Source organism: Eschscholzia californica, unplaced genomic scaffold, assembly GCF_041429995.1.
Source record: "Eschscholzia californica isolate CP2 unplaced genomic scaffold, dmEscCali1.0.p SCAF_6, whole genome shotgun sequence".
Classification (NCBI taxonomy): Eukaryota; Viridiplantae; Streptophyta; class Magnoliopsida; order Ranunculales; family Papaveraceae; genus Eschscholzia; species Eschscholzia californica.
The window spans coordinates 10,297,133-10,369,221 of record NW_028238483.1 but is presented as its reverse complement, the minus strand read 5'-3'; the positions used below and the strand labels follow the sequence as shown (position 1 = coordinate 10,369,221).

At 40.2% G+C, this 72,089-nt stretch overlaps 3 protein-coding genes across 3 annotated transcripts; 1 reads left to right on the top strand and 2 right to left on the bottom strand.

Annotated features, from left to right (window-relative positions):
* Positions 1 to 25,991: 25,991 nt before the first annotated feature.
* On the top strand, positions 25,992 to 26,342 carry LOC147531664 (uncharacterized). Its single transcript, XM_086649792.1, has one exon. It carries the CDS (start codon positions 25,992 to 25,994, stop codon positions 26,340 to 26,342), a length of 351 nt encoding a protein of 116 aa, XP_086505918.1.
* Positions 26,343 to 42,050: 15,708 nt separating this feature from the next.
* LOC147531663 (uncharacterized) lies at positions 42,051 to 42,662 on the bottom strand. Its single transcript, XM_086649791.1, has one exon. The coding sequence runs from the start codon at positions 42,660 to 42,662 to the stop codon at positions 42,051 to 42,053; it is 612 nt and encodes a 203-aa protein (XP_086505917.1).
* Positions 42,663 to 42,914: 252 nt separating this feature from the next.
* LOC147531662 (uncharacterized) lies at positions 42,915 to 45,106 on the bottom strand. The gene is made up of 6 exons (XM_086649790.1): positions 44,455 to 45,106; positions 44,024 to 44,208; positions 43,609 to 43,880; positions 43,370 to 43,533; positions 43,116 to 43,251; positions 42,915 to 43,014 (listed from the first exon to the last, which is right to left on the bottom strand). Exons 1-6 carry the CDS (start codon positions 45,104 to 45,106, stop codon positions 42,915 to 42,917), a joined length of 1,509 nt encoding a protein of 502 aa, XP_086505916.1.
* Between the last annotated feature and the right edge of the window lie 26,983 nt (positions 45,107 to 72,089).

Genomic DNA, 72,089 nt, shown 5'->3' with positions numbered 1-72,089 from the left:
ACTTAGCTAAAAATTTCAATCCCCTATCCCCAAACTTAAACCGAACAGTGTCCTCAATGTTCTGAAGACTATGCAAAAAAAATAACTAGGTGAAGGGAAAGATATTACCTGATTCGGAAGTCCTATGCATGGGTTGCCTCCCAGAAAGCGCTTAGTTTAACTTCTTCAGCCAGACGAAACAGATGATTCGAAAAATGGGAAAAAAATTATACCTACTGGATTACAGAAGTGTAACTAACTGTAAACCAATATTCGATACATTTGTGGGTCCACCCAAAACACAAAGTTTTCAGTGAACGATAGTCTCACATTTTTGTGAATTGGTGATAGTGTATGTGAGACTATCAGATAAGAAAGGCAATCCCCAAACTTAGACGACATTAAGGTCGTTAAGTTTGGTACTACACCCGAAATAGTATAGACCTGGTCAAAAGGGTCTATGTATAAATGAAAAAGTGGGTGAGGAACTGCAAAAACGTCTAGACTTATTCTCGAGGGACCATATGCATTAACATCTAGAGGACTCTCAGGGTCAGATGAACTTATACTCTTTTGGTCTGTCATAGACCACCCTATTGGTTCCCCCATAAATGGAGATGACTCTAGGTTAGACTAACTGGAATCCTCTTCTGATGATGGTTGAGGCGCCTCTAAAGGTGACAGTATAATTGGCTCTGATATTCTGAGGAGTTTCGTTTTAGCTTCCCAATTTGCAGTATCCAGAAATGGGGTTGAATCCAATAAAGCATTCACCTCATTGATACTGCTCTCCTCGTCAAAATCTAAGCTAAAATGGGCCAACAATGCTTCTAACTAGTCAACTGCTAGAGTTTTTGGTAACAAGGGAACCATTTTTTCTTTTTCCTAATTTTTGTTATTTATTTTATTTCTTTATTTTATTTTATTTTTTTCAAAACCAAGGAATCACTACGAAGATCATATAGGAAAACAAGCATAAAAGTACCCACTTACAGGAGATTCGTGGGTGATCAAGAAATTACCTCCCGTTCAAGACGGGCGATGACCTTTGAGGACGACCCGGGCCACTCTTCCCTTAAGTGTCCGAACCCGAGGCTTCGTTTGATTTTTCGATTACAATTTAAAAGCCCTCTAATTTAGGGTCAAAACTTTAATCCAAAAATAAAAACTAGAAAGTCTAAAGTCTCTCTCTCACCACAAATAAAATAAAAAAAAAATAAAACTGTAAATTTCTTCTTTTCGACTCCTCCTCCTTGTTTGTGCCTTCTCTTTCGCTCCTTAATGCCCTAAACACCAAAAATAGAGAAGCAAGTCAAAGTGGCCAAAAATCAAAACTTACCAAAAATAAAAACTTTTCAAGTTTAGAAAAAATTTAAAACTAGTCCCCGGCAGCGGCGCCAAAAACTTGATGGGCCTAGAAAGTTTCCTAAATAGGTCTACACCCGCAAGTGCAAGGGTGTCAAATTGTAATAAATTCTGGTAAGACCGGTTCGTTCCCCAAAGACTAGTTAAGCTTATTCTAAAACTAGGAAGTAATAAGATTTTTCAAATGTTTTGATTTTGGTTTTGGTTTTAAAATAAAATATATAAAATATTAAAACAAATAAAAAGATGAACCCAAATGGGGGGAGAAGTCTAGGGGTTTCGGAATCTACCACATAAAATCATCTTTAGAACAAATAGTTAACTAGTCAATTCTCCCTTTTTTATAACTCGGAAATTCAGATAATGAACTATCTTAATTCCGGAAGATGTTTTCGTTTAAACCCAATAATCTATAACAATGTAATTGTTTATTTCGAAAAACAAATCTCTAAACTATTGTTTATCAATCAATAAGCATATATCAAAGAATCTAATCTAAGCATGATATATCAAATTTAAAAGTATAAACAATGAAAAGAAAATCAATTCTACAAATTAAAACAATTTCAACTTTGAATCATAATCAAGAGAATTAACAAAATAAAAATATGTCTCTAAAGGTTCAAGTATGAGTTTCATCCTAAAACCCTAGATGGAGAGAGTTAGCTATTCATGAAATTAAACTAATAAATATGAAGAATTAAGAGAAAAAAATTTAACTTTTCTTGCTGATTTTCTCTGTTGCAGCCAAACGCACCCCTAAGGAAAATAATTTTCTCGTCTTCTCGGAAAATTATTTTCCAGCAATGTTAGAAAGCCAAACAGGGTCTTCTCCTTCACCAAAACTTCTCTTTCTTTACTGTTTCTCTCTCTCTTTTATTTCAATCAAAACCATTAACACCATCAAATAACAAGAAGAAGATTTTTATTAGATAAAGATTTACAAGATGATTCTCTCTTTCTCTCTCTACAACTCACTCTCTGTTTTCATCTCCATTTCACTCACTCTCTGTTTTTCTCTCTCTTTCTCACAAAAAGAAAAGACAATACAGAGGAAGAAGAAGATGATAGATGGTATGGTCTTCTGTTCCAGCCGAGTTACTCTCTCTCTCTCCCTCTAATATATCTGTTTAAGTTGAGCTCAAAGAGAGGAGATGATCCCCCTCCAATCCGAGATGATCTTCTAATGCCCCTGTTCTGTTATATATAGAAAAGAAGAAGAAATCCAGCAACAGTTCTTTCTCTCTCTAAAAATATCTTCAACAACTCACTCTGTCAAATCCTTCTAAAAACTCATCTCTGATTTCTCTCCCTCTATCTCAACCGAACCATATCTCCCTCTACTGATTTCATCTCTTTAGAATCCAGAGAATCCATTTATTTCTTCAATCACACACGGTTTCTTTTTATAACAGCTCTCTCTCGGTCTCTCTCGGTCTCTCTCTAATCTCTCTCTCGGTCTCTCTCTCTCTAAATGTTCCAGCCGAATTTCTATAGTCCTCTTACCTTCTTCATCTCTCCAGAAAATATCTTGTTTCAAAAGAGAAGATAAACAATAGCCAAATCCTCATCTAATCGGTTTCTGTCTAAAGATATCATTTCCAATCCCATCTTCTATCTAAGATATTATCCTGATCAATCCCAACTCTCTCTCTCTCTCTCTCTCTCTCTCTCTATAGATGACCTCTAGCCGAATCTCCATATCAATTCTCGCTTATAATATCTCAAAATCAATCTCTTTCGATCTCTAAGACAAAGGAATTATCTTTGATCTTCTCCCTCAATCTCCAGTAAGCTCTCTCAATCAATCTCCCCAACTATCACTTTCCATCTCTCTCTACGTTCTCTGCGTCAAAGATGGAAAGAGAAGAAGATACTTTCTCTCTTCTCTCTCTAAAGTTAGAGAAGAATGAATAAAGGAAAGATATCCCAATAAATTTGGGAAGCCAATCGTGCCTTGCTGGAGAGGTGTATTGGTTATCACGAGAAGATGATTGGCTGCAGCCGATGTATTTTAATTTGGTGAAGCTGCTGTTATGGACCGTGAGATTAAGTCAGGCGCACGGTTCTGTTTCTTGGCCGTCAGATCTTCCGGACTACAATACTATCATGTCCTGCCAAACACTGAATCAGTGCTTGAAAATAATCCCGAATTTAACCACTGGGCCCAACGCTTATACCGAAAATAACCAAGTGCCATCAGATCACACCTTGTCCTTCCGCTAGATCAATGCCACGTGTCTTATAGTTGATCCACAACTCCAATCTTTGGCATAACTTTCCCACCTGAAATCCGATTCGACCTCTGTTTTCGCCGTTGGGTTCGTCTTGGACTCTTATTTTCAACCGAGTACTAAAATTTCCAGAACACCCTCATCTCTAAATGACCGAAATACCCTCAAGTGTGTCTTTCTCCCGATTTTAACCATTTTTCACGCCGAACTCCGTAAAAGACACCTGAGAAAGAGAAACACACAATTCATCAAAATAACTGCTCAAAATAGACCAACTCGTCCAAGTGAAGAAATTCAGATGGGACATTTTCATGTCTCATCAGTCTCCGAGTGATTCCTCGGTTTTCGATTTAAAAAAAAAAAGCTTTGTTGAGAATATCCTTGGTCATTGGGCTCTAGTTTATGCCCGATAGATATCGTGATAAGAGAGGTCGTTTCATTAGTAGAAAAACTCATCTAAGTAATCTTCTAGCCAATCTTTCTTTGAGTGACACTATGGGTGAAAATCTAAACCAACCAGAATCAGGGTCAGGTTAGTAGTTCCATGAACCCTCCTGGGTTTAATGCTCCTAGGAATCCTTTTGCTCAAAACCAGGGTCAATCTAGTACTCAATATCCTTCTCAAAACAATGAGTCTTTAGCGGAAACCATGAAGCAACTAGCTAAAACCCAGATAGAGTTTGCACAACAGACCAACCAGACTATACAACAGACCGAACCAGTCAGCCTTTATTTCTGGCCGTACCATTCAGGACAATATCATGTTAGCCCATGAGATTGTCCGGAATTACCATCGACCCACAGGTCCAGCTCGGTGTACGGTTAAGATTGACCTTAAGAAGGCATATGACACAGTCCGTTGGTCTTCACTATTCTCAGTCCTCGGTAAGTTTCATTTTCCAAGGATATTTATAGAATGGATACGGGCTTGTGTTACTACGTCTAAGTTCTCTATTCTGGTCAATGGTGAAGCCCATGGTTATTTTGATGGGAAACGGGGCTTACGACAAGGCTGTCCGATATCTCCATCTTTGTTTGTTTTAATGATGGAGGTATTCGCGGTTCTTATTGATCAAGAGGAAAGGGCAGGTCGGTTCCTGTTACACCCTCAGTGTCTAGTCCCGAAGGTTACTCACCTTTGTTTTGCAGACGACCTCATGGTTTTCTTTCGAGGAGACACGGGTTTGGCTCAAGCTCTAAAAGGTGTGCTAATTGGTTTTCATCGGGCAACGAGGTTGCAGGCCAACGTGCTTAAGAGCATTATCTTCTTTGCTGGTCTTTCGGCTCAAGGTCAAAGTGATATCACCACTATCCTGGAATTTGGTACTGGTTCTCTGCCTATTCGATACCTGGGATTGCCCCTCATATCTTCTCGTCTTACCTATAGTCATTGCATCCCGTTAATCGATAAAATCAAGGGACGAATCCAATCTTGGAAGAGTCGCTTTTTATCGTTGCGGGGCGTGTCCTTCTCATTAAGGTGGTTTTGAACAGCATGTTACTATATTGGGCAGCGGTGTTTGTTATTCCCAAAAGGGTTATGAACGACATCAACTCCATCTTCAGTAAGTTCCTTTGGTCAGGTGTTGATATGGGGTGTTAGAGGGCACCCATTGGTTGGGAAAACTTATGTTACCCAACTGACGAAGGAGGGCTTGGATTTCGCAATATCGAGATGCTCTTCGAAGCGTCAAACCTTCGTCATGTATGGGATCTGGTTAGTGGTAAGACGACCTTGTGGGCTGAATGGGTGAGAAATAATCTCATCAAAGATCAACACTTCTGGACTTTATCGGCTTCGAGTAGAAGTTCGTGGTGTTGGCGTCGGATTCTAGCCAGCAGGCCGACAGCTCAGAGACTCATTTTTACCTCTTTGGGGGATGGTCATAATACCAAATTCTGGACTGATTTATGGCATCCTCGCGGTCTTCTACTTGATGCTTTTGAGGAGACGCACAGATATGATTCTCACCTTAATTTGGATGCCCGGGTTTCTCAGTTTATTGGGCAGTCAGGTTGGGTCTTCCCTACTCATGTTGCAGCCATGCTAGGGACTATCGCAGTCGAGGCTAGAGAGGTTGTGGTAGATAGTACTTTCAGAGATGAGGTGATCTGGATGCCTAGCCAGAATGGAGAGTTTACTCTCAAAGAGACGTATGAAGCAATTCGACCTAGAGGAACTCGATTGAGCTGGACCTCATTAGTATGGTCACCGGGTGGTATACCCAAACATTGCTTCATCACGTGGCTTGCTTTTCGAAGACGCCTCAAAACTAGATCGCTTCTGGCTAGTTGGGGTATGGTTATAGACACTACGTGTGTTTTCTGTGGGGGAGATGAAGAAACGGATTTCCACTTATTCTTTGGTTGTTCGGTCACAAAGATTATATGGGAATCGCTATTACTCAAGATGGGTTTTCAGAGACTATGTGCCGCTGATTGGGAAGGGGAGCTACTGTGGTGTATCAATCACTTTGGTGGGCTCTCTATCGCTGCCCGAGTGGGTCGTTTGCTTCTAAATGCCTATGTCTATCATATTTGGAAGGAGCGGAATAACAGGGTATTTAGAAGTAATGTCATGTCACCAGGGCTGATTATACACACTATCTGTGATGAAGTGAGGATCAAGCTGAACACTGCTACCAAACGGTTTGAAGATACAGAGGAGAATCGGAGAACCATTGATCGCTGGAATCTTATCATCTCTCTCCAAAAGCCAGTCTACACTACATGTAAATGGACTCGGCCGACGGTAGGGAGATATATGATTAATACTGATGGTGCACTGAATGAGGTGGAAGCGGGGTATGGAGCCATCATTCGAGATTCGGAGGGGATTGTTGTCAGAGCAGGCACAGGTCAGGTTGATGGACAGACTATCTTCATACACGAGCTGCAGGGTGTTGAGTTGGGATTGGAGTTAGCACTTAGTGCCGGACTGCAGGACGTTGAACTTGGTCTTGACTCGATGAATATCAAGTTACTTCTTGCAAAACCACATCAGAGATTACCTTGGAGGGCAAGGCGGTTGTGGAAGAGAGTTCAGAGGCTTCGGAGCCAATTTCGGAGTTTTCGGGTTTTTCATGTCTATAGAGAAGCCAATCAGGCTGCTGATTTCTTGTCGAAGATGAAGCTTGGACCGGGTGTAACTCACTTGAATATTAGTCAACTACCGGCGGAATTAGTCAATATTGTTAATGCGGACTCGAGAGGAACAGTGCGGATGAGGAAAGGGTGGGGCTAATGATTTGATGTAATTTTGATTTCTTTGCTGTTTTTTTGAATTCTTATTCCTTTGTATTCGGTTCGGGCACCTCCCGCTTATCATTATCAAAAAGACTATACAACAGACCAACCAGGCTGTACAACAGACCAACCAGGTTGTAAGTAGTTTAAGAATCGAGGTAGGTCAACTTAGAGAAGCCCTTAGGCAGAGAGAACAGGGGATGTTTCCTAGTCAACCAGAACCAAACCCGAAGGGTAAACAGTCGATGGACCAGGCTAATGCAGTAACCACCCTTAGAAGTGGTAGGGTAATTGACAATAAGGTAGGAGTTCCCGAAGATAGTGAACTAAACTCTGAACAACCCACCTTACCAACTAGTGTCCCTAGTAAAGAGCCTGAGAAGGCTCCTGAGTCTGAAGACCCACCCATTGTGCCTGAGTCATATGTTCCTAGAGCCCCATATCCTCAGCGTTTGGTAGAACCAAAGAAGAAAACTCAGTTTGAGGAGATAATGGATATGTTCAAACAGGTTAGTATTAACATTCCATTACTAGATGCTATTAAACAAATCCCAGCTTACGCTAAGTTCTTTAAAGATTTATGTACTAGAAAGCGTAAGATGAATGTGCATAAGAAAGTCTTCTTGACTAATCAAGTCAGCTCTATTCTCCAACAAACCCTTCCAGCTAAGTAAAAAGACCCAGGAAACCCTACATTACCATGCACCATAGGGGAACATGAGATCCAACGAGCATTGTTAGATCTAGGTGCCAGTGTTAACTTACTTCCTTACTCGGTTTACTTACAGTTAAGGTTAGGAGAAATAAAACCCACTTCTATAGTTCTCTAGTTGGCAGATCGGTTTGTTAGGCGACCACGTGGGATAGTGGAAGATGTTTTGATAAAAGTTGGTGAATTTATCTTTCCTGTAGATTTCATCATCTTAGATACTGAACCAGTTCGTGATACCCAAAACCAAATTCCTGTCATTTTAGGACGACCCTTCTTAGCTACATCTGATGCTGTCATATACTGTAGGAATGGACTTTTAAGATTGTCTTTTGGAAACATGACTGTAGAGATGAACATCTTTAAGGCTGGACTTTTCCCTGATTATGTTAATGATTTTAGCGAGATGAACTTAATAGATATGTTCGTTCAGGATTCTTTACCTAAGACTTTATCCGAGGATCCTTTAGAAACACTGTTGGCTCATTTTGGCTTAGACTTTGATGAGGAGGGAAGTATCAATGAGGTGAATGCTTTGTTGGATTCTACCCCATTACTGGATATTGACAAGTGGAAAGCAAAAGCTGAACCCCTCATTTTGTCCGAGCCAGTTGACTCACCAACTGTAGAGACAAATCAACTATCATCCACCAGTGAGTCCAGTGGTCCTTCCATCCCAGAGTTGCTTCCATCCACAGAGAAACCACCTTCCTTAGAATTGAAACCCTTGCCTGACAAATTAAAGTATTCGTTTCTAGGCCCATCTGAAACTCTACCTGTCATTATTGCTTCTGAGTTAGAAAAAGAACAGGAAAGTAGATTGCTAGATGTCCTTAGAAACCACAAAGAGGCTTTAGGGTGGTCAATAGCTGATTTAAAGGGTATAAGTCCTTCTGTTTGCATGCACCATATCTACCTAGAGGAAGATGCTAAACCGTCAAGGGAAATGCAACGTAGACTTAACCCTCACATGAAGGAGGTTGTTAGAGCTGAAGTCCTGAAATTGTTAGGAGCGGGTATCATATACCCTATTTCAGATAGTACTTGGGTCAGCCCTGTTCAAACTGTTCACAAGAAATCAGGCATTACTGTAGTCAAGAACGAGTCAAATGAGTTGATACCCACCAGGATGACCACTGGGTGGCATGTTTGTGTTGACTACAGGAAATTGAACACGGTCACGAGGAAAGACCATTTTCCTCTTCCTTTCATTGATCAGATGCTAGAAAGACTAGTTGGGCATAGCTACTACTGTTTCTTAGATGGCTATTCTGGCTATAATCAAATTTCAATAGCCCCTGAAGACCAAGAGAAAACCACTTTTACTTGTCCATTTGGAACTTATGCTTATCGTCGGATGCCTTTTGAGTTGTGTAATGCACCCGCTACATTTCAACGATGTATGATGAGCATGTTTTCAGATATGGTAGAGAGGTTTCTCGAGGTCTTTATGGATGATTTTTCAGTCTTTGGTTCATCATTCGATCAGTGTCTGCATCACCTCACACTCGTGTTGGTTCGATGCAAAGAGAAGAACCTAGTTCTCAATTGGGAAAAATGTCACTTTATGGTTCGCTCAGGAATAGTCTTAGGGCATGTCATTTCTGAAAAGGGCATTGAAGTAGATAAGGCTAAAGTAGAGTTGATAAAGAGCCTTCCAGTCCCTAAAACGGTCAAAGATATTCGATCGTTTTTAGGACATGCTGGATTTTATCGACGGTTTATTAAAGATTTCAGCAAGATATCTAGACCTCTTTGTAATCTTTTGGTAAAAGAGAACAAATTTGTCTTCGATGGTCCTTGTTTAGAAGCCTTTGAGAAACTCAAGCTTCTGCTTACTTCAACCCCTATTGTCCAACCTCCCAACTGGAGTATTCCATTTGAGATCATGTGCGATGCATCTGATTATGCCATTGGAGTCGTGTTAGGTTAACGTGAGAATAAACTTCTTCACGTTATATACTATGCCAGTAAGACGTTGAACGATGCACAGCTAAACTACTCTACCACTGAAAAAGAGTTGTTGGCTGTAGTGTATGCCCTAGAGAAGTTCAGATCATATCTAGTTGGGTCTAAGGTCATTATCTTCTCTGATCATGCTGCATTAAAATATCTCCTTTCTAAAAAGGATGCAAAACCTAGACTGATTAGATGGATATTGCTGCTACAAGAGTTTGATATAGAGATTCGGGACAAAAAGGGTTCCGAGAATTTAGTAGCAGACCACTTGTCTAGACTGAATATTGAGACTGAATATTGAGATTAGACAAATCAGAAGTAACATGATGAGTGGCACCTGAGTCAGGATTCCAAATGGTAGAGTTTGAGGTAGAAGAAGTGGAAGGAATAGAAGAATTGGGAAAAGAATAAGTTTTATGAATTTCTGGAAAATAGGTTTCATTATCAGATGCTTGAAGAACATCAGGAGATTGTGGAAGATAATGATATTCTGGTTCAGCATATGGATAGCCTTCTATAGGATAGTAGGAGTAATCTTGGAGATAAGAATTGGAGTCATCAAACTCAGTAACATAGGTTTGATGATCTTGAGAAGAAGCTCCAGATTTAGGTTGAAAATTAGCATTATTCTTATTGTAACAGTAATAGGCTAAATGACCAGACTTACCACAAATTTGACAAACAACTGGTGATGAAGAATTAGGTGATCTACCTTTGAATACAATTCTGCCATGAGAGCGCAAATCATTACGACCTCTGCCTCTATAGTGAGAATAAGAAGGGCCCCTATGAAATCCTCTGAAAGAAGGAGCTTGAGTCAAATTGATAGAAGAATTAGCAAGATTGAAAGAGATTTCATGTTGTAATCGATTATCTTCAATGAGTAGAAGACCAAGTAACTCACTAACAGAAAAGGATTGAGAGTTAAGAGAGAATGCTGCTCGAAAAGAACCATAATCAGAGGATAAACCTCTAAGAATTATATCACAAAGATCATCATCATCAGTTGGTTTGGAAGTTTGTCTCAATTGTAAAGCAATCGATTTTGCTTTATTAAAGTAAGTTTGAATGGAATCTGAACCTTTCTTTAGGTTTTGAAGATCATTTTTAAGATTGGACACTCTGGCTCTTGAATGTGATGAATATGATTTTTCAAGTTCAGACCAGACTTCATGAGAAGTTGTTAAATCAAGGACTTAACTGTGTGTCTCCTCTGTAAGAGAAGCAAGAAGCCAACTAAGAATCGTTTGATCTTGCTTATGCCAATTGATATAATCCGGATTAAGAGTAGGTGGATCAGAAGGATGAAGATGAATGAATTTAGTTGGACAAGTAATGATCCATCAACAATGCCAAGAACATCATATGAACGTAATAGAGGAAGAAATTGAGATTTCCAAAAGATGTAATTGGTAGAAGAAAGTTTGTTGGAGACAAATTGATTAACAGTAGAAGGTGAAGGGAGATGCAAGGAAGAAGAAGAAAAAGATGATGAGTGAGGTGAAGAATTTGAAGAAGTAGCCATGAACGAAATTGAAAGAACAGTAGAGTTGAAAAATTAAGATTGAAGAAGAAAAATTGAAGATTGAAAAAAATTAAAAGAACAAAGAAGAAGAAGAAGAAGAAGAAGAAGAAGAAGAAGAAGAAGATTGAAGATTCGAAAATAGAAAAACATAAAAACTTACTTGAAGATGAAGAAAGAAGAAAACTTGAAATTTTGCTTGAATAGCAATGGCTCTGTTACCATGTTAGAAAGAGAGAAGAAGATGAATAATTGAGAATTTCTTATTTCTTGTATTAATGAATTACAACTGAGATTACATATAAATAGAGTTTTGAGAGAGAGAGAGATAGTAGAGAGAGAAGGTTGTTATAACCAACCAACTAACTTACTAACAGAAAGTTTCTCTAACTAACTTTTACACATTAACTAACTATTGTTTAATCAACTAATGAGTATCCTTAACACTGATGAATTCATGTATCTCTAAGTTTGCACACCGAATCCAATACCTCGGAAGGCATCAATATTACTCTTTCGGGGCAAAGCTAATAGCCTAATACCTCGGAGTATAACCACTTTGCACATGCAATAACAATTCCATGCAATTTTTTTTAGCCAGAAAAGGTTATTATATCAACAAATTGAAATCTAGTCACATCATAATTCCTACAAAATTTGCAAAAAGAAGTAGAAAACTCAATTTACAAATTTAGCTAAGAATACCATGCTATATACTTCCTCCAAAAGAACAAAATCCCCATATCCACCTGAACCAGTGGAGTCCTAAACATGTTTTCCCCTTCCTTTGCAATACTTAGATAGCTAATGTTGGTTATCTAACTAAAAAGGACTACTCACTAAAGGTAACCAACTAGTAACTTTAGCTCTTAAAGCAACGTCGTACAACCATATCATGTATTAGGCATTATGCATGATTTGAAGATTCTATAAATAAAGATCTATTTCTTAACAGCTCATACGAGGTTGTGAATTAGATGTATAGTACCTCTGGTTCTAAGGCCTTCTCTGTGTTATCAAATATTATGGATGTAGCTAATGCCACTCTTTTCTTCATTCCACCAGATAACTCGGAAGGCATTCGCTCCTCTACTCCCTGCATGAACATTGCGTTAATTTTTCTCAACTGATAAGTATATATATATATATATTCAATTTATTGGTTTCAATTTCTCGATGTCGAATTATACCAATTTCTCGATGTCGAATTCCACCAGCTTACTTCCATAACTCTATTAAGGAGAGGAAGTCTCGAAACGCTATCACTCGACTCACCAGAGAGGATGGCTCGGTGGCTGAGGATCCAGTGGAAATAGCTAATATGTGTGTGGATTTCTATCGAGACTTATTCGGTCGAGATGACGAGGACAATGAAGCATTAGATCACATTTCTGATGTGGAGTTCTCACGACCGTTGACAGATGCTGAAGGAGCTATTCTTACTATGAGGGTGACCAGAGATGAAATATATGCTGCTCTGCATACTATTGGTTCCGATCGATCACCGGGGCCGGATGGGTTCTCTTCCCATTTTTTTAAGGCGTGTTGGGACATCGTGGGGGATGATTTTGTGGAAGCTATCCAGAGGTTCTTCAGCTCAGGAAAACTTCTCAAAGAGGTAAATTCTACTTTTGTGACTCTTATTCCTAAAATAGATAATGCTTCTTCAGTGTCAGATTTCAGACCGATATCTTGCTGTAATGTGTTGTATAAATGCATTACCAAGATTCTTACTATACGGCTGAAGGGAGTTATTTATTCGATGATTAGTCCAAACCAGTCAGCTTTTATCTCTGGACGTACTATCCAAGACAATATCATGCTAGCCCATGAGATTGTCCGGAACTATCATAGACCTGATGGCCCAGCTCGGTGTACGGTCAAGATTGACCTTAAGAAGGCGTATGATATAGTTCGTTGGTCTTCACTATTCTCAGTCCTTGGTAAGTTCCATTTTCCAAGGATATTTATAGAATGGATACGGGCTTGTATCACTACGTTTAAGTTCTCTATTTTGGTCAATGGTGAAGCCCATGGTTATTTTGATGGGAAACGGGGTTTACGGCAAGGCTGTCCGATATCTCCATATCTGTTTGTTTTAATGATGGAGGTATTCGCGGTTCTGATTGATCGAGAGGAAAGGGCAGGTCGGTTTCTGCTACACCCTAAGTGTCTAGTCCCGAAGGTTACTCACCTTTGTTTTGCAGACGATCTCATGGTCTTCTTTCGAGGTGACATGGGTTCGGCCCAATCCTTAAAAGGTGTGCTAACTGGCTTTCATCGGGCGACGGGGTTGCAGGCTAACGTGCTTAAGAGTACTATCTTCTTTGCTGGCCTATCGGCTCAAGGTCAGAGTGATATCACCACCATCCTGGAATTCGGTACCGGTTCTTTGCCTATTCGATACTTGGGACTACCCCTCATATCATCTCGTCTTACCTATAGTCATTGCATACCGCTGATAGATAAAATCAAGGGACGAATCCAATCTTGGAAGAGTCGCTTTTTATCGTTCGCGGGGCGTGTTCTTCTTATTAAGGTGGTTTTGAACAGTATGTTACTATATTGGGCAGCGGTGTTTGTTGTTCCCAAAAGGGTCATGAACGATATCAACTCCATCTTTAGTAAGTTCCTTTGGTCAGGAGCTGATATGGGGTGTAAGAGAGCTCCTATTGGCTGGGAAAGACTTTGTTACCCGACTGATGAAGGGGGCCTCGGATTTCGTAATATCGAGGTGTTGTTTGAGGCGTCCAACCTTCGCCATATATGGGATCTGGTCAGTGGTAAGAAGACTTTGTGGGCTGATTGGGTGAGAAATAATCTCATCAAAGATCAACACTTCTGGACTTTATCGGCTTCGAGTAGAAGTTCTTGGTGTTGGCGTCGGATTCTAGCCAGCAGTCCGATGGCCCTTCGACTCATTTGCACTTCTTTGGGAGATGGTCATGATACCAAATTCTGGACTGATGTATGGCATCCCCGTGGTCTTCTGTTTGATGCTTTTGAGGAGACACATAGATACGACTCTTACCTTCATTTAGATGCCCGGGTTTCTCAGTTTATCGGGCTTTCAGGCTGGGTTTTCCCTACACATGTGGCAGCTATGTTAGGGAATATTGAGGTCGAGGCTAGAGAGGTGGTGGTAGATAGTACACTTAGAGATGAGGTGATCTGGACACCTAGCCAGAATGGAGAGTTTACTCTCAAAGAGACGTATGAAGCTATTCGACCTAGGGGAACTCGATTGAGCTGGACTTCATTAGTATGGTCACCGGGTGGTATACCAAAACATTGCTTCATCACGTGGCTTGCCTTCCGACAACGCCTCTAAACCAGATCGCTTCTGGCTAGTTGGGGTATGGCTATAGACACTTCTTGTGTATTTTGTGGGGGAGACGAAGAAACGGTTTTCCACTTATTCTTTGGTTGTTCGGTTACAAAGATTATATGGGAATCGTTATTACTCAAGATGGGATATCAGAGAGTAAGTGTTGCAGATTGGGAAGGGGAGCTACAGTGGTGTACTAATCACTTTGGTGGGCTTTCCATTGCTGCCCGAGTGGGCCGTCTGCTTCTAAATGCCTATGTTTATCATATTTGGAAGGAGCGGAATAATAGGGTATTTAGAAGTAATGTCATGTCACCGGAGCTGATTATACACACTATTTGTGATGAAGTGAGGATCAAGCTGAATACTGTTACCAAACGGTTTGAAGATACGGAGGAGAATCGGAGAACCATCGAGCGTTGGAATCTTACTATCTCTCTCCAGAAGCCGGTTTATACTTTATGCAAATGGACTCGGCCGATGGCTGGGAGATATATGATTAATACAGATGGTGCGCTGAACGAGGTGGATGCGGGGTATGGAGCCATTATTCGAGACTCGGAGGGGACTGTTGTGAGAGCAGCTACAGGTCAGGTTGATGGACAGACTATTTTCATACACGAGAGCTACAGGGTGTTGAGTTGGGATTGGAGTTAGCACTTAGTGCCGGATTGCAGGAAGTTGAACTTGGTCTTGACTCGATGAATATCAAGTTACTTCTTGCAAAACCACATCAGAAATTACCATGGAGGGCGAGGCGTTTGTGGAAGAGGGTTCAGAGGCTTCAGAGTCAATTTCGGAGTTTTCGTGTCTTCCATGTCTATAGAGAAGCCAATCAGGCTGCATATTTCCTGTCGAAGATGAAGCTCGGACCGGGGGTGACTCACTTGAATATTAGTCAACTTCCGGTGGAATTAGTCAATATCGTTAATGCGGACTCTAGAGGTACAGTGAGAATGAGGAAAGGGTGGGGCTAATGAGATGATGTAATTTGACTTCTTTGCTGTTTTTTTGGTTTTGATTTCTTATTTCATTGTATTCGTTTCGGGCTCCTCCCGCTTATCATAATAAAAAAAAACAACCGCCAAATTCTCTGTCACAAGCTCTGATATTTGATCCTCAGACATGTTGGAATTCTCATATCTTCGCAGTAAAACAAAAGATTGCATGAACATAAGCAAAAAAACGATGCATACTTGAATTGATCACAGTCTCAATTCCTAACCAGGAAATGAAAGAGAGGTCATCAAACTTGATGAAGAAAGATATCTCTTACAAAAGGAAACCAACATTTTCACGAACAGTCAAGGAATCGAAAAGTGCAGCACTCTGAAATACCTGTAAAACATTAAAAAGAAAAAAAAAGACACGGTTTACTAAAAGATAACCCTATTCCTTCACCATATATCCTAGGCACAGGAAAAGAACATACCAAGCCAATCCGAAGACCAGATATTTCATCATCACTTATTAAACCATGCCTCTTTCTTCCCCGAATGAAAACCTCTCCCTGTTCGGTAGTAGGTACCATTTATAAAGAGATCTAGACTTAACGAACTATAAGAAGTTGCCAACGACTGGTATTAAAGATGAACCCGTCACGAAAACTGAATCAGATCATATACCTTGTCTGGAGCAAGAAGCCCTGCAATAATCTTTAGCACGGTAGATTTCCCAGTGCCAGAAGGCCCAATTTGTAACATCCTTGAGTATTATAAGGGGTGCCTATAGTAAGGCACCACCCATAGTCCCTCTTTGATGCCCAGATTATAGTTTTAGGGTTCACTTTTCCTTAAGCAAAAACTAGAATTCCCTTGAGCAACATACCTATTTACAAAACCCAAACAGCAGCTCACTTTTCTTTTGGTCCTTTTATTTCTTGCTTCCAACCGTGAGTTAGTGAGAGAAATAGGGGTATTGGTCGTCTTAGAGAGAAAGCTAGGGGAAGAAAGAGGAATCAAGGTGGTGGTGATTTTATTGCTTCATTGGTTCTTAGTGTGGGATTTCTCTTCATTAGTTGCTTTGGATTGAGGTAGATTTCTATCTCTCTAGGGCTTGAATAGCCATTTTTATAGAAAACCTAGACAAATTAGATAACACTACAAACCCTAGATTTTAGTATTACTTGAACATAGTTTAGGGTTCTTGACACAAATGTATTTACTAGAAGTAGTAGATCCTTCACTTCTACAAACTCTTTTCTAGGTCACTTTGAAATTCCATCTATGTGTGTTAGCTTTTGTAGGATATTTTGCCCTAATGACATACTTGATGAACCATACAATCTCTATTAACATTTTCATGCTACATTCATGTATTACAATGATATTTAGGACTAGACCTCTTTATTTGCCATGATTTTAGTATATAACTCTTATAATTAGATGCCTCTCACTATTGGACAATATCCTTAATGTAGATACATGAACATGTGTTAGTACTCAACATGATATGGGAATCTTAGGCAATTGTTTACATCAATTCATTACTTGCAAAACCTTATAAATATGAAACTCGTATGTCGTAATATACTAACAAATATGATTTTGATTTATGTATGTTGTGGTGTGATGCTATTATATGTGTGTGATGTGATGGAGTTGGTGGAGGGTTGTGAGAGTCTTGTGGTTGGTTCGACCCTCTCTACCGGATGTGATATAGGTATGGAGCGTATGGGGTCGGCGCTAACACAATGGATGACCTTGTGGACCACACTCTCATACAACGTGGATACCAACTTGTCATATTGCTTTTGGTTGTTTATTACAAATGGTGTGATATTATGTGTGTGACGTGATGGAGTTGGTGAAGGGTTGTAAGAGTTTTGTGGTCGGTTCGACCCGCTCTACCGGATGTGATATAGGTATGGAGCGTATGGGGTCGGCGCTAACACAATGGATGACCTTGTGGACCACACTCTTACATATGGTGGACACCAACTCGTCATGTCGCTTTTTGTTGTTTATTACATATGTGGTACACTTTATTTCTAATGGTCGCAACTCGGATACTATACTTGGACATCTCTACATGATATGTGGCTGTCTATTTGTTTTGGTAGCTCTTGAAACTGTCTATTGAGGCTTTAGGGGTTTCGAAATCTACTTGTTGGGGTCTGACCCAACCTTTTATTTTTCAGGACAAGGAAATCGGGAAGTGCCACCTGCTTGAGTCATAGTTAGCCTTGGAGGAGTTTCTTTAGTGGTTTTTCTTTCTTTCTTTAGGTAGTTATTTAGAGTTGTATCTCCTAAACACTTGGTGTTATTTATGTTTTATCTTGTCCGACATTTGTGTCGATGATTTAGAGACATCCTGTGAGTTTTGAGAAACTTGGTAAAGTTTCATTAGTTGATTTATTGTTACTTTTTGAGCTTCATGTTCGATACTGTTTGTCTCCTTGATGAGTATATCGTATATGTTTACTATTCTGCGGAGAAATGCTTTAAGTTTAGGTTTTCATGGCGGCCGACGTGGAAATCTGGATATGGGGCGTTACAAAGTGGTATCAGAGCTCTAGGTTCATGAATCCTAGGGATTGTGTCTAGGGCTATTAGACAGTTAGAAGCAGTAGTGGCACTTTAATCTTTTCTTGGTTGTTGTGTGTGACATTAATTTAGTTTATCGTCTTATTCTTCTCTTCATTAGATTCATGGACGGAGATGGAGCTATGAGTAGGGGACGTCGTAGTGCTCGCATCCGAGGCCGAGGTACAGGTCGAGGTACAGGCCGAGGTGTAGGTAGGGGAACAGGCCGAGGTGCAGGCAAGGCGATAGGTCGAGGAGTCCTTGCCGAGGAATGAGGATCAACAGGAACTGTGGGTACAACGGCGCAGGCTGAGAGCAGTGCAACTCCAGTTCAAAATCCGAATGGAGGGGCAACGGTGACCATTGACGCAACTGCATTGCAAGATTTGATTAACATTGCAGCAGAGGCTAAAATGCGGGAGCGAGATCGGGTTCAGGTTCCAACACGGGAAACAGGAGGTCTTGTGGTACCTGTGGTGAATCAGAGACCACCGACTGAGATGACTTGGGTGCAACATTATCACCATTTCACGAAGATGGGGCCACTTGTATTTGATGAAACCGTGGGACCTTTAGGAGCACATGCATGGTGCCAGAAGATGGATAAGATTTTGCAGAATCTCTAGTGCTCAGATGTGTATAAGCAGAGAATGACAGTGTTTCAGTTGGAAGGAAATGCCGCTTCTTGGTGGGATACAGAGGCTCGGTTAGTAGATCCTATGGCTATGACATGGACACAATTTAAGGATTTATTCAAGGCAAATTACTTTCCATATTCAACACAACAGAAAGTATGAAGAAAATTTCAGAATTTGAAGCAGGGAGAGAATCAGACAGTCTTAGAGTATGAGCAGGAGTTTCATCGACTGTCATTTTTTGCAACTCACTTGATCCCTACTGAACAGGATAAGATTGAGAGGTTTGTGAATGGGTTGCTCCCTAACATTGCGAGACAAATCATTGGGCAACCTAGTTTTGACACTTATAGGAAAGTTGTGACATGTGCTAAGGCCCAAGATGACTACATTCAAGAGATGAGAAAGCAGAGGAGTGTCAAGGGAGAGATAGGACATAACCAGAAATGGAGTGGTAATAACAACAAGAACAGTGGTAAGAATCGAAGTGACCGCTATCATGGGCAGCGTGATGGCAAGAGGCCTCGTACAGATCGGGATGACAGAACAGTGGTAGCAACTGGTGGACAACCAGAACCACTGAATGGCAACTGGGGAAGACAGAGAGCTTTCCAGGGAACTTGCTACACTTGTCATGGGCAGGGTCATAGAGCAGTTGATTGTCCTAAGAAGAATGAGACTTAAACCGGTAATCAAGGGCGACAACATGAGCATAATCAACAAGGGAGGTTGCAGGGACGGGGTCAGCAGCTGCAACTGAATGTCGTAGTTCCTAGAGATGTTGGAGCACCTGTTGAGGTGGTTGAAGGTACATTCCTTATTCATAGTAATCTGGGAAGAGTATTATTTGATCCTGGTGCAATGGGTACATTTATTTCTACTTCTTTTGTACGCACTTTGCCTATTGTGTTAGATCGATGTGTGAGCCCTTTTATTGTGTCGTCACCATGGGGTGGGTCTATAGTGATAGACCACATTTGTCGGGGGTGCATTATTAAGTTAGGTGAACGAGAGTTTGCTTCAGACCTCTTTGTACTTCAGTTAGTTTACTACGATGTCATCCTAGGCATGGATTGGCTTGCTTCATATCATGCACTTGTGGACTGTTTTGCCAAGACGGTCACATTTTCTCTTCCGAGTGAAGAGGTGTTGGTTGTGTCTAGACTTACGAGACAGATGAGGGAGATGCACTTGGGTAACGTGGAACTGATAGAGCATCCGGTGATGGGTAAGACGCTAGAGATGATTGATGTGGTATGTGAGTACCATGGGGTATTCAGCGATATACTAGGGTTGCCACCACGCAGAGAGGTTGACTTCTGCATGAAGTTGGAACCGGGTATTGCACCAATAGCTAGAACTCATTACCGAATGGCTCCAGTTGAATTACGTGAGCTCAAGGACCAGATTCAACAGTTACTTGACTTGGGTTTTTTACGCCAGAGTAGCTCCCTGTGGGGTGCGCCTGTTCTTTTTGTTAAAAAGAAAGACGGGTCGATGAGGTTGTGTATTGATTATAGGGAGTTGAATAAGGTTACTGTGAGGAATAAGTACCATTTACCGAGGATCGATGACCTATTCGATCAACTGAGAGGATCCAAGTGGTTTTCGAAGATTGACTTGAGATCAAGGTATCACCAGTTACGGGTTAGAGAGGAAGACATTCCTAAGACTGCATTTGTGACACGGTATGGTTCTTATGAGTTTTTGGTAGGTGTAGTGTGAAGGTGTGGAGCAAGGGAAATTTTGTGATTAAGGTTATTTGCATGACCCATTTTCTAGGTGATAGATATCCCTTAAATAAAGGAAGAACTTAGCTGTATGCCTGTAACCAATTATGGGCGTAGTGAAGGACGTGTATTAGATTCTCTTGTATCTAACGGTAAACAAGCTCGAGCTCACACCCCTCCGTGTGAGCTCGAGCTCATTAAATCACGGCCCCGTTAAAGTCTTCTGATTTATGCCCAAAAAAAGAGCCTTTACTTACCCTTAATTAATGAAAAGAGCTTCTATGTTTTGTTCTATCTTTTTTTCTTGCTTGTCTGCAACTCTCTCTCTCTCTCCCCCTTTAATCTCCAGTGTAAATTAGGGTTTTGTGTGAATCAGATTTATACGATTGTTGTTACAAGAAAACATTAGTTTGATTAGGGTTTACTGGGATCGAATTGGAGAAAGAAGGAGTCGAATCAAACCAAAAAACCCTTGTTCGTTGGCTGAATCGTAATTTCAATTCATCCTTTCTTCTCTATATTCTCCGTCGAGTCTTGGCCAGATTTTGCAACTTACAGGAGCGGGAGGTCCGGTAAGAACAACTCGAGAAAGATATAATGCTCTATTACACCCCATATCCACGCCAGACAACAAAAACTTACTAAAGATGGAGTTGATGTCATTTATTACTCTCTTGGGAATACCGAACACTTCTGCCCAATTTAGTAACATACTATTCAAAACTACCTTTACAAGGAGAACTCGCCCCGCGAACGATAAAAATCGACTCTTCCAAGATTGGATTCGTCCCTTGATTTTATCAATCAGCGGAATACAATGACTGTAAGTAAGACGAGACGATATAAGAGGTAAACCCAAATAACGGATGGGCAGATAACCAGTACCGAATTTCAGAATACTAGTAATATCACTCTAACCTTGGGCCGAAAGACCTGCAAAGAAAACCGTGCTCTTAGTCACATTGACTTGCAACCCCGTCGCCCGATGAAAACCTGTTAACACATCTTTTAGAGATTGAGCCGAACCAGCGTCTCCTCGAAAGAAGACCATGAGATCGTCGGCGAAACAAAGGTGAGTAACTTTCGGAACTCGACACTTAGGGTGTAGCAGGAACCGACCTGCTCTTTCCTCTCGATCAATAAGAACCGCGAATACCTCAATCATTAGGACAAACAGATATGGAGAAATCGGGCAGCCTTGCCGTAGACCTCGCTTCCCATCAAAATAACCATGGGCTTCACCATTAACCATAATCGAGAACTTAGACGTGGTGACACAGGCCCGTATCCATTCTATGAATATCCTTGGAAAGTGAAACTTACCAAGGACCGAGAATAGTGAAGACCAACGAACTGTGTCATACGCCTTTTTAAGGTTAATCTTAACCGTACACCTAGCCGAGGTTATCTGGTCGATGGTAATTCTGAACAATCTCGTGGGCTAGCATGATATTGTCCTGAATAGTACGGTCAGAAATAAAGGCTGATTGGTTCGGACTGATCATCGAATAAATAACTCCCTTCAGCCGTGTAGTAAGAATCTTGGTAATGCATTTATACAACACATTACAACAAGATATCGGTCTGAAATCTGACACTTGAAGAAGCATTATCTATTTTAGGAATAAGAGTCACAAAAGTAGAGTTTACCTCTTTGAGAAGTTTCCCTGAGCTAAAGAACCTCTGGATAGCTTCCACAAAATCATCTCCCACGATGTCCCAACACGCCTTTAAAAAATGGGAAGAGAACCCATCTGGCCCCGGCGATCGATCAGAACCAATAGTCTGTAAAGCAGCAAAAATCTCATCTCTAGTCACTCTCGTAATGAGAAGAGCTCCTTCAGCTTCCGTAAGCGGGCGTGAGAACTCCACATTAGGTATGAGATCTAATGCTTCATTATCTCCGTCCTCCCGACTAAATAAGTCTCGATAGAAGTCCACACACATATTGGCTATCTCTGCTGGATCCTCAGCCACCGAACCATCCTCCTTGGCGAGTCTGGCAATAGCATTCATAGATTTCCGCTCTTTGATAGAGTTGTGAAAGTAAGTTGTATTGCTGTCATCAAGAGTAAGCCATTCAACTTTAGCACGTTGTCGGAGCATTGCCGTTTCAGCCCGAACAACGTTACTATAGTATTCAGTAGCTTCTCTCTCTTGCCTTCGTAAAACCGGGTTTGCTGGATCACCCTGCAATCGGACCTGCACTGAATTTAAAAAACTCCGGTTAATGGTTACCTGATTCGTCACCCCATTGAATCTAAATCCTTCATGCTGGGTATTGTTTATGGTCATAATACCATCCAGCTTAGGAAGGAGTTATGGCTTGATATCAGTATTATTGTTAAAAGATTTGAGGCCCCATGGGCTTTCATGGGTGACTTTAATTCTATTTTAAATCCTGATGAGAGACTTGGTGGGGATATAGTGAGGCCTTGTCATTACAAGGAATTCTCTGATTGTGTGCAAGAGGCTGGCCTTATGGACTGTCCCTATAGTGGTTGCTTTTACACATGGAATAATAAACAGGAGGGGGTTAATAGATCTTTTCCAAACTTGACAGAGTTCTAATCAATGTACATTGGCTACATCTTTTCCCTGATTCTAGGGTTCAGTTCCTTTTCCCTGGTGCTATGGATCATTCTCCTGCCATCTTCTCTCTTTTTGAGGTCAAATGCATTGGTAGGAAGCCTTTCAAGTTCTTCAATTGTTGGTGTGATGAACCTGAGTTCATGGAAATGGTGCAAGAGGTTTGGGATTGTCAGGTTCAAGGTACTCCCATGTACCAATTAGTCACCAAGTTGAAAAATGTGAAATCTCTTCTTACCCAATGGAAAGTGGCCAAGTTTACTGATTTCTCTCACCAAGTTAATGAAGCTAAAAGAGAGGTGGAGGTGGTTCAGACTGCCTTACATGAGCATCCTCAAGCTGACCTGAGAAGGATTGAAAGGCAGGTGTTGGATTCTTATACTCATCTGGCTAAGGCTGAGGCCTCCATGCTCAGGCAGAAAGCTAGAGTACAGTGGCTCACTGACATGGACAGCAACACTAAATTTTTTTACAACACTATTGAAGAAAGGAGGGCTAGGAATAATATTTATTGTCTCACTAGGCCTAATGGGGACATTCTCAATGAGCAGCAGGACATTGTTGATGAATGTGTTGGTCACTATAAAGCTTTTTTGGGCCTTGAGGAAGCTTTAGCAGGTGAAGATGCTGGTATTAACTCCTTTGATTTTGCTAATTCTCTTTCTAGTGATGATGTGCAGGTGTTACTGGCTCCTGTTACTAGGGGAAAGGTGGTTTTTGCTCTCTCTACTATTGGGTCTGACAAATCCCCAAGGCCTGATGGTTTTTTCTCAATCTTTTTCAAGAGGTGCTGGTCCATTGTGGGGGATGATTTCACAAGAGCTGTGTTTAGCTTCTTCAAAACAGGGAAGTTGCTCGGGGTGGTTAATGCAACCTTGCTCACCTTGGTCCCTAAGGTGTCTAATGTGAACTCAATGGGGGACTTCAGACCCATTGCCTGCTGTAATGTGGTGTACAAAACCATCACTAAAATTCTGACTATTAGGTTGAAAAGGGTGGTGAAGTCTTTGGTAGGAGAAAACCAGTCTGCCTTTATCTCAGGGAGATCCATTCAGGACAACATTATGCTTGCTCATGAGCTTGTTAGAGGGTATGGTAGGAAGGATGGACCAGCTAGGTGCACAGTGAAGATTGACTGGAAGAAGGCTTATGATACTGTCAGATGGTCCTCCCTCATTAAGATTCTAAAGAAGTTTCACCTTCCAGCTAAGTTTATCCAATGGATTGAAGCTTGTGTTTGCACCCCTAAGTTCTCTGTAGTGGTTAATGGGGCAGTCAATGGCTACTTTGAGGGGAAGAGAGGCTTGAGGCAGGGCTGCCCCATTTCCCCTTACTTATTTGTTATGGTTATGGAGGTATTTGCTGCCCTCATCAAAAAGAACATGTTGCTGGAGAATTCCACTTACACTCCAAATGCCACAATCTTATTGTCACCCACCTATGCTTTGCTGATGATCTCATGATTTTTATGCAAGGGGATCTGGAATCTGCCACTGCTCTGAGAAGGACCCTTGATATGCTTTTTGTCTGCAGAGGCCTAGAGGCTAATAATTCCAGGAGTTCTCTTTTCTTTGCTGGTCTGAGTGTGGCTTCTAAGGAGAATATCAAGCTTATCTTGGGATTTCAAGAGGGTGCTCTCCCTATAAGATATCTTGGCTTGCCTCTCTTATCTACCGGGTTGTCCTACTTTGACTGTCTGCCTCTGATTCAGAGAGTTCAAAAGAGAGTTCAGTCTTGGAAGGCTAGGTGTCTTTCTTTTGCAGAGAGACTGCTTTTGGTTAATGTGGTGCTGAACAGTATGCTAATTTATTGGATGACTGTTTTTGTTCTGCCCAAGAGAGCTTATAAAGAGATTAACAGCTTATTCAGTGGGTTCTTGTGGTCTGGTGTTGATCTTGGGCCTAGGAAAGCTGCAGTGAAATGGATCTCTGTATGTCTACCAAGAATGAGGGTGGGCTTGGTATTAGAAGCTTGGATACTCTCAATTTGGCTTTTAATATGAGACATTTATGGGATGTGGTTTCAGGCAAAGACACCCTTTGGGCTAGATGGGTTCAGCAAAACTTAATTAAGAATAAACAGTTCTGGCTCATGGAAACACCCAAAGACTGCTCTTGGTGTTGGAGGAACATCCTTGGGTGTAGAGATAAGGCTCAGGACCTTATTTTGCACATTATTGGGGATGGTTCTGATACCCTTTTTTGGGTGGACTCCTGGCATCCCTTAGGTGTTCTGTATAGCAGATTTTCTGACACCTTTAGATACAGCTCTTTCTTGAACTTGAATACCAGAGTTGACACTTTCATTAGGGATGGTAAGTGGCAGGTTCCTGGGTTCCTTCAGGTTCAGCTCCCTGATATTTTTGATTGTTTGCCTGAGGTCCCAATCTCTGCTGGTGCAGCTGATAGGAGGGTCTGGAAGATTAATTCTAGAGGGGAATTTAATCTTAAAGACGCTTATGAGGCTCTTAGGCCTAGAGCTCAGGTGGTTTATTGGCATCACTTGGTTTGGTTTCCCAACTGCATCCCAAAACACTATTTTATTACATGGTTAGCTCTCCATAATGGTCTTAAGACCTGGGAAAAGCTCCATCAATGGGGTCTGCCTTTCCCTAGAAGTTGTGGCATTTGTTCTTATGGGGTGGAGACTGCTTATCACCTGCTTTTTGAATGTGAGTTTTCTAAAGATGTCTGGAGAAAGTTGTTGGAGCTCCTTGGGTTCTATAGGGACTGTCTCCCTACTATAGAGGAGGAGTTCAAATGGTGCAGTACTCATTTCAGAGGGGATATTGTTTTGGAAAGGGTTGGATGCTTGGTTTTGAATGCTTTTGTGTATCACATTTGGCTTGAAAGGAATGCTAGAGATTTCAGGAATGTCTCTTGCTCTGCTGCTACTATCATTCACCTCATTATTGATGAGGTTAAAATCAAATAAGCAGCTTGGACTAGCAGGTTTGAGCATAATATTCAGAACTCAACTTTTGTTGATAATTGGAACTTGAATGTGCATCTCACCAGGCCAGTCATCAAAGGTTACAAATGGGTTCCCCCTCCACCTGACCATGTTTTGATCAGCAGTGATGGGTCTTTAGACAGTTCTTCAGCTGAGTTTGGTGCCCTTCTCTGAGAGGTTAATGGGAGTGTTATAGCTCTTGGTGCTGGATCTAGTAATATGGGTTCTATTATTCTCCATGAGATGCAAGGAGTTGAACTCGGGTTGCAGCTGGCCATCAAGCATAACTGTGCAAAGGTTATTATTGCCACAGATTCGATGGTTGTTTGCTCCCTCATGGCTGACTTTAACAAGCTTCCTCCCTGGTGTGTCTGGCGTACGTGGTTGAATATTAAAAGGCTTTGGGGTGCTTTCCAGCAGTGTAGCGTTCATCATGTGGTTCGTGAGCTTAACCAGGCTGCTGATTTCCTGGCAAAGCTCAAACCGAATGGGGTCACTGAGCTTGATGCTTCTAACTTGCCTGTTGAGTTGGCTATTATTATTAAGAATGATAGGAATGGTAGAATTTGATTAAGGAAGGGATGGCAGTAATTGCTTGTTTCTCTTTGTTGGTTTTGTTGCTTCTAGCTTGTTTTTTGTTCCGGGTCTGGGCCCTTTAATCCCTGCTCATTAATGCAAAAAAAAAACTCGAAAACTCTGAAATTGAATCCGAAGCCTCTGAACTCTCTTCCACAAACGCCTCGCCCTCCATGGTAATTTCTGATGTGGTTTTGCAAGAAGTAACTTGATATTCATCGAGTCAAGACCAAGTTCAACTTCCTGCAATCCGGCACTAAGTGCTAACTCCAATCCCAACTCAACACCCTGTAGCTCATTGTATGAAAATAGTCTGTCCGTCAACCTGACCTGTGGCTGCTCTCACAACAGTCCCCTCCGAGTCTCGAATAATGGCTCCATACCCCGCACCCACCTTGTTCAATGCACCATCCGTATTAATCTTATATCTCCCTGCCGTCGGCCGAGTCCATTTGCATGAAGTGTAAACCGGCTTTTGGAGAGAGATAGTAAGATTCCAGCGATCGATGGTTCTCCGATTCTCCTCCGTATCTTCAAACCGTTTGGTAACGGTATTCAGCTTGATCCTCACTTCATCACAAATAGTGTGTATAATCAACCCCGGTGACATGACATTACTTCTAAATACCCTATTATTCTGCTCCTTCCAAATATGATAAACATAGGCATTTATAAGCAAACGACCCACTCGGGCAGCGATAGAAAGCCCACCAAAGTGATTGATACACCACTGTAGCTCCCCTTCCTAATCTGCACCACACACTCTCTGAAATCCCATCTTGAGTAATAACGATTCCCATATAATCTTTGTAACTGAACACCCAAAGAATAGGTGGAAAACCGTTTCTTCATCTCCCCCACAGTATACACAAGTAGTGTGTCTATAGCCATACCCCAACTAGCCAGAAGCGATCTGGTTTTGAGGCGTTGTCGGAAGGCAAGCCACGTGATGAAGCAATGTTTGGGTATACCACCCGGTGACCATACTAATGAAGTCCAGCTCAATCGAGTTCCTCTAGGTCGAATAGCTTCATACGTCTCTTTGAGAGTAAACTCTCCATTCTGGCTAGGCATCTAGATCACCTCATCTCTAAGAGTACTATCTACCACCACCTCTCTAGCCTCGACCTCAATAGTCCCTAACATAGCTGCCACATGCGTAGGGAAAGCCCAGCCTGACTGTCCGATAAACTGAGAAACCCGGGCATCTAAATGAAGGTGAGAATCATATCTATGTGTCTCCTCAAAAGCATCAAATAGAAGACCACGAGGATGCCATAAATCAGTCCAGAATTTGGTATCATGTCCATCCCCAAAGAAGTGCAAATGAGTCGATGAGCTGTCGGTCTGCTGGCTAGAATCCGACGCCAACACCAAGAACTTCTACTCGGACCCGATAAAGTCCAGAAGTGTTGATCTTTGATGAGATTATGTCTCACCCAATCAGCCCACAAAGTCGTCTTACCACTAACCAGATCCCATATATGGCGAAGGTTAGACGCCTCAAACAACACCTCGATATTGTGAAGTCCGAGGCCCCCTTCACCAGTTGGGTAACAAAGGCTTTCCCAGCCAATAGGAGCTCTCTTACACCCCATATCAGCACCTGACTAGAGGAACTTACTAAAGATGGAGTTGATGTCGTTCATAACCCTTTTGGGAATAACAAACACCGCTGCCCAATATAGTAACATGTTGTTCAAAACCACCTTAATGAGAAGAACACGCCCCGCAAACGATAAAAAGCGACTCTTCCAAGATTGGATTCGTCCCTTGATTTTATCGATTAGCGGGATGCAATGACTATAGGTAAGACGAGACGGTATAAGAGGTAATCCTTGGTATCGAATAGGCAGAGAACCAGTAACGAATTCCAGGATGGTGGTGATATCACTCTGACCTTGAGCCGAAAGACCAGCAAAGAAGATGGTACTCTTGAGCACGTTGGCCTGCAACCCCGTCGCCCGATGAAAACCAGTTAGCACACCTTTTAGAGATTGAGCCGAACCCGTGTTTCCTCGAAAGAAGACCTTCGGGACTAGACACTGGGGTTGTAGCAGAAACCGACCTTCTCTTTCCTCTCGATCAATAAGGACCGCGAAAACCTCCATCATTAAAACAAACAAATATAGAGATATCGGACAGCCTTGCCGTAAACCCCGTTTCCCATCAAAGTAACCATGGGCTTCACCGTTGACCAGAATAGAGAACTTGGACGTAGTAACACAAGCCCGTATCCATTCTATAAATATGCTTGGAAAATGAAACTTACCAAGGACCGAGAATAGTGAAGACCAACGGACTGTGTCATACGCCTTCTTAAGGTCAATCTTAACCGTACACCGAGCTAGACCAGTAGGTCGATAGTAATTCCAGACAATCTCATGGGCCAGCATGATATTGTCTTGGATAGTACGTCCAGAGATAAAAGCTGACTGGTTTAGACTAATCATCGAATAAATGACTCCTTTCAGTCGAATAGTGAGTATTTTGGTAATGCATTTATACAACACATTACAACAAGATATAGGTCTGAAATCTGAAACTGAAGAAGCATTATCGATTTTAGGAATAAGAGTCACAAATGTAGAGTTTACCTCTTTGAGAAGTTTTCCAGAGCTGAAGAAGTTCTGAATAGCCTCCACAAAGTCATTTCCCACAATCGACCAACACGCCTTGAAAAAGTAGAAAGAGAACCCATCCGGCCTCGGCGATCGATCAGAACCAATAGTTTGCAAAGCAGCATATATTTCATCTCTGGTCACCCTCATAATAAGAAGAGCTCCTTCAGCTTCGTCAGCATGCGTGAAAACTCCACATTAGATATGCGATCTAATGCTTCATTATCCTCATCCTCTCGACCGAATAAGTCCCGATAGAAATCCACACACATATTAGCTATTTCACTGGATCCTCAGCCACCGAACCATCCTCTCTGGTGAGTCGAGTGATAGCGTTCCGAGACTTCCGCTCTTTAATAGAGTTGTGGAAATAAGTTGTATTGCTGTCATCGAGAGTGAGCCAGTCAACTTTAGCACGTTGTCGGAGCATTGTTGTTTCAGCCCGTACAACGTTACTATAGTTTTCATAAGCTACTCTCTCTTGCCTCCGTAAAACTGGATTTGCTGGATCTCCCTGCAATCGAACCTGCACTGAATGTAAAAAATTCCGGTTAATGGTTACCTGGTTCGTCACCCCATTGAACCGATATTTCTTCCATTCATTTAACCGAGCCTTCAAAGCTTTGAGTTTTGTCACCATACGAAACATCGGATTACCCCGTACTGACACCTTCCATACATCAGCAACAAGAGCTCGAAACGTGGGATCCTCCGTCCAAGCGTTGAAGAACCGAAACGGAGTACGCCGGTGTATTTGGGTGCAGCAAGCGGAATAATAATAGGAGAGTGATCTGAATCCCCAGGCGGTGGAAAATCTGCTTTTGCTAGAGGAAAGCAGGTCAACCAACCACTATTAATAAGAGCCCGATCAATCTTGGAACTCGAGACACGCTGAACAATTAAAAAAAAAAATCTTGGAACTGACATTTGCAACTCCCATCTGCCTGTTAGACCATGTACAGAAACAACCTGTAAACGGGCAATCAAACAGTCCCAAATCGGTAACACAGTCAAACATCTCATTGGAGCCTTGAGATGGTGAGCTATTACCGCTTCTCTTCTCATTGGCCGGCATAGTGGTGTTAAAGTCACCTAACACTAGCCACGGAGCCTCAGAACCCATCATAAGAAACTCAAGGTCCCTCCAAAGCTCCCGGCGATGAACAATACTATTACTTCCATACATCACTGCCATAAGAAAACCCGAACTATCTGGAAACCGAACACCACCTGCAATAACTTGCCCTCCAACATGGGACACGGTGAAATCAACCCTACTCGGATCCCATCCAATCCAAATCCTTCCACCCGGAACAGCCACGGTTTTGGAAGAGTCATTGGTGGTGGATTTCGAGCGTCTTTATCATCTGGTGGTGGCAACTTTATCCAGGTGTGGTGTTAGCTCAACCGATTTCTTTATCACTTTGTGGTGGCAACTTTATCAAAGTGTGGTGATCCGGATCTTCCTAGTTACTCTGTTACGATTCTCCCATTTCACTCTGTACTCACGCTTTCGAGAAAACGCATCACTAAGTGTGTAAAGGGGTTAAAGTGGAGTGCTCCTCCTGCAGGTTATGTTATTATTAACACAGATGGTGCTTATGAGAAGGACTATGCAGGGTGGTGCTAGTCTCAGAGATGATTGTGGAGTTGTGATTGTTGTTGGGGCAGGCAGAGTAACTCCTGGTAGTATTTTGTTGCATGAAATGCAAGGTGCCATGCTAGGCCTGAGGCTGGCTAGGGATAGAGGGCTGAAGAGGGTGGTTCTAACTACTGATTCAACCAATGTAGTTTCTGTTTAGGATGCCAAGGGTGTAAAGCCTCCTTGGACTGTGTGGAGTACTTGGAAGGAAGTCAGATGTTTGATGGAGCAGTTTGATAGTTGTGAAGTTATCCACACGTTTAGGGAACTCAACCAGGCAGCTGATTATCTGTCGCGGTTGAGAAAAATGGGGTTCTCCTATTGGATGTGAAGAAGCTGCCGAGCATGCTGGTAGCTATTGTGGAGCAAGACAGGAAGGGTATAGTGCGGATTAGGAGATTTTGGCCAGCCGAGAGCTGATTGTTTTGTTTCTTTTCCCTTTGTGGTTCATTATAGCTTGCTATAATGTGGGATTTTTTGTATTAGTTATTTTTTGTTCAATAAATGGGTCAGGATCCCTCTAATCCCCGTTGACTTGTTCAAAAAACAAAAACAAAAAAAAACTTTTGGTGTGAGTGTGTTTGACCTTCCCAAGAGGGTTCTCAGGGAGTTGGAGTTCATGTTTAGTAAATTCTTGTGGTCTGGGCCTGATATGAGTGTGAAGAAGGATGCTTGGTTGGAGGAATGTCTGCTTTTCTTATGCTGAGGGTGGGCTTGGTGTATGAAGCCTTGTGACTTCGAATATTGCTTGTTGTCTTAGGCATATTTGGGATATCTTTGTGGCCAAGGAGACTCTTTGGGTGGAGTGGGTCCAAGTTAACCTCATTAAAAAGAAGAACTTCTGGGTAATGACTATTCCTAACAATTCTTCATGGGTGTGGAGAAGACTGCTGCACTACAGAAGTCATGGGTTAGATTTTGCTTTTCATGTGGTGGGTAATGGGAAGCAAACTAGCTTTTGGTTTGATCATTGGCATCCTTTGGGTGTTTTGACTAATTTTTTAATGATAACTTCACATATGACAGTATGTTAAATGCTATGGCTACTCTGAGCACTTGTATTGTGAATGGAGAATGGTTTATTCCTAGGCATCTTGATGTTCATTTGGGCTCTATTATTGAAAATTTGAAGGAGGTTCCCATTGAGGTGGACAGGGAGGATAACAAGATATGGAAAGCTAATGAGAAAGGAGTCTTTACTCTTAAAAGCACTTATGAAGCTTTGACGAAGACTAGAGGGGTGGTTCCTTGCCATAACTTAGTTTGGTTTTCTCATAATATTCCTAGGCACAACTTTATTTCCTGGGCGACCTTAAGGGGAGGACTAGTTACTAAGTGTAAGCTGCTATTTTGGGGGATTGAGGTTGATCCTGTCTGTGTGTTATGTGGTTGTAATAGTGAGGAGGAACAACATCTGTTTTTTCATTGTGTGTATTCCAGCTTTGTTTGGAACAGGTTGTTGCAGATGCTGGGGATTATGAAACTCACTAGAAGAGACTGGGATGTTGAGGTGCAATGGTGTATAAATATGTTTCAGGGGAAGGATGGTGTTGCTCTTCTGGGTAGACTGGCTTTTAATGGTTTTCTCTATCACATCTGGTGGGACAGAAACAGAAGAGTGCACTTAGAGGCTCCCAGGAACAGTCAGGAGGTGCTGGACTTGATTATATCTGATGTTAGGATGAAAGCCCAATCTGTCTCTCTCAAGTGTGCTGACACTTTGAGAAGTAGGAAAGCTGCTGCTGTGTGGAATTTGGATGTGCAATATACGTTGCCTAAGTTTCTAAATCTCAAATGGGTGGGTCCTGAGGAGGGTGTGGTGCTTATCAACTCAGATGGTTCTTTCTCTAATGTGAGTGCTGAGTATGGTTGTGTGCTGAGGAACAATCTTGGTGAGGTCTTAGCAGCTTTGAGGGGCAGGTATACTCCTAAGTCAGTTATTTTTCATGAGTTTCAGGGCATTGAGGCTGGGCTTAGGCTGGCAGTGAGGTTGCATTTGACTAGAGTGATGATTGCCACTAATTCTATGAGGGCCTATTCTATCCTTACTTCAGCTGACTTAGAGCCTCCTTGGGAGGTTGCTTTCTTGTACAACAGAATTCAGAAGCTTAGAGACAGATTTGCTTCTTGTATGGTTCAACATGTCTTTAGGGAGCTAAATCAGGTTGCTGATTGGCTGTCTAAGCATGGGGCAGATGGTGATGAAGAGGTGCTTTGGCCAGGAGATATGGGGCCTGAGTTGGTTATGTTGATGGAAGCTGATAGGGCTGGAGATACTAGGAAAAGAAAGCAATGAAGCAGGCTTATGTAATTTTTTCTTGGTTTGATTTTGTGTTTTTTGTTGAGAACTCTTGTAGTGGGGATGATTGTGGGCTGTATTTTGTTCTTTTCTAGTTGTGTGTTAGTGGAGTCTTTGCTCCTAAGGGTATAGGCTAGGCTTCTTTTTGAAGTTTGTTTGTTTTTTGGGTTTGGCTCCCTTAGCCTGCTGATCAATACAAAAAAAAAAACACCAAATTGTGTACCAAATTTTTTCGCACGAGTTGTGATTTTTTTCATCCAATATATTTCATATGTCCTAAAACTCCATTCCATATGATGTTTTTGGGATTTTACATCAATTTCAACCCCTCAAATTGTAAACGAAACTGTAGCAGTATAAAACTAATGGTTCTGTTCTTGGTGCTGGTCATGGCAAGGCCGAGCCTAGATCGGTTATGTACCATGAGCTCTAAGCAATTGAATTGGGATTAAGGTTGGCTATGGGTTTATCCTTGACAAGAGTGGTGATAGCTACAGACTCTATGTCAGCCAAAGCACTGTTAAATGCTGAGGTTCTCAAGCCCCCTTGGAGGCTTAATCACTTGTGCAGGAAAATTAAGAAGTTGATGGGGGTCATTTGTGAGTTGTTCGATTCATCATGTTTTTCGTGAAGTCAATTTTGCTGCAGATTGGTTGTCAAAGAACGTCCCGAGCTGTGGTGAGCTGATCCTTAGGCCGAGTGAGCTGAGCTTGGAGCTGAGGCAAATCATTGAGGATGACAGGATGGGCACTCTAAGAGTTAGGCATACATGATTGTAATTTTTTTTTAGTTTCCTTTTTTGGCTGGTTGGGCCTTTTTTGATGTCTTATTTTGTTGGAGGAGTTCTTTTACTCCTTGTGGTATTGGTTGATAGTTTTTTGTGGGTCAAGCTCCCTTCGCCTGCTGATCTATGCAAAAAAAAAAAAAAACTATCTTTATACATGAGTTGCAGGGTGTTGAGTTGGGATTGGAGTTAGCACTTAGTGCTGGGCTGCAGGAAGTTGAACTTGGTCTTGATTCGATGAATACCAAGTTACTTCTTGCAAAACCGAATCAGAAATTACCATGGCGGGCGAGGCGTTTATGGAAGAGAGTTCAGAGGCTTAAGAGCCAATTTCGGAGTTTTCGGGTGTTTCATGTCTATAGGGAAGCAAACCAAGCTGCTGATCACTTGTCAAAGATGAGGCTCGGACCGGGAGTAACTCACTTGAATGTTAGTCAACTACCGGTGGAACTAGTCAACATTGTTAATGCGGGCCAACAACCCTTGGCTCAAGTGGTAAGAGGTAAGTCTTCCAACTTAATGGTCAAGGGTTTTAGGCACACGCTTACCAATTCAAAAAAAAAAAACATTGTTAATGCGGACTCTAGAGGGGCAGTGAGAATGAGGAAAGGGTGGGGCTAATGAAATGATTTAATTTGATTTCTTTGCTGTTTTATTTTAGTTTTATTTCATTGTATTCGGTTCGGGCTTCTCCCGCTTATCATTATAAAAAAAACTGCACCAAACTGTGTAACAAACTTTTTCGCACGAGTTATGATTTTTTTTCATGCAATATGTTTCATATGATTTAAAATTCCATTCCATATGCGGTTTTTGGGGTTTTACCTCAAAGTCGACCCATCAAATTGTAAGCGAAAATGTAGCTATAGGAAACATGTATCAGGGTTTTTCTTAGGTTTTGCTGATCGGAAAGGTTGCTGGTTGGATTTTTCGGCCATGAAGGAGCTTTCTCACGGCAAAGATACTAGCTTAAGAGATGATGGAGAGATAGGAGAGGGGCGGTTCTTATTGACTGGAAACCGTGTCATCAGTGAAGGTGAAAAAGATGAAATGGAGGATGATGCTTCCGTGGCGGCTAAACAGACACAACCGAGCATAGGTAGGGCTGATCATGTCTCTGTCCCCATTATTTTCAAGGCAACAGCAAACCAGGTTTCTAGCCTATCAAAAGGAGTTCCTAAGCCCCGTAAATCAACTTCAAAGAATGTTGTTCATATTGAAGGAGGCACTGCTCTTGGAACAAGTTCGGGGACGAACAAGAAGAAGATGATGGGTACCAATACTTTCGCTGAATCTATTAGAAACAACATGTTTTCAAGTATTCTTCGTAATCCAATGGAGTTGGTTAACACAAACATAGCAGATCCAGGAAGGCAGCAACCGGCGACGGCAACACCAGATTTTAGGTTTGCGGCTGCTGCTAGGGTTCCGGCAAGAACAGATTCACGTGAAACTGATCACATGAATTTGGGTGCCTCCAAAAATCTAGGAGGGGGTGCCCCAATTCGTTCTCATTGGACAGAACTATTCAGCAACAAAATAGAACCTACTCGAGCTGCTTTGAACTATGTCCCTCCCACTGTCTTAAAAGGTCGTTTCATGGCAGAATTGAATACCTCAGATTTTGTAAACGAAATTCAGTCCTTCGACAACATACTCATTGGTAGTTTCGTTGGCGAGAGAATGGGATTTGGTTTGGTACAGAGTGTCTTAGTGAAACAATGGCAACCGAAGGGTGAGATGACACTCACAGTACATGGGAGTTCAGCTCATGTTATTAAGTTCTCATCTTTAGAAGACAGGAGACGAGCATTGGAACACGAAACTATCTTTATCGCGGGTTGGGTCTTTATAGTAAGGCCATGGAAGCTTCACATTGAACAGGAACTCCAAGAAATGAAGACGATACCCATATGGGTAAGCTTGAGAAATATTCCTCTTCTATTATGGAATTCCAAAGGAATTTGACACATTGCTAGTGTGTTGGGTATTCCTCTTATGCAAGATAGTCGTACGGAATCCAAGGAGCGAATGGCCTTTGCACGGGTGTGTGTTGAAGTTCAAGTGGATAGGGGTTTACCCGATGAGATTGAAGTTCGAGTTAAGGATGGTACTTCAGATCATATAGTAAAGGTGCAAGTAGAATATTCATGGAAACCCAGCAAGTGTATGATGTGTCATGTGTTTGGGCATGATGACTCGACGTGTCCTAAGCGACCAAAACTTGCTGAAAATGTTACAGGCCAAGTCGTCAAAAACCAGCAACTTAGAGAAGACAGAGCACCGGATGGTAACCCTAAGGCTCGGGCGAACCAGCAAGGTACGGTAACAACAAATCAAACGAGAAAGTTTAATGGGAAGCAAACGAACTTTAAATCTAGTAAGGGGTTTGGTTCGGGTGGTCAAAATGGTGGGAGGAAACGTCCGGCAATGGTCCCAGCTCGAGAAATTCAGCAAACACGTGAGGATAACAGAAATAACAATGAAGGATGGTCGGTGGTTAAATCTAAGGGCAGCAAGCTCTATCTCGGTGGAGAACAACCAGAAAAGCTTGATCAACAACCAAGGAAGATGGCAAAGAAGGCAACAGCAACATACGACAAATCAGGCCCAAATAGCTACAATGAAGGTAATTCTTTCTCGGCTCTTTCCACTTCTGGAAATTTAGACATTGATGCACATGAGGGTGAGCCGGAGGGGAGCTTACCTGCAAATGACCGTTCCCACCATGAGGGAACTAGTCCCACTTTACATGACACACATGAGGCAACCAATCCCGATTTGACTAGTATGCGACTGGATAACACTACCGAGACTTTTACGGAGGTCGAGGATACCTCCCAATAGTTAAATGATTAATCTTGCATGTTGGAACGTGAGAGGTCTTAATGACGCTCTCCGTACGAAGAGTGTGCGTGATTTTATGAGATTGAATAGAATTGGTTTGTGTGGATTGCTAGAAACTCATGTTCATGAGGTTAATAAGACTTGTATACATCGAAGTCTTAATTCCAACTGGACTTTTATTGATAACTATACGGCTGTTTCGGGAGGCCGGATTTGGATTGGTTGGGACCCTACTAGGGTCGATTTTACTGTGTCCTGTGTTAGAGGGCAAGTTATTGTAGGTGGTGTTCGGTTTACAGATGGCTCATGTTTTCATTTGGCAGTGGTGTACGGAAGTAATAGTACTGTTAATTGCCGGGAGCTATGGAGGGACCTTGAGCTTCTTATGATGGGCTCCGAGACTCCTTGGTTGGTGCTAGGTGACTTTAATACCACGATGTTGGCTACTGAGAAGAGAGGTGGTAATACCTCGCCATCTCAAGGTTCTAATGAGATGTTTGACTGTGTAACCCATTTGAGACTGTTCGACTGCTCGTATACAGGTTGTTTTTATACTTGGTCTAACAGGCAGATAGGAGTTGCGAACATCAGTTCCAAGATTGATCGGGCACTTATTAATAGTGGGTGGCTGACTTGTTTTCCTCTAGCTAAAGCAGACTTTCTACCGGCTGGGGACTCAGATCACTCACCTATTATTATACCACTCGCTGCACCTAGCATACACCGGCGAACTCCGTTTCGGTTCTTTAATGCCTGGACGGAGGTTCCCACGTTTAAAGCTCTTGTTGCTGATGTATGGAAGGAGTCAGTACGGGGTAACCCGATGTTTCGAATGGTGACAAAGCTCAAGGCTTTGAAAGCTCGGTTGAATGAATGGAAGAAAGATCGGTTCAATGGGGTGACGAATCAGGTAACCATTAACAGTAATTTTTTACATTCAGTGCAGGTCCGATTACAGGGTGATCCAGCAAACCCGGTTTGACGAAGGCAAGAGAGAGAAGCTACTGAAAACTATAGTAACGTTGTTCGAGCTGAAACGGCAATGCTCCCGACAACGTGCTAAAGTTGAATGGCTTACTCTTGATGACAGCAATACAGCTTACTTTCACAACTCTATCAAAGAGCGGAAGTCTAGGAATGCTATTACTAGACTCACCAGGGAGGATGGTTCGTGGCTGAGGATCCAGCGGAGATAGCTAATATGTGTGTGGACTTCTATCGAGACTAATTTGGTCGGGAGGACGAGATAATGAATCTTTAGATCCCGTACCTAATGTGGAGTTCTCACGCCCGCTTACGGAAGCTGAAGGAGCTCTTCTCATCACGAGGGTGACTGGAGATGAGATTTTTGCTGCTTTACAGACTATTGGTTCTGATCGATCGTCAGGGTCGGATGGGTTCTCTTCCCATTTTTTTAAGGCGTGTTGGGACATCGTGGGAAATGATTTTGTGCAAGCTATCCGGAGGTTCTTCAGCTCAGGAAAACTTCTCAAATAGGTAAACTCTACTTTTGTGACTCTAATTCTTAAAATAGATAATGCTTCTTCAGTGTCAGATTTCAGACCGATATCTTGTTGTAATGTGTTGTATAAATGCATTACCAAGATTCTTACTATACGGCTGAAGGGAGTTATTTATTCGATGATCAGTCCAAACCAATCAGCCTTTATTTCTGGCCGTACTATTCAGGACAATATCATGCTAGCCCATGAGATTGTTCGGAATTACCACCGACCAGATACCTCGGCTAGGTGTACGGTTAAGATTGACCTTAAGAAGGCGTATGACACAGTTCGTTGGTCTTCACTATTCTCAGTCCTTGGTAAGTTTCACTTTCCAAGGATATTCATAGAATGGATACGAGCCTGTGTCATCACGTCTAAGTTCTCGATTATGGTTAATGGTGAATCCCATGGTTATTTTGACCGGAAGCGAGGTCTACGGCAAGGTTGCCCGATTTCTCCATATCTATTTGTCCTAATGATGGAGGTATTCGCGGTTCTTCTTGATCGAGAGGAAAGAGCAGGTCGCTTCCTGCTACACCCTAAGTGTCGAGTTCCGAAAGTTACTCACCTTTGTTTCGCCGACGATCTCATGGTCTTCTTTCGAGGAGACGCTGGTTCAGCTCAATCTCTAAAAGGTGTGTTAATAGGTTTTCATCGGGCGACGGGGTTGCAGGCCAATGTGACTAAGAGCACGGTTTTCTTTGCAAGTCTTTCGGCCCAAGGTCAGAGTGATATTACTAGTATTTTGGAATTCGGTACTGGTTCTCTGCCTATTCGTTATTTGGGTTTACGTCTTATATCGTCCCGTCTCACCTATAGCCATTGTATTCCGTTGATTGATAAAATCAAGGGACGAATCCAATCTTGGAAGAGTCGATTTTTATCGGTCGCGGGGCGAGTCCTCCTCGTAAAGGTGGTTTTGAATAGTATGTTACTATATTGGGCAGCATTGTTTGTTATTCCCAAGAGAGTAGTAAATGACATCAACTCCATCTTTAGTAAGTTCCTGTGGTCTGGCGTGGATATGGGGTGTAAGAGAGCTCCCATTGGCTGGGAAAGCCTTTGTTACCCCACTGATGAAGGGGGACTTGGTTTACGTAATATCGAGGTGTTGTTTGAGGCGTCAAATCTTCGTCATATATGGGACCTGGTTAGTGGTAAGACGACTTTGTGGGCTGAGTGGGTGAGAAATAATCTCATCAAAGATCAGCACTTCTGGACTTTATCGGCTTCGAGTAGAAGTTCTTGGTGTTGGCATCGGATTCTAGGCAGCAGGCCGACGGCTCAACGACTCATTTGCACTTCTCTGGGGGACGGTCATGATACCAAATTTTGGACTGATCTATGGCATCCTCGGGGTCTTCTTTATGATGCTTTCGCGAAGGGGTATAGATATGATTCTCACCTATATTTAGATGCACGGGTATCTCAGTTTATTGGGCAGTCGGGCTGGGTTTTTCCTACTCATATCACAGCTATGTTAGGGGCTATCGCGGCCGAGGCTAGAGAGGTGGTGGTAGATAGTACTCTTAGAGACGAGGTGATCTGGATGCCCAGCCAGAATGGAGAGTTTACTCTCAAAGAGACGTATGAAGCAATTCGACCCAGAGGAACTCGACGGAGTTGGACTTCTTTAGTATGGTCACCGGGTGGAATACCCAAACATTGTTTCATCACGTGGCTTGCCTTTCGAAGACGCCTCAAAACTAGATCCCTTCTGGCTAGTTGGGGTATGGTTATAGACACTTCATGTGTTTTCTGTGGGGGAGATGAAGAAACGGATTTCCATCTATTCTTTGGCTGCTCGGTTACAAAGACTATATGGGAATCACTATTACGCAAGATTGGATTTCAGAGTGTATGTGATGTTGATTGGGAAGAGGAGTTACAGTGGTGTCTTAATCACTTTGGTGGGTTTTCCATTGCTGTCCGGGTGGGGAGTTTGCTTCTAAATGCCTATGTCTATCATATTTGGAAGGAGCGTAATAACAGGGTATTTAGAAGCGATGTTATGTCACCGGGGCTGATTATTCATACTATTTGCGATGAAGTGCGGATCAAGCTGAATACTATTACCAAACGGTTTGAAGATACTGGGGAGAATCGGAGGACCATTGATCGATGGAATCTTACTATCGCTCTTCAAAAGCCGGTCTATACTTCATGTAAATGGACTCGGCCGATGACAGGGAGAAATATGATTAATACCGATGGTGCTTTGAACGAGGTGGATGCGGAGTATGGAGCCATTATTCGAGATTCGGAGGGGATTGTTGTTAGAGCAGCCACGGGTCAGGTTGATGGACAGACTATCTTTATATATGAGTTGCAGGGTGTTGAGTTGGGATTGGAGCTAGCACTTAGTACTGGGCTGCAGGAAGTTGAACTTGGTCTTGATTCGATGAATATCAAGTTACTTCTTGCAAAACCAAATCAGAAATTACCATGGCGAGCGTGGCGTGGCGTTTATGGAAGAGAGTTCAGAGGCTTAAGAGCCAATTTCGGAGTTTTCGGGTGTTTCCATGTCTATAGGGAAGCAAACCAAACTGCTGATCACTTGTCTAAGATGAGGCTCGGACCGGGAGTAACTCAGTTGAATGCTAGTCAACTGCCGGCGGAATTAGTCAATATTGTTAATGCGGACTCTAGAGGGACAGTGAGAATGAGGAAAGGGTGGGGCTAATGAAATGATGTAATTTGATTTCTTTGCTGTTTTATTTAGTTTTATTTCATTGTATTCGGTTCGGGCTTCTCCCGCTTATCATTATCAAAAAAACTGCACCAAACTGTGTACCAAATTTTTTCGCACGAGGTGTGATTTTTTTTTCATCCAATATGTTTCATATGTCCTAAAACTCCATTCCATATGACGTTTTTGGGGTTTTCCCTCAATTTTGACCCCTCAAATTGTAAACGAAACTGTTGCAATATGAAACTGCACCAAACTGACCAAAATTGTTTTTTGTGGGTGAATTTCCGACAACATATTTCCTAGTTTTTAGGGTTTGCGGCGGTGGCGGTGCTGGCGGCCGGGGAACATTTGTTGCTGATGCCTCCTTCCCACCTGGAGGGAGGGGATTTTGATCCTGGAGATGTGAATTCGAAGGTGAAGAAGGATAAAGGCTCGACTATTAATGGTGGTAGTTCGAGTTGGGCTGCTCTGTTTCATAAGGGGGGGGGGGGTGGACAAGCTCGATCTAAGCTGGAATTCTCTCCTTCTAGGTTAACAGAGGATGGTAAACCTGAGATCTGTCTTGAAGAATTTGAAGAGAATATTAAGGAGTGTGAGAGGTTGTTGGTTAGATCATTTGTTGGGCAGAGACTGCCATTCCCAGTGGTCAGACGTATTCTCCTTGCTCGATGGAAGCCAAAGGGTGACATGATACTTACTGTTCATGGAGATTCAACATATCTGATTCGCTTTTATTTGGAAGAAGATAGACAGAAGGTACTTGAAATGTAACCTTTCTATATATCAAACATGTTGTTCATTGTTCGGCCTTGGGAGCTCTTCATTGAAGAGGATATTGCTTCAATGGAGTCACTACCTATGTGGATTTGCTTTCGTAGAATTCCTATGTTTTTGTGGAACCCAAAAGGTCTGGCAAAGATTGCCAGTCAGATTCGGAGGCCAATAATGCTTGATGAACAAACTGAGAAGAGAACTCGCACTGGTTATGCTCGGGTTTGTATTGAAATCTCAAAGGATTGTGCCATGCCTGAGGAACTGTCGTTTATGGTGAAGGGAGGAAATTTGTGGTTGATGTTGACTATTCATGGAAACCTCTTAAGTGTACGAACTGTGGATCATTTGGTCATCATAGGGGCAGATGCAGGGAACCTGTTCGACAAAATGTTCAAGAGGGGCATGTTGCTAGGACATATGCGACTGCTGATACAATGAAGGAGCAGGGTTCAGCCAATGTTTTTGCTCGTGCTTAGGGTCTGAAACCTCTTGGGGTATCCCCTGCTAAGAGCTCTTCTCTTATTGATACAACTTGTGCTCAGAAGAAAATGCCCTGCAGCTCATGCACCACAATGGACTGGCAAGGGGAAGAACTAGCACCCGGAGCAACCACTGCTGTAGCATCCCTTATAATGGCACCATAGCCAGCAACATCATCATCAAGAGACCCATCAGTATTAAGAAGGAACCATCCTAAAGGAGGCCTCTCCCACTTATGACCTCTGAGATTAGGTTTAGAGAGACTCAAATTTAAGTTCCAGCAGTTAGCAAAAGTGGAATTTGGCTCATTATCCTCTATCCTACAGGTCCAAGAAGAAACCCTGATCCTGACTTCATTGACAATAAGGGAATACACATCAGTCACAAGGAGAGCTTTACCTGTGAACACTCTAGAATTCCTTTCAACCCAAACATGGTAGAGGAAAGCATTAAAAACCAGCTTACCCACTCTAGCCATTAGGGACTCACCCTTGAAATGAGCAATGCACCAATCTATCTCAGCTTCGAAAGAGCCCAAGCATTGCCTATGAAAGCCAAGAGCATTTAACAGCCTCAGCCAGAGCTCTTTAGAAAAGGACCACTCAAAAAAGAGATGGAACTCAGTTTCAGTACTAGTGCCACACAGACCACAAGCAACCCCAATATCCATTCCCCATTGTCGGAGCCTCTCTCTAGTCTTCAGCCCCTTCTTCAAGAACAACCAGGAGATGAAGCAGTGCTTTGGGATGCAGTTAGGAAACCACACAAGTTTCTGCCATGAAACAACCTGACTACTTGGCCCGATTGCCTCATAAGTGTGTCCTTTAGAGAATATTCACCCTTAGAGTTCACCTTCCAAATCACCCTGTCCTTCTCACTAGTCTGAATGGGAATCTCACTCAGTGAGAACACAGGAACCAAATCATACTGAAGGAACAGACCAAACCCCTTCTCTAATGAAAGCAGCAACATTTGTGTTTATTGCTAGATAGGAGCTATACCTGAAATGGTCTTCATAGAACCTATACAAGGAACCAAGAGGATGCCAAGGATCTCTGTCCAAAATAAGGTATCCTCACCATTTCCAATATATGAAACATAAGCTCATGGTCCCTCTCCCTACCTTCCAGGACTTTCCTCCAACACCAGGAGCAGTCCTTTGGGGCTGTCATAAGCCAAAATTCTGGTCTCTGATGAAGTTGTTCTGAACCCAGTCAACCCATAAGGTGTCTTTCCCTGTAGCCACCTCCCAGACATGTCTAAAGTTGAAAGCAATATTAAGAGTTTCAAAACTCCTAATCCCAAGACTACCCTCCTGCTTAGGCGGACACATCATCTTCCAGCCAATAGAAGACCTTTTAGGGCTAAGGTCAATACCGGACCATATAAATCTATACAGAATGCTATTAACCTCCTTGAACACTCTCTTGGGGAAGACAAAGACAGACATCCAATAAATCAACATACTAGAGAGAACCACATTCACTAGCAACAGTCTCCCAGCAAAAGTAAGGAATCTAGCTTTCCAAGATTGAACTTTGCTGATAATTTTTTGAATAAGGGGAATACAATCGGTATAAGATAGCCTAGTAGAAAGCAGAGGCAGCCCAAGGTACCTGACTGGGAGTGACCCCTCTTGAAAACCCAGAGCAAGTCTGACCTCCATCCTACTCTCCTCATCCATACTAGCAAAAAATATAGAACTCTTACTGCAATTCACAGCAAGTCCAGTACAAATGAACAACTCATCAGGGACTTCCTTCAAGGCAAGAGTAGAACTTTTATCACCTTTCATGAAGACCATAAGATCATCTGCGAAACAAAGATGGGTGACAATAGGCTTCTTACATTTGGGATGTAGATGGAAATCTCCAACAGCATGCTTTTTCTGAAGGAGAATTGCAAAAACTTCCATAACCATCACAAATAAACAAGGAGAGATAGGACAGCCTTGCCTAAGACCCCTTCTGCCCTCAAAATAACCATTGACAGCACCATTCACCACCACTGAGAACTTAGGGGTAGTCACACATGCTTCAATCCAGAGGATAAATCTTTCAGGCAGCTTCTAAGGATTTTCAATAGAGAACTCCATCTGACTGTATCATAAGCCTTTTGTAAATCAATCTTAACAGTACATCTAGGTTGGCCTGCTTGTCTGCCATAGTTCCTAACAAGTTCATGGGCAAGCATGATGTTATCTTGAATTGACCTTCCTGAAATGAAAGCAGACTGGTTCTCACTCACTAAAGTGCTAACCACCTTCTTAAGTCTGATGGTTAGGATTTTAGTGATAGTCTTATAAATGACATTACAGCAAGCAATGGGTCTGAAATCACTCATAGTGTTTACATGAGGAACTTTGGGAACTAGAGAGAGTAAGGTGGCATTAACTTCACCTCAGCTTTCCAGACTTGAAAAAACTAAGGATAGCCCTAGTAAAATCATCACCAACAATTGACCAGCATCTCCTGAAGAAGTAAGAAGAAAAACCATCTGGTCCAGGAGCTTTATCAAAGCCAATAGTAGACAAAGCATAACCACTTCCTCCCTAGTTACTGGCTCCAGCAAGACCTGCTCACTATCAAGAGAAAGAGTATTCTCAAAGGTAAAAGTATTAAGAATATTATCCTCTGAACTCTCACCAGACTCATGGTCAAAGAAAGAGCTATAAAAACCAACACATTCATCCACAATGAGTTGTGGCTCTGCAAGCACCACCCCCTCACTATTGGTAATCTTAGTAATGTTGTTCTTGGCCCTTCTCTCTCTGATAGAATTGTGGAAAAATTTGGTATTGCTATCATCCTCATTAAGCCATCGGACCCTGGACTTTTGTTTCAGCATAGATGCTTCAGCACTAGCTAAATGAGAATAGTCCTCCACCACCTGCCTTTCCTTTCTCTTGAGCTCCACATCCTGAGGCTGAGCATGTAACTGAACCTGGACCTCCTCGACCACCTTCTTAGCCAGAGCTACCTGGTTGGAGATATCCAAAAAATTTGCAACCTTCCATTGCACCAGCCTGGCTTTCAACCTTTTAAGCTTAGTCACTAGCCTAAACATAGGAGATCCCCTCACACTTTCTTGCCATTCCTCCTCAACCAACTCCATAAAGTTAGGCTCCTCACACCAGCAATTAAGAACTTGAAAGGTCTCCTACCAATACAGACATAACAAGGTTGAGTGTACTAGAAAAGCTTTTGTGCCAACTCTTTTGGAAGAAGGAGGGAAAGAGAAGGCATCCAAAAGGCAATGTGTGGTTGATGCTTGTGGAGTGAGTGCTGGTGGGAAGGAGAATATGAATTCTAATGGTGAAGGAGTAGTAGCTATGGATGAAGGAGATAGTGTAGTGAATGTTGGGGTTGCAACCAAGGTTGCACTGTTTGGTAGAGGTGAGATTGGATCTAAAGTGGGTCTTGATTGGAAGGGAAGGGGACCTGCCAGGATTCTAAATGATTAATGTGGGATTTTGTAATGTGAGAGGTCTCAATGACACTCTCAGAAGGAAGGAGGTAGTGAAGTTTATTAGGAGCAATGAGTTATGTCTGTGTGCTGTTTTGGAAACCAGAGTAAATGTTGTTAATAAAAACAAGGTTAAGCATCTGCTTATGCCTACTTGGGACTGGGAGAATAATTATGGTTGTGATAATTTAGGGAGAGTATGGCTTTTGTGGGATCCTAGCCAGCTTACAGTTACCATGTGTGCTAAAACTGATCAAGTGGTGACTGCTCAAGTTTTGCTGAAGGATGGAAGGGCTTTTCTTTTATCCTGTGTCTATGCTAGGAATGTGGCAGCGGATAGAAGGGAGTTATGGAGTGAGTTGAGGAGGGTTGCTGATAATTATGATGGTCCTTGGTTGGTGATGGGGGACTTTAACTGTGTGTTGAAGGTGGAGGAGAAGGTTGGGGGTACAGGGATTCAACAAGGGGGTTTGAAGGAGTTCAGGGATTGTGTTGATGATACTAATTTGTTTGATTGTCCTTTTACAGGGAGTGTGTTTACTTGGACAAATTCTCAAGGAGGGGATAGATGCATCTCTGAAAAACTGGATAGAGCCTTAGTTAACATTGAATGGAGCCAGGAGTTTACCAATGCTAAAGCTGAGTTCTTACACCCTGGGGTTTCTGACCACTCTCCATGTGTGGTTTCTTTATTTGAAGTGGAGAGAACAGGGCCTAGGCCCTTTAAGTTCTTCAATTGTTGAACATAAGAGGCTGATTTTTTGGAAGTGGTTAAGAAGGCTTGGACAATTGAGGTGACTGGAACCCCTATGTTCAGGTTAGTTTGTAAACTTAAGAGTGTTAGAGCTGCTCTTAATGGCTAGAAAAAGGGAAGGTTTTCTGAGATATCTGCCCAGGTTTCTCAAGCTAGGAAGAGAATGGATGAGTGTCAGTCCCAGTTGCAAGTGAACCCTCTTTCCGCAGAGTTTAGGATGGAAGAGAGTTGTGGCTGATTTTTCCAAGAAGGCAAGATGGAGGAGTCCATGCTCAGACAAAAGTCTAAAATTCAGAATATTGAATTGGGGGATAGCAACACTAAGTTCTTTCATGCATCATTGAAAGAGAGGAAATCTAGAAAGAATAAATCTTTCCTTTACAACAACAGGAATGAGAAGGTGGTGCAATCTTCCTTGGTGGCTGAGGAATGTGTGAATTATTTTCAGCAGATGTTTGGAATTTCAGAGTTTCCTAGAGAACTACCTGATCTTCTGAAGGGAATTGAATTTGAGACCACTTTGGTAGACCAAGAGGCTGATATGTTGATAAGGAAGGTGACAAGGGATGAGGTGGTTCAAGCTCTTGCTTCCATTGGCTTTGAGAAAGCTCCTGGCCTAGATGGGTTTACTTCTTATTTCTTCAGGTTTTGCTAGGAGATTGTGGGTGATGATTTTTTTTTTGCATTTGTAAGCAGGATTAACGGGCCTGAACCCTACAAAAGATCAACAAAAAACAGAAAGGAAAAACTACAAAAAAACTCTTCTTTCTAAGTCTTACATATCCATCTCTATCCTGCATAATAATAGAGTAAAAAGCACTAGGAAGCTTATTGGGGTCAAGTTCAAAAATATCAGAGCCCGGCTTCAATTTAGACAACCAATCCGCAGCTTGGTTAATCTCTCGAACCACATGAATAACTTCACACTCTTCAAAGTTGCTCCAAAGAGACTTGATCCTATTGAATAACCACCAAGTTTCCCCAAGGGGGGTCTTTACTGCCAACTGAGAACAAACCACAAGCATATAATGAATCAGTTGCTAAAGTAACCTTTTTGAGGTGCAATTTTGCTGCTAATTGAAGGACCAATTCAATCCCCTGAAGCTCATGAGCAAGAACAGAGTCTCTAGGAGCAGAACCAGCAGCTGTTGCCAAGACCTGTCCCTCACCATTCCTAACCACTGCTCCAAAGCCAGCAGATTCACTGTCCATAGCACCATCTGAATTAATGAGGAAGAAGCCTTCTTTAGGAGGTTTCCAAACATGCTTTTGAAAAGAGATAGGGACCAAAGGCATCTCAACATTCCATCTTCTCAAGAGATTAGCAGTAGTAGTAATACATTCAACCTTCCCCCTCCAAGCTGACAGAGCTATCTTTACTTCATTGACAATCACCCTAAGGATAGCTGAGGCAAGCCTGCTCTTATGCTGAAAAATTCTTCTATTCCTTTCCCTCCAAATGTGAGAAAGGAAAGTAGTAAAAACAAGACCTCCCAACTTCAATTTCAGATGAGAGCCTTCTAATAAACCAAGAAACTAGGACATAGCCTCCTCCCAAGAACCATGAGCAATTAGCTGAAACCCCGTAAGGGACAGGAGCCCATCCCACACCAAAACAGAGAAATCACAATTGAAGAATAAATGGAAGTCTGTCTCAACCCCATTGGAGCAGAGGACACAGCAAGGGTCAACCTCTAAACCCCAAGATAAAAGCCTATCACAGGTATTCAATCTTCTATGAACAGCCACCCAAGCAATAAAACCATGTTTAGGGATCACAAGGCTGGACCAGATCAAGCCAGCCCAATCAACCTGAGAGCCATGGTGTCTGATCTTATGGTAGGTCTCTTTAAGAGTGTAGGCACCATTTCTAGCAGGGGTCCAGACCACTTTATCACTGTTCCTCCCCCAATTTCAACTTCATTGACACCCAACAACAAATTGTCCAGATGGACACCAACATAAGGGGGAATAGACCACCTACCATTATGAATTATAGCAGCAACTTTAGCATTGGCAGGAAGAAAAGAACTATACCTCAGAGCCTCTGGAAAAGAGTCCCAAAGCAGACCCTCAGGGTGCCAAATGTCTTTCCAGAAAAGGGTATGACAACCATTACCAATCAAATGGGTCACCATTGCTCTAGCCAACTCCCTGCCCTCTAGGACCTTTCTCCAGCACCAAGAGCAGTCATGAGGTACAGGCATAAGCCAAAAGTCTTTGGATTTGATCAGGTTCACTTGAACCCTTCTAACCCACAAAGTATCTTTGTTACTGACCAGGTGCCAAATGTGTCTGAGATTCATAGCTTTATTCATAGCTTCAATGTCTCTAATACCCAAGCCTCCCTCTTCAACTGGAAGACATACAATAGCCCATCTGATGGACACCTTCCTGGCCTCCAATTGAAGACCTGTCCACAAGAATCTACTAAACAGAGAGTTGATTTCTTTATACACTCTTTTAGGGAACATAAAAACAGAAGTCCAATAAATAATCATGCTATTGAGAACAACCTTAATCAAGAGCACTCTGCCTGCAAAAGAAAGGTATCTAGCTTTCCAAGATTGGATTCTAGCCCGAATCTTGTTAATGAGAGGAACACAATCAGAGTAAGATAACCTGGAAGAAATCAAGGGTAGTCCAAAATACTTTATAGGAAGCTCACCCTTCTCAAATCCTAGAATGGATCTGACCAAAAAGCCATCATCCTCTCCACCAGCCCAAAAGACAGTACTTTTCATGGTGTTGGCAGCTAAACCAGTACCCATGTAAAATCTATCAAGAACAGATCTCAAGGCCACAACTGAACTCTCATCTCCTCTCATGAAAACCATGAGGTCATCAGCAAAGCAAAGGTGAGTGACTTTAGGATTCTTGCACTTTGGGTGGAGGTGAAAGCTACCCTCTTCTTCTACTTTGGCAATCAAAGAGGAAAAGACTTCCATTACCATGACAAAAAGATAGGGGGAGATTGGGCATCCCTGTCTAAGCCCTCTCTTCCCCTTAAAGTAGCCATGAGCCCCTCCATTCACCACTATGGAGTAACTAGGATGAGTAACACACTCCTCAATCCACTTTATAAACAAAGGAGGCAAGTTGAACTTCTTAAGGACTTTCATGAGAGAAGACCATCTCACTGTATCATAAGCTTTCCTCAAATCTATCTTCACTGTGCACTTATCAACACCATCAGCTCTATGGTAGTTCCTAACAATTTCATGGGCTAGCATGATGTTGTCCTGAATGGACCTCCCAGAAATAAAAGCAGATTGGTTCTCACTTATCATTGAGAACACAACCCCCTTAAGCCTCTCAGTTAAGATCTTAGTAATACATTTATACATGACATTGCAACAAGATATAGGTCTGAAATATGTCAAAGAAGAAGCATTAGGAACCTTAGGAATTAAAGAGACAAGGGTAGAATTTACCTCCTTCAAAAGCTTTCCTCATTTGAAAAAGTTCTGAACAACTCTAACAACATCATCTCCAATAATGTTCCAACATTTCTTAAAGAAGAAAGCTGAGAAGCCATCTGGACCTGGAGCCTTCTCTGAGCCAATGGTAGAGAGGGCAAAGACAATTTCATCTCTAGTCACTGGCCTAATAAGCATATCCATATCCTCAACAGGAAGGGGAGACTTGAAATAAATGGAATCCAAAATTGCATCTTCCTCTGCACTTGGTGTGTCTGACCCAAGCATCTGTCTATAAAACTCTACACATCTCTCAATAATATCCTCCTGCTGCTCAATTTTGTTACCATCTTCATCAAAAAGGCAATAGATACTATTTCTAGCCTTCTTTTCCTTAATAGAACAGTGAAAGAAGGAGTTATTATGATCATCTAAAGTAAGCCACTTAACTCTTGACTTCTGCTTAAGCATAGAAGCCTCAGCTGAGGCAAGGTGAGAGTAGGATCTCAAAGCTTCCCTCTCATTATGTCTCAAATCTCTATTAAAGGGATCATTATGAAGAGCCTCCTGCAAACCTGTCCACAAGAACTTGCTGAAAAGAGAATTAATCTCTTTAAACATCCTCTTAGGAAAAACAAAGACTGAAGTCCAGTAGATAATCATGCTATTCAAAACATCTTTGAGGAGCAAAACCCTGCCAGCAAAAGAGAGATATCTGGCCTTCCAAGATTGAATTCTAAACTGAATTTTATTCAAAAGAGGAATACAATCATTGTAAGAAAGCCTAGAAGACACTAAAGGAAGCCCCAAATACTTCACAGGGAGGACACCTTTATCAAAGCCCAAGATAGACCTGACACTTGCCCCCTCATCAGCACCACCAGCCCAAAACACAGTACTCTTCATGGTGTTGGCAGCTAGACCAGTACTCAAGCAAAAATTAGTCAACACACCATTCAGAGCAATAGCAGAACTATCATCCCCTCTCATGAAGACCATCAAATCATCTGCAAAGCAGAGGTGTGGAGATGAAAACCACCATCAGCTTCTTCTTTACCCAAAAGAGTAGCAAACACTTCCATAACCATGACAAACAAGTAAGGGGAGATAGGGCACCCTTGTGTAAGACCTTTCTTGCCCTCAAAAAAACCATGAGCACCCCCATTAATAACAATGGAGTATTTGGGAGTTGTAACACATTCCATCACCTAGCTAATAAACAGCTCAGGAATGTTGAACTTCCTCAATACCTTTTCAAGAGATGACCATCTGACTGTATCATAAGCTTTCTTAAGGTCTATCTTTATAGTGCACCTAGCAGCCCCATCATGTCTATGATAATTCCTCACAATCTCATGAGCCAACATTATGTTGTCCTGGATAGACCTTCCTTAGATAAAAGCTGATTGGTTTTCACCAACCATAGCAAAGATAACACCTTTGAGCCTTTCTGTCATAATTTTGGTGATACATTTGTAAACAACATTACAACATGTATTTTCCGCACCATGAAAAATAGGCAACATTTGGATCATCCCCGGTTTTAGCTCAAAATGAGCTGTGGTGACAGGAAACTGAATACGGAGTGAGTAAAACTGAGGAGAGAGAAAAAGTGAGGCGGCGCGTTTTTTCTTTTAGGGTTCTTTTTTCCGGCGGTCGGCGGTGGTTGGTTTGATTTCAGTGTTGGTGGGAAGGTTTTGTTGGTTGGTCTGGCGGCTGGGGAGCACCTGCTTTTGCTCCCTCCTGCTTCCATAGAGGGAGCAGGAGCCGATTCTTCAAAATTTGTGGGTAGTTCATCGACTGGTGATGGTGGTTTTTTGCCTTTGAAAAGTGAAGCTTCTGGTTCGGCAACAAAGAACAAGGGTTCGAGTTGGGCATCTCTTTTTTGCCCAGATGACAGGAAGTATCGAGCTAAGTTGGATTATTCTCCTTCTCCAGTTAGTAAGGAAGGAGAGATTCCTGAAATTAATCTTAATGATTTTGAAGATGAGATTAAGGAGTGTGAAAACCTATTGGTTGGTTCGTTTGTGGGACAACGCCTCCCTTTCTCTCTGGTTCGAAGGGTTTTGATCTCTCGTTGGAGACCAAAAGGAGAGATGTTCTTGACTGTCTATGGGGAGTCTTCTTACATTATCCGATTCTCTTTGGAAGAAGATAGGCAGAGAATTTTGGAGTTAGAACCTATGTATATTGTCAATAGGTTGTTCTTTGTTAGGCCTTGGAGTCTGACTATTAATGATGATATTGCTTCAATGGAAACTCTCCCTATTTGGATTTGTTTTAGGAATGTGCCAATGTATTTGTGGAACTCTAAAGGGTTAGCTATGATTGCTAGTCGACCGGGAAAACCTATAATGTTGGATGAACCTACTGCTAGAAGATCACGACTAGCTTTTGCTCGAGTCTGTATTGAAATTCCTAAGGACTGTTCTATGCCTAAGGTAATCTCTTTTACTATTCCTAATGCTAAGCAAATTGATATTAATGTTGAATATGCATGGAAACCTTTGAAATGTACTGGTTGTGGCGTCTTTGGACACTCTGTGGGTAATTGCACTACAACTGCTCGACCTATTGCCCGAGAGAATAAGGAGGCTGCTAGTGCTAGCATGAAGGAGCCTGAGATGCAGAAGGCTCCTATTGTTACTTGTACCCGTGCTCAGGGTGGGGTTCCTATGTTGGTTCCCCCTGCAAAGGGTGTTGCCATCCCTCCTACTTGTCCTAAGGATGTTGAGCCTTTGGTTCCTCCTACAAAAAGTAAGGGTGAGATAGTTATTCTTCCTTCTTCTAGTACTGCTGAACCTATGGAGGAAGGTAATTGGACTGAGGTTAATAGGTCCAAGAAGAATAAGAAGTTTGATGGTGCAAGAAGACTATTGGCTGATACTAAGGTTGATTCTTCTGGTAATGATGCTAAAAGGCTTTGTTTTGGGAGATTCTAATGAGTTAGAGAATTAAGGTGTTATGTTGTAACATTTTTTGTGGACAATTCGTCATATGTATATTTTGAAATTGCTGGTGCACTAAGCAATTATGAAATTGTTGTCGTTTGATCCGAATGCGACAATGCTGAAGTGGTAAAAGCACGAGCAATTTAGTATTTGCTTAGAGCATATTTAGATTTGTTTAGATAAATCTATTTCTGTTGTTAACTGTGAATGTATATTGAGGATCTGTATTTTGAGGTTAATTAATTTAAAGAGCATGAAGGTTCTCTAGTATGATTGGCTTGCATATACTTAACATTTGGTCAAAACATAATTTTTAGTTGTCAATTTTCTTCAAGCAAAAACTGATTTGGTCGGAAAAGAAAACATTTTATTAGAACAACCAAAAAATTGGTCAAAACACATATTTGAAGTCATAACTTTTCTTCCTGCAAAAAAAAAATGTTCAGAAATATTTATGAGTTTGAAAATTTCCTTTGAGCATATAAGTTTTTGTTCGGAGATGGAACTTTTTTTTAGAACAACCAGAGATTTGTTCAAACAAGTTTTTGAAGTTGTAAATTTTCTTCAGGCCAAAACTAGTTTGTTCGAATATATGTTTTACGATCTAAAATTTTTGGAGCATATATGAATTTGTTCGGAATTAAAAAAATAAATTAGAAAAACCAAAGAAATTTTCAAACACATATACTGGAACACAAAACTAAATCTTATGGAGTTCAGATATAAGAGTTCAAACATCTAAATTAGGTAGAAGGCAAAATAGATAATATTTATAACAAAATATTGCGGACAATCACAAATAATAATTTGTGAACAAAGGAAATCCAAGAGTGTCAATACAAGATACAAAATATCCGACAAATGTTAATATTTTCCACTAGAGTTGTGCACGACATGTAGCACTGTTGTGATAAGAAGGTCTGTTGCACCTGCGGCATATCCTCTTTTGCCTCGTAACGTTACCAGAACTTTCCAAACGATTTGTACGTGGTCGCCCTGGTGCCCTTCGTACTATGGGAGGAAGAATCTTTATTGATGAGTCAAAAGAAAATGGTTCATCAAAATTTGGTACAGGGTAAACATATTCTTGGTAAGTTTTCCTATAGGCCTCCGTTGTCCAAACAGGATAAAAAAACAAGTAACATCACCACGCCTACTTCCGATGCATAGCATTGCATGCTCGCAAGGAAGAGAATCCACTTGCCAACGCCGACATGAGCAAGAAAGAGATCCAAGATTAACACTATGACGTGGATCAGAGTACACTTCATAAATTAATGGAGCAGCCTCGGCGAACCTCCATGTTTCAGATATTTTTTTTTTTCGAATCTTGTTCATCATTGATGGAGGGACAAAGAAAGGTAGTCCATCCATTTGCGGCATCTCTATGCTTTCGCATCTTGTTCATGATCTTTTGACGAATGGCATCTAACATAGCAGTTATTGGAAGTACCCTTGCCTTTTTTATCATAGAATTGAAGCTTTCGGAAATTTGAGATGTAATAGCACCGTACCTAGAATATAAAAAAAAAACTAGTACGTTTAGAAACAAAATCGGATTTGTTGAGATGAAATAAATTATGCAAACATTATAGAGAGAACACTGTATACAAATATAAATGTGTTCGTAAAATATATATCTTTGTCCTAGATAAAAACTGTTGCGTACAGCAACAAATGCAGATATGTTTCGAAGAGACTAATTATGCAGAGAACAAAGAGTGATGCGCAGTGGGGAAGACATTACGGACACCATTGATAATGCCCCCGTGCCTATCTGATATGAACGTGTAGATTTTTTCGACACCTACAACGATCTTTAGGTTTCCTAAAAACCAAACCCAGTTGGCTTCATTTTCCAAATCCACTATCGCATAAGCAATTGGAAACAAACCTGAAAATTGAAGAAGAAAAAACTAAAGATGCAGTGAAGTATATGCCACTAACAAATAAAGTACTATGCAAGCATATCGGGATGTGTTTAGAAAATTTGAATACAAACTTACATATACAACGTATATGTTGTCGACTTAATTATATTTTGAAAACATTTACGTATATATTTAGATTATATTTTTATATTCAGAAACAAAGTTGAATATGTTTACAGAAGTGGCATATATGTATACATACCATTATTTCCATCCTTTGTAGCTGCGGCAAGAATGCAACCATTGAACCTTGTCTTCGCAAAAGTAGCATCAATGTATATAACAGGTCGGCAATGTTACCCAAAATACAAGCACGAAGCGCAATAAAAACTCTAACAAACCTATGACTATTTTCATCCACTTGCAAATCAATTCGACTATTTGGATTTGTACGTTTTAATGCATCAACGTACCACTTCAACTTCGCATACGAATCTCCTTCTTCTCCAAATGCTCGATTCATTGCAAACTTCCTTGAATGGTAAGAGTGGTAGTAACCTAAATTAATACCATAGTCATCAAGAAATTTTTCCATTACATCCGCTGTAGTATGATCTGGATTTTCTTTATTTCTTTACAAGTGAGATTACCAACTAATTTACTAGAAAGTTTCGGATCACTGGGATTCAGAACAACATCTAAACAATCGTGTTTCGATTCAAATTCTTTCAAGATAAAAACAGAGCTACATCTCATTGGTGCAATACCATGAACTTTCCACTTACATCCGGGTTTGGGACATACGGCTATGACCCGAAGTCGTTCGTTTTTTATATATTTGAAGGTGTTTTTAGTAGCTATTGTATATCTTCCAAGAGAATCTCGAAAGGCTTTCACTCCTCCATCAAATATTTGACCAATATGAGTAAACACAGGGCCCCAAGATTCAGATACTAGTGATCGGTCCCTCAATGGTGCCTGATCTGGCTGTAGGTCAACCTCCATATGCAAGTGCTGTATAAAAAATGCCTTCAAATTAATATATATTCTGAGAACACATAACTTTATGTTTCCGAAAATGTATTGGTTTGGAGACAAATCCTAACAAACTGACAAAAACAAATTTTATGCATCATGATAATGTAATGTTCTTAAAAGGAAGAGTTTTTATGTGAAAAACGCAGACAATATTTACTACCTATAAACACAACAATATATGCTTCCGTAAACATAAAATAATCTGAACAAAAAGATTTGTGTTCGTGGAAGTGGAAATATGTTCATGAAATAATATATGAAAACAGATAACATGAAATCACAACAAGGTGAAAACATGAGTATATACTTGAAAACAGAAAATACTCTAAACAAGGGAATTTGTGTTTGTGGAAGTGAAAATATGTTTCATGAAATTTATGAAAACGGAACACATGAAAATTATGAAAACAGAAAACATATTGGGTTTTTCTTAGGACATAACTTGTTGTGTCAGAAAATATGAGTGTAAAAACCAAACGAAATTTCAGATAGACAAAGTTTAAAGAAAAAAAATGGAAAACAAAATGAAGATGAAGAACAAAGAAGGTTCAATGAACAAAACATGGTTGAACAAAACATGGTGTTGATGATAATGACGATGAAGATGAACACAAACTCTCTAAAAACTAAAAAAGGTTCATGGAACAAGTCATGGTGTTGATGATAAAGATCATGAAGATGAAAAAAAGTACAGAAGAAGAAAGAAAGTTTTATGAAACGGAAAAATAAAGAAGAAGAAAGTTTTATGATGTTTTAAGAAAACGAAAATTTACAGAAGAAGATGAAGATGAGGGTTTATGAAACGAAAATTTACAGAAGAAGATGAAGATGAGTGTTTATGATGTTTTAAGCAAAGTGCAAAGAAAATAAAGATGAAGATGAGGGTTTATGTTGTTTTAAGCAAAATGCAAAGAAGATGAAGATGAGGGTTTATGATGAAGATGAAGGGATGAAGATAAGAAAACTCTAACCTGTAAATCTTTCCGGATCCGGTGTAGCTTAGTAGTTATTAAGGAGATAGAGAGGAGAGAGAAAAATGGAAGGAAAGATTTCTTTCTCTTATGGAGGAGAGAGCAGATATAGGAGAGAGAAAATGGATGGAAAGTTTTGAGGAGGGAAAGAGAAACTAAGAATATAAATGGAATGAAAAAACCCAGGCATCTTCTCTTATATATATAAAGGGTATAATAGGGATTAATTAAAGTATGGGCTTCCTAGAGATGGGGAAAGTGACCTAGGGATCCGAAATTGGGTTGGATTAGGATTATTTTTGAAAAAATGGATTTCGTAAGTTATAATAATCTATGGTGGGCCAAATCCTACTTATAGGGTCACTTTTTAGACTTTTGAGTAAAAATTTCTATTTCAAAATGTTGTTGCCTTTTTTAGCTATTGTGTATTTTATATTGACCTAAATAGTCATTTTTCCGAATAATATTGAAAATGAGTAAAAAAGCAAAAAACATTTAATAATTACAATAAAAAACCATACAAAGTCTAAAACATTTTTTTTGTCCTTTTGTGTAACTAATTTTTTATTTTTCTTTAAATGTATATAACTTTTTTTTGAGATGTCAAATTTCTTTGAAACTTATATATTTAGAGAGGATTTTTCATTAGTTTTCTAACAAGATCCATATTCAATACCTTTTTTCAAAAAAAAAACCCAGAAAAAAAAACGGTCGTTTTTTTCTGATCGTTTTTCTGCAAACTTGGTTGCTATTGTTGCAAACTAAGGTTTGCAAAATGTATACTGCAAACTGGGGTTTGCAAAATGTAAATGCAAGATATAAATTGCAAAACTGCAAAATGTAAATTGCACGCGGGATTTGCAATATTTATTCTGCAAACTGAGTCTGCAATATTTTTTCTGCAAACTGAGTTTCAAATTCTGCAAACTCGGTTTGCAAACCCTGCAAACTTGATTTGCAAACTCCTATCTCCATTTTCTCTATAACTCTTCTTCTTGAAGAACAACCCCAAAATAAGAGGAAAAATGCGAGTATTGACGTATTGAAGTTGAAGAGAAGCAAAGATTATCAAATGAAAGAAGGTATAATTTGAGGGAACATGCTCAGAGAAGCAAACATACATAAGGATCTAAGTTATATGACCTTTGAATAAACTGAATTGCTTCTTGCGTTGTGTCCTAGGTTACTAGGAGAACCAAAAATATAGATGATCGAAATGGGAAGAATTTAGGAAAAAAGAGGTTTCTATATAATTCTTCTTCTTGAAGATCAAACCAAAAACAAGAGAAAAAAAAATACTAATACTCATTCCAAAAAATAAAATACTAGTACGAATTAATTGAATCTAAGATAAGCAAATATTATCAAATTAAAGAAGGTATAATTGAAGAGAACATCTTCAGAGAAGCAAAGAGAGACCTAAGTTTTATGAACTTCGGACAAATTGAATGGTGTCTAGAGTTGTGTCCTTGGTTGCTCCGAGTCTCGGAGAAGAATTCAAGAAAGATAGGTTTCTTTGAGACCATAGAAACTTAAACTTGATTTGAAAATGGATGATTGGAGTTTGTCAACCTCTTCCACAAACCAGGTCAGCCTACATCAACACTCAACGTACATCACGAAGCCAAGGTTAGAATAAACCTTAACCAAGTTTCCATAAAAGCCCTTTTGAATAAGATCAAGGGAACCCTTGAAAGTAGAAACTAGTTTTTATTTTCTATTTCCTTAAAGATGTGGCCGCCCCATGCATGCCTCCTTGGGAAGATCTCGCCGGCCCCTGAAGGGCAGCAAATCAAGCATAGTCGACCCTTGTTTTGGGCTCAAAACATCCCTCTGGTGCCCCGACGCAAAATCCCTCCATTCGGGCCTTTTGTACTATCTTTGCCTAAACTTTTTTTAGGCCTTTGGACATATCTTTATTGGTATCATCCATGTATATATATCTCATCCCTCTAGTCATATCTTCCGATCAAGTTGATACTCTTTGTGTAACCCGTTGTAGAATCTGGACGAAGTTAGCCGCGAATCGTTTTGCGATTCGACGATCGTAGTTGGTTTCTAGCAAAACACTACGACCCCTAAATCATCCGGACTTGATGATCTTCTTCGTTAATTGTTCTATCCGACAAATTGCTTGCCTTGCATCCTTGGTCGGAGGACATCTCCTCCAGACTCTTACTTGTACTTAGAACAAGTGCAATTCTCGATTCCCATGTCACTTAGTATCCCATCTGATACGTCACGTCATTCAGACTTTCTTGATCTTGCGTACAACTGTTAAAACAAATGATTAACTTTTAATCCATTTTAGCACGGCCATGCATTTTCAGTTTTTACCATCAAGTGGCCTAGAGATACTTTATACTAATTTAATTAGGAGGAGATAATCCGTTCTTGTGCTCCCACTCAACTTCATGTCTATCATGTCTTTTCCAATATCTGCTTTTATAACCTCCTTTTATGGCGTTGCGTTTGTCGGAACCAAAGTCAGACATTCCTTACATAAGATGAGCGGAGTACTCATGTTTTGAGGAATCTCTCCAATCTTGTCAATGAGAGGTGTTTGACGTTCATCACTTTATGTACTCTCATTTGTGGGTTATCCAATGTGTAATCCCTATTACACACCCATGTAGTCGAGTCGAATACACTATTTCTATAGCCCATAAAACCGCACTATCTCGTCGACCTCACGTGTTAGTCTTCATGAGTCATTGTTGTCCATGCAATGACCTGGACTAGGGAGATGATAATGAAATAATTCCAAGTTCGCTTAATAGGGTTTCATTCATAATATCACGTATTTGAGAAGCCTATTTGGAATATTTCTTTATCGATGGAATGTCTCTTAAATACTAAACCAAATTTAAGTGACAAAATAAAACTCTTTTATTGTAGATCTCGAATGTAACTAATTAGATGCATAAACTCCTTTATGAATCCCGATTACATTTGTTGTCATTCCCCAATGCGCTTTATACCAATGCCCCTCATGTGTGAGTTGTGTTTGGGTTGAGGTAATTGTTTAGTTAACGGATCTATTACAGACAACGGTTGATGTTTACGTTGTTTGGTTATACATGTGATGTCCGAAGATGCTTATTTCTTTTCCAACAATACTTTCTGATAGTTTTTTTTTATTGAACGAAGATAATTTGTAATAGTAATGTAATTTTCATACATCAAGGTGTGACACCAAGAAATGTGGGTTCTTTCGACTTTCATGATTGGGAGATTAAGTTGGTTTTTGGTTCGGATTACAGACTAAAGAACAAATAATGGCTGGAGGTTGATGTCTTGATGGTGATACATTTTCACCTTGTATGGAGGTTGTTTTATTTTTCTTATTTTTGTAAAGCTTAGTGTAAGTCTTTTCATATGGCATTAGACAACATCTGCATCCATGAGTTGCTTTTCCGAAATATGATTATCTACATTGGTGGTCACTGACATGCTGTGATGTGGGCTAATGTGGGCTAAAATGATGGATGTGAGGTCGTTTCCAGTTTAAACAGCACAGTAGGCTGCCAAGTAATGTGGGCTAATGAGGGCTAAATGATGGATGTGAGATCGTTTCCAGTTTGCCAATGGAAATATTTTGATCTGGTTGTGGTGTTGATTTCTGGTGCTGCATATACAGACTTACCTATATGTTGAACTTCCATTACTTAATTATTTTCTTATATTTTTGTTTTCAATATGCAATTTTGTGATTTCAGTTTCTACTAACATCACGTCATTTTATCAACAAGTATGGGGTTTACTCGAGATTAAAGGTAGGCATGGGCCTATATAGGCAATAGTTTCCAGATGGTTTTCATTGTTTGGTCTTTCGAGATGGAGTTGGTAGATGGTACAGACTACATACTAAAGTATAAGTATAAATAATGGCTGGCATTTGGTTTATCTTTGTTGCCGATACACTTTCACCTGTGATCTATCATCTATGGAGATATTTATCTTGATCTTTCCTGTGTTCTGAATAATTTGAACTTTTAGTGTGAGTTTCAATCTTTTTGCAGTTTATACAACCAAGATAAGTAGACTCTTCTCAGGATCGCGATTCTTATTGTTTTTATCTTGGAGCTTACGTATATGTTGCGATGTCGTTTTGCAATTTGACAAGCGGATGCGCACGTCACAATAAGTAATGTGGTTAATGTGAGATCTATTCCCAACTAATAACACGATGCTTTGTTGTAATGACTACAAATCGTTGTACATGTGATGTTAAAAAATGCTTGTTCTATAACGAGGTACGCCATCACTCTTGTTTAATTTTTAATTAAAGCACACATATTTTCTGATTTTGGGCCTATAAAAGTTACGATTTTCTTAAGCTTAGTTGCAAACTGATATTATTGACGGACTTGGTATCGATTTGTCTTTATGGCTTGATGCATTTCAAAAGAAGGTCAACCACTGCCTGGTAGCTTATACAACCTCAACGTCGACTGTGAATTCAATGCTTGTTGATGAAATTAAACCTCTTTACTTTGTTGTTACATTGCAAATTTGTTCTTTCAAAAAGTGAAGTTCCTTGTATTATAACACGCAATGAAGATTTAATTTTGCTTATTTGGGGGACATTACGAGAGGTTTTGCACCTACGAAATATTCAAACACAATGTTGGGAACTTATTTGCATTAGCTTTTGGGAGCTCTAAACGCACCTAGTAGCAAAGGCTCACCTCCCAGACCATTGTTTTTTTATGCTTCAAGACCCCCGATCGACTTTGCCTTCCCATACTTACTGCAGGTAATTTGTTGCTCTCTCACTCTCTCTCTACACATTTAGGGGTATAATTTTCAGTCTAATGTGTCTATGAAGCAACCATCTGAAAAGAATATGAATGCTATTGACATGCACATTAAGCACATAATAGCTGGAAAGCCGGTTAGAAAGACAATATGTCTGAATAAGCTCTTTACACATTAACTAAGAGAATTTTGACTAAGCTCAGCATGTGGGTTTGAAGACAATGGAACACTGCCTTTTCACACCAGAGGTTATATTCTGATTGGTCAAAATTTTAAACTTTAATATGATCTCCTGGTTCGTATTTGTATACGTTTATCTGCAAGTACACTTGCAAAGTTCACTAGCTGGTGAGAGACAAAATTGTTGCTTAAAGTGAGGTAAAAACTGAAGAGCAGAAACTCAAAGATATGGCGCATAGGAGGTATTTCTAACTCTTGTCTTTCACCGGATTCAGTTTTCTTTTGTTAACAATATTTTAAACTCTTGCGCGAACATAAGGTGACAAAACATGAATAATTTGGGTCAAGTAGAGCCACATCAATGCGTGGACTGGAGTCTCCTGTTCAGATTAATTGTAGAGTTATTAGTTAATTATTATTTCTCCACTCTTCTAGTCGAGCCTATTTTTTGGCTAAGAACTGTTTTAGCTGGTTGAGAAACATGCGGAAAGGGGTGCAGTTGTTTTCTCCCGAGGAAGGGTAGTCTCTTGTGAATACTGATGGTGCCATGGACTCCGCTGCAGCAGGTTATTGTGCTTTAGTAAGACGTAGTAGTGGTGAAGTCATAGCTGCTGCTACTGGATCTGAGTCTTGCGAGTCTGTTCCTGTATATGAAATGCAAGGAGTTGAGATGGTGTTAATTTTGGCTGCTAAGCTTGAGCTCAAGAAGATTATGATTGCTTCTGATTCTTCTTTAGTTTGTAATCTGCTGAGTGCTAATAAGTAACCTCTCTGGCGGGCCTGGCTGTGGAAAAGGATTGAAAGTCTTTAGGACTCTTTCGAAGATTGTGAGATTAAGCATGTGGTGCTGAGCGAAACCAGCCTGCTACTTCTTATCTAAAGTGAAGCCTGGTGTGAAGTATATTGAGCTGGATGTGAAGTATTTCCCTGAAGAAGTTGGGCAAGATTGTCTTGGAAGATGCCAGTACGGTAGTCCGACTAAGAAGCCAAAAGTTCTTTGTACTTAGTTTGGAATAGTCTTTGCTTGTTTGTTTGTTTCTTGTTTTATCTCTTTAATTTGCAATTGAAGAGGACAAGGTTATCCCAATACGTCCACATCAACTGGTGCTGCCTCATATCATTGAGGTGAGAAAGTTTTGTCTTCAGTGTGTTGTGCACATTCTGAGAGCGAACTGTGCTTTCTTTAACAGGTTGAAAATTGCCGAAATGGTTTGCTTTCTTCCCTGGTGATAGATCTACACGATAGCTTTGCTTCTTCCTTGTAATCTGTATATGAGAAATTAGAAGTTGTTGCATTGCGGTTCATAAAGTACTTGGCATTAAAAGTGTTTTCTGTTGGTGCTGGCAGTAGTTTGTACTTGGCGACATTGATAGCACTAGATGTTTCTTTCCCTGGTTTTGACTGATCCTATTTATTTCTCAACTCAATTACGTAATTTGGAAGAAGATTTATTTGAAAACCCGACTATTGTGTTGGTCAGAGTGAGTGCTGTAAGTTGTTAGTTTTATATCATTGTGCATGAAGTATTTATTTTCTTCCTTGTGGTGAAATCTAGTTCTGGGACTAGAAGTGGTTATGGTTCTCTCATTTTCTTCAACAAAAGATACCATAATTAGTTATCCTGATGTCAACGAAGAAGGCATCTAATGCTTTACTGTTTATACTACTATTTGTATGCTTTCTGTAGGGGACGGTCGAGAGATGTGCCTCTGCCATCCCATGAAATTTAACGGTTGTGTTCATTTGTCAATCGGTGAACTTGGTACTCCATTTCTCGGCCAGGTAATCGGTTATTCTGGTCAATGCTAAGTTATAAAACCCATGAATCTATATATACCTGGTTATCTTGGGAAACATTGAGTGCATTTTGGTAGTGTAAATTGCATCATCCTTTTTTTTTGATATTTAAACTGACGGCTTCATATGGAGGCCAACTTGAATCCAGGTTATTAGCTATCTATTGCAGATTGTTTTAGATATGGAGTGCTGGTTTTCTCATTTTTTCATTGTGACGTTAAATGAAATGGTTTTTGTTTTAGATATGGTAATCCTCTTACTAATAATGCAAAAAAAAGACATGAGCTGCTTCTATCTGTAAGATGGCTGGTAGGTTGAACCATTGGTATGTCGAAGAAGGATAATCTTTGCAAAGTTGCCATGCCGACGGCTTCTAAGTCTGGTGATCTTGAACTATCAGATGAGTTGCTTGTGTATTTTCATTGAACAGGTAAACCTCCCACAAGCACCTGCTTTGGCTTGAGGAACAACTTGCTCGTAATGCTCTTGGGCTTATACTCGAGCTGTTTCCTGATAAATTTTACTGGTATTTTGCTCTCTTTCTCATACACCTACTGACGCGCACACGCGCCCACACATACGCACAGTACCTTTATATTTCGTATGGTTCTAGTGTAATAACTTACATAGAAATTCTATGGAAATACGACTAAAAAAAATATGAATGTCATTGACATGCATATTAATACATTATGCACATAGCTGAAAGGGTAGGTTAGAAACTCGAAAGATGTCTGCATAAGTTTTTCAGAGAGGAAACAAAAAGACTAAGGTTGTGTTTGATAGCAATTTGGGGTAAGGAAAAAAAACAGAGAAAAAATTTCTCAGAGTAATTTTTTCTCTAAGAATTTTTTTCTCTGTAAACACTTTCCAAATTTTCTATTGTTTGGTTCATTAAGGGAAAAATTTGTAGTTCTCCATTTTCTTAATTTTCCAATGTTTGGTTCGCTAGGGAAAAAGAATATTTTTCTTACTTTTTTTACTTTTATCTATGTTTGGTTTACCAAGAAAAATATTTTGTTAAACATCAAAATAGAACCATATTATCCATAAAAGTATACTTTCAAAATGTCTAACAAGTACCAAACCGAGTCAAACGAATACGCGAATAAGTGCCTAAAATTATTAAAATGCAATCCCCTAAATCACTAATACTAATGCTAAGTTGAGTCATACTAAAGTATATCGATTTGCGAAAAGGTGCAGCTAATTGACCCTCGATTAACCGTTGGTTAACTTTCTCTTTAACCATGATGCTCTTCTCGATTGAGGAAAGTCAAGGAATATACGTGTAAGTTCGGGTTTATCTCCGAACATATACATAGCATCTTCAATCTCTTGTTCGCTCAAGTTTGGAATGGCCATCAACGCATCTTCCACACCACGAACTGAAGGAGCTTGAACTGCTTCGGCAAGTTTGTTTGCAGCTTGCGCAAGTAAAATAGATGTTTCATCTGATTCTGACCGTCGTCTACGTTTTGGAGCTATAAATTGATCTCGATTAACGGAAGTTGGAGAGCATAGCCCTTCATCTTCATCCAGATTGATGGACGTCATATTAGCATTTTCACCTATAACAAAAATATGATTAGTGTGTTACTAAAATGATTAAAACTTTTAGAAGTTGATAATTTTCAATGATTGACTAACCAGGTAGTTCGTTAGCAATATCATCAGCCTCCACTTGTCTATTACCAGTGGCTTGTTCTGTTCCAACGATGACTCCTAATTTTTCTTGATACGGAAAACTCTTTGTACGCAAATTTTTTGCATTAGGGTGTGCCTGACAATAAGCAATGTGAAGGACAAAATCAAAATTTATTTGTAAATTTTTTAAGACAGTATAAATAAAATAAATACCTCTACGTATTCTCTCCATGCATCGTCATCTGCCTCAATTCGAAAAGTTACATTGTTAAAGGCAAACCCACTAGCGTCGATTGCATGTTTCGCGGTAATATAATGATTTCTGAATGTCTTCATACGAGCTTTGATATTTTCAACAGTAATACGGATTCTTGTCTTCTTATATATTTCATCAATTACTTGTTGATTTCCATTTTTTTTTCCAGCCAAAATGTAATCATAAAGCGTATTGACTAAAATATCATCCATTATAGTGCTCCACGTCACACTAGGCTTCTTACACCTTTTGTTTGAATTGACAGGGCCAGATTCAGCATCCATCTTTATCAACACATGGAAAATCACAGTGTCATATATTTTGATAATCTAAAACTATATAAATTGTTCGGTAAAACATAATTAAGAGAATAATACGATAAATAGTTTTAAAAATGAGCAAAATATTCAACAATATACTTAAACATGAATAGAAAAAAAATAACTATAAATTCGAAAAGTTAGTCCACATTTCTTCTGCTATCATATCTCTATTTGCTGTCCAAACTTGTGATGGGACAATATTAATTTCTTCATCTTGCACGAGTTGGTCGACATCATCTAGTTCACCTACTTCATCGCCATCACTCTCATTCTCTTCGTCACTACTTATATCATCTGGATCTCCATCTCTTAAGAAGTTATGCAAAGCACAACAGGCGATCACAATCTTAGCTTGTGTATCAATATCGTGGAATGGTGCATTTCTCAAATATGCAAATCTTTTCTTTAACAATCCTATAGTCCTTTCGACGACATTACTTAAAGATGAATGACGATAGTTATATAGTTCTTTATGATTTTGAGGACGACGACCAACATGATCTTGTAGATGATATCGTGTGCCACGATATGGTGTGAGAAACCCATGCACCAATGGAAATCCAGCATCAGCAAGATAATATTTACCTACATTAACATAATTTATTATAATTCTACTTAAATAATAAATTTGTACCTAACTAGTTTCTTTTATTTTATATAATAATCTAAAACCACGTACCAATTGGGACTGTTAATTTACGTCCAGAACGAGAGACTGCACATCTCAAAAGACGACCGTCATGAGCAGACCCTTCCCACCCAGCAAGTACGTAATGAAATTTCATATCAAACCCACATGCTACAAGAACATTCTGAGAAATGTACGCTTTTCTATTACGATATCTAGGTTGGTCTTTGATAGGAACAGTTGCTCTGATATGTGTACCATCAATTGCACCGACGGCATCCTATAAAATATATATGATATGATTGAATAAAACACTTATATAATTAGTTGTAAATGAACGAAGCGCTCCTGAATCTAGACTAACCTTGAAGAACTCATGCCAAGCTAGTCGACGGCTTCCATCCATCGGAGAGTTAGCACTTGTCGCTGCTGGTTTAACAACGTCTTTGTAAAGTCTAAGAACTGTTGACAACACTATGTGGAAATACCTACTCACTGTTTCACCCGATCGAATGAATTGAAGAACTGAACTGCGATTACGTTGATCGTGCCCAACTGTGTATAAGAACATAGCAACTTGTTCTTCTACTTTCACATGCCGATTATCGACCAAACCATAACCCCGTAAGCGCACACATAAGCGTCGAAATGGTTCTCGTTTCATGCGAAGTTGTTCGTGACAATATCGATCACTCTCAGAGTAAATTCTTTGCAATATATTATTTCTCTCTTGATCTCGATTTATGTAGGCTCTCCTACTAATGATGGCATGTCTTCTACGTCGATTTCTTAAATATGTATGTATAATGATAATCATCATTGTACATACAATACGTAACTTTAATTGTGGTGTTAGCATTATATATCGTAGACAACTACAACAACAATATAAAATCTATAAATGTCTAATGTCTAATGTCTAATTGGTGATCATCTAATAAAATTTTAAAAAAATGTTACATAAACATAAAATGTTTGTATTCTTTGTTGCATATATATATATAACACTTACATATAAGCACTCATATATAAACATGAAATACTTATATATACATATACATATACATATTTATTATATATAAGAGTTGTTGCATATATATAAACAATCTAGAGATAAAAAGAGATAAAGAAAAAGAGAAATACATGGAAAAGTTCTTTGTTCTTTACCTAATTAATGAAAGTACTACACCTAGAGATATAGAGAAATAAAATATGATTAAAAAAAAGTGTTGGTTGTGTCCTTTTGTGGTGTCTATTGTCTTCTTTAATTAATACCATCAATCTAGAGAGAGAAACTGAGTGCATTTGCTTTAATTTATTAATGTTAGTATTAGTACTAGTTTCTATGAAAAAAGAAAAATATAGGCCACAGAGAGATATAGGCTACAAAGAGATATAGCTTTTATGCTTTAATTAATACCATCAATTTAGAGAGAGAAAGTGAGTGAATTTGATAAAGTAATATAGGCTACAAGAAATAGGCATAGATAAAATTACATGCAACATACAAGTACTACTAGCATATTCATAAAAGAAAAAGTACTACTAGCTTTTATGCAAAAAGAAAAAAAGTACTACTAGCAAAGTGTTGTCATGCATACAGAGAGAGAGAGAAAGAAAGAGCTAACCTTACTTTTTCTTCTTCTTGCTGCCTACCATCCTTCTCTCTTTTGATGTACAAATTTTTTCTTTTATGAGATATTATAATGGGGTTTATAAAGGGAAAAAAATACCCTAACTTTTTTCGGAAAATTTTTTCTCTTATAAAACGGGGGTCAAAAGATTCCCCTTTTTTTTAGGAAAGTTAGGGAAAAAGAAGTCACGTGATGTCATTTTCTTTTTCTCTAATTTGCCAACCAAACACAAGGAAAATTTCTATTTTAGAGTAAAAAATTCTATTTTCTCTGGGAAAGTCTCCTATCAAACAGACCCTAAAAGAATTTTGATTGGTCAAATTTCAGAACTTATTAGATAATGATAAATTTATAATTCCTGCAACAATAGTGACTAATTATAATTATGCGGTATGTTAAACTTTGCAGTCAGTTTGAGTCAAAATGACTGCAGCCTCATGTTCACTAACAAAGATGAGGTCTTCCTCAGACTCCTCAATTGTGGTGTCTACCGAAAACTTATTGACGAAAAGAAGAAAATTTTAAGATAATTGTGTCATATTTTAACCAGAATTTAGAATAAATTGGTATTAGGAAGTACACAGTTCTAATAACGTGTGGATTAAGGCCTCGTTTGGTTTGGCTTATATAAGTGCGTATTAAAATATATTTGCGTTTGGTTAAAATGAGGCGCAACCTATTTAAGCTTGAAAAACCTTTTTTTGCAACAAAGCAAAAGATAGGTTCGTATAACATCTTTTGGGATGCTATCTTTTTGGGGAAAAAGAAACATCTTGTTCCACACTACTAGAGTACATAAGGAAAAATCAAAACTATAAGGAAAATCAGTGCAATTAGAATTGCTTTAGTAGAAGATACTTGATATTTTATTTTTGTTATTTGTGTGAAATAAGGAATGAAGTTTTTGTATAGGTGGAAATTTTAGTAGGCATGGAAATGGAAAATTTTGGTCTGTTTGACCGCTCCAAACACAATCATAGTGGTATGCTTCAAGACCCGATCGACTTTGGCGTCCCATACCTAGTGCCGCTAATCTGTTGCTCTCTCTCTCAATACATCTATAGTTAGTGTAATTTTCAGTCTAATGTTTCTATGAAAAAAACTATGAATGCTATCGACATGCATATTATGCACATAATAGCTGGAAGAACGGTTAGAAACACAGAAGACATCTCAATAAGCTCTTTGCTTAGTACGACAAAAAGACCAAGAGAAATTTAATTAAGCTTGGCATTTGGGTTTGAAGACAAAACATGAACAATATGGGTCAAGAAGAGCCACATCAATGAGTGGGCTGATCACATAAATTGTGGAAGTTTATTGCATTTCCTTTCTCCTAGTCAAGTCTATTTTTTGGCTAAGAACGAATCCAACAGGTTGAGAAACATGAAGAAGGGGTGCAGTGGGTTCCTCCTAAGGAAGGGTAGTCTCTTGTGAATATTGATGTTGCCATGGACTCGGCTGCAACAGGTTATTGTGCTTTAGTAGGAGGTAGTAGTGACTAGTGGTGAAGTCGTAGATGCTGACACTGCATCTGGGTCTTGTGAGTCTGTTCTCGTTCACGAAATGCAAGTGGCTGAGGTGGGGTTAATTGTGGCTGCTAAGCTTGAGATCAAGAAGATTATGGTTGCTTCCGATTTATATTTATTTTGTAACATGTTGAGTGCTAATAAGGAACCTCCTATTCAACAAAAAAAAATAAGGAACCTCCTGGCGTGCTTGGTGGCTGTGGAAAAGGATCAAAAGCCTTTGGGACTGTTTTGAGGATTGCAAGATTAAGGATGTGGCACTGAGCTAAGCCAGCCTGCTGACTTCTTGTCTTACAATGAAGCCTGGTGTGAAGTATATTGAGCTGGATGTAAAGAATTGTCTTGGAAGATGCTGTGCGGACGCTGGACGGCTTCTCGGTCTTGTGGTCGGTTGAAGCAATTCATTGGTATGAAAGACAGAAAGAGTTGCTTTTCTATTTCATTGAGCAGGTAAAATCTCCCACAAGCACATGCTTTACAATTTACTTGAGGAACAACTTGCTCTTAATGCTCTTGAGCTCAATAAGATGGAATTTGCTTTCTCATGCTAACTCCAGGTAATTTGTTGGTCTCTGTCTTACTCACACACACACACACACACACACACACACACACACACACACACACACACACACACACACACACACACACACACACACACACACACACACACACACACACACACACACACACACACACACACACACACACACACACACACACACACACACACACACACACACACACTCAAACACCACACTCAAACACGCACAATACCTTTGTATTTTGTATGTTATTGACATTCATATTAATACGTTATGCATAGCTGAAAGGGTAGGTTAGAAACTCATAAGATATCTTCATAATCAAGATTAGTGTAGAAACATTTATTTTATTTAGGGAAAAAGAACGGCGTCTTTTTTCACGCAGCTAGAGTAAAAAATGGTATGTTCTAGTCTTTTCTTCAACAAAACTAGGGGTCTGAGTTTATAATCAAACCTGGAAGGAAACATCAGTACAATTGGAATTGTTTTAGTAGAAGACATGATTTTCTTTTTGTTATGTTTATGATTGTCTGAAGCAACGGATTAAAGGAGACGTCCTTCGATTAAGATGGAACTTTTAAGTTGTCGAATAGGACAAATGATGAAGATCATCAAGTCCGGTTGTTTTAGAGACCGTAATATTCAGCTAGAAGTCAACTACGATATGTGAGTTACTCTGATGATTCGCGGCTAACAACGACTAGATCTTACAACGGGTTGCACAAAAGAGTGTTGAATCGGTCGAAAGGAATGATAAGAGGGCATAGTATAGATGCAAGGATTGGATCCATGTCAAGGATATGTTCAAGCGCCTGGGCCAAAGGGATGGTCGGGCGAACCACGCGGGCCAAGCCTAAGGCCGACCCGATGAGGCCGGGCCACAAGGGTTGGCCGCCGAGTAACCCCATTGGAATGAGATAGTAGGCTGCACCCCTAAAAATTAGTGTGGAAAATTCTCATCAAATTTCTTTCTAGGTACATCAAGGAGAAGATAGACATAGAGAATAATTCCCAGCTACCTACCTAGACTAAAGGTGTTTTCTCATATTTGGTTTTTTGCTAATCTAAAGAGCGGAAGACCATGTCGATTGCTCGTACGTCTTAAGTAAAGGAGTTGACAAGCGAAGCTTTTGATGTTCGGGAAGATAAAATTAAGTTAGTTCGACGAAGTGGAATGTAGGTAATTCTCTAAACTACTAGTTCATTATTAGTTTTGGCATGAGACCTAGACAACCTAATGTTAGACATATATAGACAACCCGAGATTCCGATTAGAACATTAGAGGACACCATAACCCAACTAAGAGGCTCTTGCCCGAGCCAATTATTGTTAGTTTCAGACATAACATAATTGATTTTGTTTAAAAAGATATGAAAAGAGTTTCAGTTGGAAATTTGACAAAATTCCAGATTGGTTTTGAGATTAGTTTAAATTATTTTTGAAAATTGATAATTAAACAAAATTATTTTTGAAAATTGATAATTAAACAGGGGCTTTTTAAATGATTTTATGAGGTTATAGAAATACATAAAATTAAATTTGTAAAGATTTGAAGGAAAATTGAAAATTAAAATATTTTGAGAAAGTTCCAAAAACATAAACAGAAGTCGAGCAAGTATCAGACAAAATCGAGTTACGTCTAATGACTTGTTATGGTCCTTAAAAGGTGTCCCTCCCGCAAGTATACGGGCCCAGTAAGACCAGAGTCGATCCGTAGAGACTTAGTCAATTCGTTCTTAATCTTAGACCTAGCACGGTTTTTCAAATAATTTGGTTTTGGTCATGAAACTAAAATAACAAAATAAAATAACGGATAAAAATGAATTCAAACGGGGGAGGAGCCTAGATTTTCTTAATCCATTACATGAATCACTTTTAAACACAAGAAATTAACTTACTAACTCTCTCTTTTTATAACTCAAAATTTCAGATAATGAACTATCTACAACAATGTAATTGTTTGTTTCGAAGAATAAATATCTAAACTATAATCTATCAATCAGTATGCACACATCATCAAAGAACTTAACCTGATGTATCAAATTTAAAGGATAGATAATGAAGAGAAAATCAATTTAACAAACTAAAACAATTTATACCTTCAGAATCTAGTGAGTTAATCAATCAAAAATATGTTTCTAAAAGATCATAAATAAGTTTTATAAAAAACCTTAGATGGGTAGTTTGCTTTGCTAATCAATCACATACATTATGGAGAAGAAATTCATTACACAAATAAAGTTCAAGAGAAAAAGAGATAACCAAATGAGGCGTGTCGAAAACCCTAGAGAAGTTGCTCCAAGTCCACTGTCCAAGATGAGTATGA

Excerpts from the sequence above, each read along its gene's own strand:
- LOC147531664 (XM_086649792.1), top strand. The coding sequence starts at position 25,992 with ATGGGTTCTATTATTCTCCATGAGATGCAAGGAGTTGAACTCGGGTTG.
- LOC147531663 (XM_086649791.1), bottom strand. The coding sequence starts at position 42,662 with ATGGATATTGGGGTTGCTTGTGGTCTGTGTGGCACTAGTACTGAAACT.
- LOC147531662 (XM_086649790.1), bottom strand. The coding sequence starts at position 45,106 with ATGGAGTTGGTTGAGGAGGAATGGCAAGAAAGTGTGAGGGGATCTCCT. Across the intron at positions 44,209-44,454 it reads TACTTCTTCAGGAGATGCTG|GAAGGTCAATTCAAGATAAC; the intron begins GTCAATTGTTGG and ends CTTTCATTTCAG. Across the intron at positions 43,252-43,369 it reads GTATAGATTTATATGGTCCG|ACATGTCTGGGAGGTGGCTA; the intron begins GTATTGACCTTA and ends TTTCAACTTTAG.